Source organism: Gouania willdenowi, chromosome 18 (genome assembly GCF_900634775.1).
Source record: "Gouania willdenowi chromosome 18, fGouWil2.1, whole genome shotgun sequence".
Taxonomy (NCBI): Eukaryota; Metazoa; Chordata; class Actinopteri; order Blenniiformes; family Gobiesocidae; genus Gouania; species Gouania willdenowi.
This window is the reverse complement of record NC_041061.1, coordinates 3150312-3211259: the sequence shown is the minus strand read 5'-3', so window position 1 is coordinate 3211259 and position 60948 is coordinate 3150312. Positions and strand designations below refer to the sequence as shown.

The 60948-nt window shown below is 39.8% G+C and overlaps 3 protein-coding genes across 3 annotated transcripts in view; all 3 read right to left on the bottom strand.

The window, feature by feature from the left end:
* Positions 1-2308: 2308 nt before the first annotated feature.
* On the bottom strand, positions 2309-34377 carry LOC114480781 (GTPase IMAP family member 7-like). Its single transcript, XM_028475197.1, has 4 exons — positions 33703-34377; positions 28930-28943; positions 4076-4105; positions 2309-2928 (listed from the first exon to the last, which is right to left on the bottom strand). Exons 3-4 carry the CDS (start codon positions 4092-4094, stop codon positions 2309-2311), a joined length of 639 nt encoding a protein of 212 aa, XP_028330998.1. The 5' UTR covers positions 4095-4105; positions 28930-28943; positions 33703-34377.
* Positions 32368-33793, bottom strand: LOC114480780 (GTPase IMAP family member 7-like). Its single transcript, XM_028475196.1, has 3 exons — positions 33616-33793; positions 32431-33091; positions 32368-32371 (listed from the first exon to the last, which is right to left on the bottom strand). The coding sequence occupies exons 1-3, from the start codon at positions 33632-33634 to the stop codon at positions 32368-32370; spliced, it is 684 nt and encodes a 227-aa protein (XP_028330997.1). The 5' UTR covers positions 33635-33793.
* A 23920-nt stretch (positions 34378-58297) lies between the features above and the next one.
* LOC114480779 (GTPase IMAP family member 1-like) overlaps positions 58298-60948 on the bottom strand; it is a 15195-nt gene continuing 12544 nt past the window's right edge. The window contains exon 3 of the mRNA XM_028475195.1: positions 58298-58313. Coding sequence (XP_028330996.1) covers positions 58298-58313 — 16 coding nt within the window. The remainder of the gene's footprint in view (positions 58314-60948) is intronic.

Genomic DNA, 60948 nt, shown 5'->3' with positions numbered 1-60948 from the left:
AAAGGGGTGCCCTGACTTTCGCACACAACTGTATGTCTATGGCTTATAGTGACCTCTAGAGGCATCAGTGGATACAACAGGAACAATAAAAGGCATCAGAAACAGGAACATCACATGTTACACAATAAACACAAGGAAGACAGTTTATAAATGTTTGTTAGAAATTTAAATGTCATGAATTTAGACAGAAAATCAACACAGTCAGTATAAATAATTTATGAAATATTGAAGCTCTAGAAACCTTTTATTGCCTCTTATAGACTTAGAACATGTAGCCATGATTGATTGTAACTGTAAATTGTAAATGAATGTTAGCTTAAGAAACTGAGGTCTTGGTTTTTTCAAGCTTTTCCATTAATAAAATCTTTAAAATTAATTTAAAAAACAAGAACAACAGAACAACATCGTGGAAATGCAAATAAGTGAGAAAGTTTGGGTTTGATATGAAACAAAATAGAAAATAGAGAACAAATTAATAGCACAATTGTAAAATGCGAACAAATTAATAGGAAAATAAATACAAGTTTAGGGGAAATAAATAGTTGTACAATACCACAAACAATAGAAAAATCTCATTAAAAAAAGCACCAACTCAACAGAATGATCTCAAAATAAGTTTTAGATCTAGATTTATGACGAGAGCTTTGAAAGCAAAGTTGAAACATGTCATGAAGTTATTATTTCATTGTTTAATAGTGCAGTGAGGGTTGGACTCTACCAGGGTTACCTGTCAGTTGAGCTGCTTCTCCATCTTTGTGCTGAGTCAGGACTGACTATTGACCCTGGTCCTGTGAGTCCTCTGAGAGGCTGCTCACTACCATCTTTGTTTGAGGGAAAAGTTGAGCCTGAATGTGGAAAATATTCAACCCAGTCTCACAGTAAAATGTGGAATAGCAACGTTTGTCCACAAGCAATATTGTTAGCATTTTACGTATGACGCTCGTAGAACGTAAGATGTTAACAGTTTGTTCCGCCCAGTTTTTTTCACAGGATGACGTCAGGTCACGTGACTGCAGACTCACAGTCTGCCTAAATGAAAAACATGGCGGACATCTTGTATATTTTAGTGACAAATTACCTTATTTCAAGATATATTGTGGCTTTAGAATTGTTTTGATCACATTTTTAGTGACAAATCTACCCTTAACTTTCATGCTATAGAATCATTTTATGTAAACGATCTGTAGTTTTTTCATTACACCACTGAGCAGACCGACGTTGAAACAACATTGAAATGACTTGATGGTCTGACAATGAGAAGACATCTCTGGCGGGTGCAGAATGAAAGTTTTTACTTAAGAAAGGTGGCCCATGGTGGGTTCGATCCCCTGACCTTATTAGGCCGCTGTCGGTAGCCTAAAAGAGGCCTAGAAATAGGGTTTTGTTCCACCCTGGGAGGCACTACCTAATCTTTTTAGATTTTACATCAGTAATTTATACAGATTCCTCAGGAAAAAGTTCTCAGCGCACAACTTTCCAGTTGTTGAGAAAAACGATGCTAAAGGTGCCCATTTTGAAAAAAGTGAAAACATAGGGAATTTTGCACTTTCAAACCTATTCATCAAATAAACCCAAAAATGCTGAATAACCACTTGAAGGACAAAATAAAGCAGTTTGAAATGTGAGATATACCTGAAGTTGTTATCTAGGTACAGTAAACATGATAAAATTACAACTGTAGCATTAACGTCACCATTACTTCTCATTATGTTATTTCAATTCAAAGGTATTATTTGAAGTAAAATCTGAATAACAAGTAGAATTAAGCCAAAATATAAACCTAACCCTAACCCTAAAAAAACACTTGTACATATTCACAGGAGTGATTATTGTAAACACTCATTCATAAGTAAATCTAGTCACAATGAACACGTTTACATAGGTCAGTGCTGGCCCACAAAGTTGTGTCAGAATTAGAGTTCAACAATTTCAGAAAACAATCTAAATGCAGTTTTTTCCCCATAATATTGCGATTGCCATTATTTTTCAATGAACACAAGCAATAAATCAATCTGTTTCATAATAAACCATTTCAGATTTATTTAAACTTTAAATAAATATAAAATATACATTTTAAAGCACAGATGATAACAATACATTTTAATTTCATTTCACATTTCATGTAGATGCAGTCTTCTAGACTCCTAATGTATGTCTATGGCTTATAGTGACCTCTAGAGGCATCAGTGGATACAACAGGAACAATAAAAGGCATCAGAAACAGGAACATCACATGTGACACAATCAACACAAGGAAGACAGTTTATAAATGTTTGTTCTCAGTCTTTTTGGGAACTTTCTGCAACATTTAATTGGTGTAGAAGCTGTTTCTGCTCACCAGATTCTCTACAGTGATGAGCAGCTCCTTCAGCTGGTAGGAGTTGCTCCTGTATTTTTCTTTCGGGTTGTTGTTCTTCCAGTATCTGGAATCAAAGACGTGACAGCGTCCGTCACACTTTCTCACCACATCCTTCAGCTTCTGATTCTGATCCACAAACTGCTGAATGATCGTCCCTTCAGGGAGCTGGTCTCCATGAGTGAAGACGATCACAGAATATTTCAGCACTTTTTGAGAGAAGTAATCACAAATCCTGGTGACAACCTCCTCCTCGTGTTTAGTGAACTTCTCCACTTCAAATACAATGAGAAAAGCATGAGGTCCAGGAGCACACTCTATGACAGACCTGATTATCTCAGACTTTAGATCCTCCTCAGACTGATGTGCGTGAAATAAACCAGGCGTGTCGACCAGAGTCAGTTGTGTGTTCATCACTTTCTTCGTTGCAGATTTACACACAACTGTTCCAGATCTTGAAGTGTGATCAGGATCAAACCATTTCTCATCATGTAAAGTGTTTCCCAGGCTACTTTTCCCAGATCCAGTTTTTCCAACCAAAACGATCCTACGTTCAGGTAAACTTGGAAAGTCTGAAAGTAGAAAATAATAGTCAAGGATTTTTAAAGTTTTCTGTTTTTATTAACTTTTAAATGTGAACAACACTGATTGATAAACTAAACAATACAGCCCAACATCACCAAAAATATATGTAAAAAGGTTGATACCAGTGACACTTATAAATATACTAAATGCAACATAGAAACTGATTAATTTGATTGATTTTCAAAAATATATAAATAAAAAGTTTAAATGTATTATCTGTGGTGTTACTTATCATTCTATGAACTGATCCTTCAGGACAACAATGTATTTACAGGTTTTAAATAATATTTTACATAAAGATTAAAAAGAGAAAAACAAACAGGAAAAATGTAATTCAAGAAAAATTTTAGCCAAAGCAATTTTTTTGAGTTTGAGTTTATTTGTCATTGCACATGTTACAGAGCAACGGAATTACAATTCAGTTTCATCCCGTCTAAGAAAACACACAACATTTATAACATGGGAGCACAGGAGCAATAGAACTGTGGTTCTTATTTAAATGAGAAATGAGATAACAACAGTGGGTAGGAAGAAGAGGTAAATGAGAATAGAGAAGGTGTTTTGAGACTGTTCTATTCCTGGTCAGTTTGATAAGTAATCCAATAGTGTGGCCATTTCCTGTGAGACAAACTATCTTCTTAAAGTTCCACGGTGGAATCCATCTGAGAGGCTGAAGCTTCCAATAGTGCTGCCAACGTAATCCAATTTTGCGATAAATCAGGAAAATGCCAGATCCAATGAGCAGAAGACCCAACATCATAAATTGCAATCTGGTGGTGGACATCTTCCATGTCCTCAGGACTTGCAAACTCTCCTATTGCCCATCCTTCTAGTAGAGAGATTTGACCAAAAGCAAAGAAAGACCAGATAATCAATTCTATGATTAGATTCAGGATCGGGATACTTTTAGATTAAAACAAGACAAAAGAGCAGCAAGCATAAAGATGACGGAGCGAGGGAAAAAATAGCGTCCTTCTCCTCTGAGAACAAGCAGGAAGAAGAAAAAAATGTAAATGTAAAAACATTTTGGAAATGTATTTTTGCCTTTGATCTAAAAGGAAAACTGACTATTGTATAAAAACAAAGGATTAAAACCATCATTAGAAATGTGTAACTTCTGTTGTCATGACTTACGTTGAGAATTGGAGGCCATCGTGTAGAAAAGTTGAGGAAAGTTGTTTGAAGACTCGTCTCTTTGTGTGATTTGTTTGATCAGAAAAACACGTTTGTATTTTTTTTATCTGAGCTTCAGGAAAGTTCCCACAGTGAACAACACAATGATGTGTTTCTCAGGAAGAGAAGTTCAAATGAACCAGTCTGCGCTGGAATCAGAACTAAATCCTGAACAAACGACACTACCATAAACAGGAGTGGCAGATACCATTTGGTGATACATCAACACTTTACCCCTTGTGGGACTAATAAACGTTATCTTATCTTACAGTATGAGAACAAAGTCCACCAACATGTTTATGAGAAACCAAGACTTCCATCAAACCTGTTTATGGAACACTTTGAAATATAATGTAGAACATAATGAGACCCACTGACAACATACTGTATTAGACTAAATTTAACAAACAATGGATAGATTAATGTTGACTGTATTTTACAGTTTAATACTTCATGTGTTTCTATAGTATTACAGTCAGATTAGTGCAATAGTTACACAAAGCTCATATACACGTTCCACTGATAGTTTAGAGAAGGTTTTATTTGATTTCTCTTTGCTGCAGTGAGTGTTGGGCTGTACCAGGGCCACCTGTCAGTAGAACTGTGGCTTCATTAATCAGTCCCTCCAATAATTAGAAAATTAATGCAAATACAGCAAATATTTGCAACATTTCTGATATTTTCACCAAAATGACAAAGCTTTGATACATCATCATGTAACGCTCTCATTTACCAATAAATATTTAATAAATTGATAATTAAATTAATAAATTAATAGACATTGAACAGGTTAGAAAATGGAGTTAAATTGTTTTGAGAGTGGCGTCCAATCTTCCTCATAATATACACGTCTTCATCATCCTCAAATGTTTCCACTGTTGGGCATCTGACCCCCCCACCGGAGAGTGGACGCACTTAAAACCCCAAAGCCAGTTTTTTTATGGCATGGGACTTCCGAGTCTGCCCCACGGTGGTCTGCCCCTTCGGACAGAGACTGGACCACGAACCATTGGTTGATCCTCAAACACCAATTCGGACTATTAAGGTAAAGCTGCCTTTATATATATATATATATATATATATATATATATATACATTTTCATTTACATATATATATATTCGCTCTGTGTTGATAGAAAGGCAACCAGTCGAGCACTGTATTGATTTTCATCATTCTGGAGGTTCTCTCCTCCATCAGCTGTTCTGTTTTTTGACGCAGTTAAAGGACTGCCAGTTCTTTGCTTCTTAATATTATAAGTTCCCTATATTTTTCTTCGGGCTCGGATATTTTTGTTCAGGCATCAAGTACGGCTGGTCATTATTTACTTTGGTTTTTTTCAGGCACCTCCACGGACAGCCTGTGAGGTCCTGACCATAGGATAGACAGGCAACCAAAGCTTCCAAAACACCCCGGTGCCATGTACTGAGTTCACCTCTGTACCGATATCAAAATAGATTAAAACCCCAACCCTAACCTAAACTGTAGTGAAGACTACAGGGAGTAAAACACTAATAATGGAATCCAATAAACAAATAATGTATGCATCCGCATATACAATCTTGGTATGATGTGAACTCAGATCATGCTTTCGGTGAGTTTTACTTTTTTTTTTATCTTTGTTTTTATTTTGTTTAAACATGTGAATGGAATCAGATTTCTCCCTTTGGTTGTTTGGCTTTAATGCTTTCATTTTGGACGAGAGTCGGCTGCTGTGTTTCTGTGCGTTTTGGTTTTTTTTCTCAGCTGAACGTGCGAAGTTGTGGCACGGGGAGGCACAACCACACACACGCACGCACGCACGCACGCACGCACGCACGCACACACACACACACACACACACACACACACACACACACACACACACACACACACACACACACACAGAGAGAGAGAGAGACACAATGTTGTGGTATCTCAACTTTCCTTCTGCCTACAGTGCTAAGAGTGCTAAGACATTACAACACAGACACTATTTTTATTTTTATTTTAAATTTCATGTTTGATATATCTGGGGTTCACTCTAAAATGACTATGAGCAACACACACTCAAACACACACACAGATGAATACAGTACTTCATTTTATTTAATTGTAATATTACTGTTATCATCATTATCATTTTTTATTATTTTATTGTTAGTTTCTGTTGGCTTTGCGGTTGTCGCTGAAGAAACGACATCTTCAATGAAAGCTCTTAATGAATGAAATCACCTCCAACTCTTATGCTAATGAAATGTCAATATCATTCAAAGGACCAAGCTTCAGAAGGAAATCAACTATCAAAGGACTCAACTCTCCCATTCAGCAAAGCAATGCTGCAACAAAATCACTCGCTCAGTCCCAAGTCAACTCTTCATCGTCTATGGAATGGGCCAATGCTGGGATTAACAGATCCTGCCCCATCATCAAAGACTGAGAACCTGTGGTCGTCGGAGTTGGTTGGACACTCCCCCACCAATGAGTTGCGGGTTAAACGCCACGATTACTGCCTGAATGATGGGCAGTAACTGCAGACTGATCACACGTCTGCTGGAACATCTTCACCAAAAAAGACACTGTTTCAAAAGCCACGAGGATACCAAGCCATAAGAAGTCCACCACAGCCTTTGGTGGTAGTGCTATATCACTTTAGCCTTGAACTTTGGCTTGGGGGGGGACAACTAGCAAATAGCCAACAAGCTTCTCCTTCAATCGGACAATACTAACCCCTCTATTTTCTGACTGTACGCTAGATTATTTTGTTTTCATTTATTCTCTCACAGGCTTTGAGATAAACTTAAAAGAAGGTGCTCTAAGCAGACAGACCAGACATACAGTCACACACTCACGTTCATCAGAATCAGAATCAGAATCAGAATCATCTTTATTCGCCAAGTGTATGTTGTACACACGAGGAATTTGACTCGGTCAACTGTGCTCTCTCCAATAGTGAAAACATTCAATAATAAACAATCAACTAGAAAAGATGATAATAAGTATAAACATAAGTATAAATATAAACAGTAGTTAGACTAGAATGTGCAAACTCGATAAAATAACAAGATAATAATAATAATAATAATTATAATAGTATAAAAATAAAAATAAAAAATAAAAATAAAAATAAAAAAAATAAGATAAAAAGAAGGAAAATAATAGAAAAGAAAGATAATAATAAAATATAATAATAATAAAAGGAAAATAGTGCAGTAGAGCATAACTATGAGCTGAAACACAGGACCACCATAACTTCACACAGAACCATTGTGTGATTGTGCAGCAGCACCTTTTAGGATCTGAAAAGCTCTCAGATCCTGACCTCTGACCTGTCTCTGCCTTCCTGGAAGCTATAACTGAGCACCAGAGCCATACTAACTATTCATTTAGTTAGTTAACTAACCTTAACACCCCTACTCTTTAAACTTTTTATTTTATTTTATTTTGTTTTGTTTTGTTTTGTTTCCCCCCCCCCCTCTTTTCTTCTGTTCAGGTACCAACCGATCCCAAGAGAGGTTGCCAGGTGTGTGGAGACTACCCTTCCTCAGACAACAACCGATCATCTACACGCCGACCGGAAATGAACGACCGAAGGTGGACCGACACTTTCCGAATTCAGTTGACGACCCACACGGCAGTGAATGTCGCGGAGCGGTCGACATGGATCCAAGCAGATGATTGCCGACACCAGCTGATGCTGAGACGGAGGCTGACCAAACAATGAAGGGGGAACCGACAAGGCCACTGAGTGAGGCGGCGTAATAACAACTACACCGTCTAAGCTGACTTCTCAGGTGTGGTGCACAAATAAGCGTTCCTTTGCCTTGTGGGATCACACACACTCTGTTGAAAAAAAACGCTCCAGAACAAGAGCCTAGACCAAGCCCTGAGGACCCTGCCGACGTGGGATTTTGTTCTTCCTTTGCTTTGTTTATAAGCCACACCAAAGGCTTATAGCTAGGTGGAGGGTGGACAACCTCACACCTGGCTGCAAGAATGCAGTCATAAACCCTTCTGCTGCGATTGAGGAAAACACTCAAGGTTCTTCACTCATGATGCCGCCAATCAAGTGCGGTGATTCTAACCATGGTTCCACTATTCTTCTAGCTATTGGTGACCCCAGTCACCACTGAACTCAGTCAATGAAGACGAGTGATGTCCTTGATGCAAATGATGATTTTTGCTTATCTAGATGAAATAAAGGATGATTTTTGATGATTCATGCCATTGATAATAACGATGAAGTTTTTTAAGGTTTAGTTCCACATTTTTCTTGATATATCTGTGCCTCACAAAAGAAGAATATATCCAATGTATGACAATAACGATGCTAATGGTTAACCCTGACAGACAGCAAAGGTGGAATATAATAAATTTGTTTCTTGATTTGGTCGTTGATGGCGATTAAAAGTGGGGAATGTTATGGCAATTTTTATATTCATCATCATATCGTCAAATGTATTGTTACGGTAGAATTTGCGGTTGACCTCATTTGGAGACATGATTTATTGCTCTGGTTGAATGATGGAGTCTAGGAGAAGCAGTGATGATTTTATAAAAAAAAGTTTATTCTAAACTAAGTAAAAAAGTACAAGATGGAACAAAAGAAGTGACCGTCCCGGCCGGAGGTCCGATGATTCAGTGACCCACAGTTCTAATCCAACACGTATAGTCCCCTCAGTCCCCCTCCCTCCTCCCCCAGGAGATAGAGATAGAGGGAGAGGGAGGAGGTGAGGACAGAGGGTGAAAAAGAAAGACAATTTCTTCTTTGGGTCTAAACAACCAGTTCTGGTATCTGCCGGTTGTCATAGAGACGGAGGGGTGTGCGTTTATGTGTTTGTGTGTGTGAATGAATGTGTATGGCGTGTGTATGTGTGACATGTGACTGTGTGAGCATGTGAGTGCGCACACAGAGTGCCTATGCGTCCTTGTGCGATTATTGTTTTGGGGAGATATCATGTGCTTTTGGACAAGGCGGTCTGACCCAGCAAAGTTGAAGACATGAAAATCACACAATGGAAAGTTACCCAAGGCTTAAGGATTAAAATATATGAACTAATAATTTCGCCCCCCACAGTATGTTCATGTGTACAATTTGTCATGTTTTAATACATGATGACTGCATTAATCTTTGAACTTTTGAACAGCTGAATCATGTTAGATTAAATGGTACGGATCGTATTGTACTCAGTACAACACAGAGTCTCTGCTGAAGGCCAAAACTCAAACTCAGATGCAGATATACACAAACGCACACACTATCAAGGATAGATAAGAGTGGCGCCCAATCTTCCTCATAATTTACACGTCTTCATCATCCTCAAATGTTTCCACTGTTGGGCATCTGACCCCCTCCTTCTTAACTCAGGGTGGAATTTCTCTGTTATCTGTATAAAAGCTTAAGCTGTGAAACTGTTAGTTAGAGCGGGTCTTGCCTTTTTGCTCTGCCACGAGCCTTTTGCCTTTCATTCTTTCAGGATGGAAGCTTCTTTTTTACTCCTTTTTATTTTATTTTATAATAAATCTTTTTTATAAAATCATCAGTGCCTCGCCTGGACTCCATCATTCAACCAGAGCAATAAATCATGTCTCCAAATGAGGTCAACTGCAAATTTGCCGTGACAAGTTACATTCATGCACTATAATACCCCAATACCACCTTCCTGCCGGGTATTAATAAATATGAAACTAAATTCAGGTGTTTTTAAAATTCCTCTCCTTGGTTTGGTCTTTGTTATTCATACAGCAACATATGTGTTTGTTTCCATCAGAGAATGGATTCCTCTGAATCATTAAAGCCTGCAGTGTTTATGGAGAGTTTGCTGACTTTATGTCTCTAATGTACGTGGTCTCCTCTCAGAGGATCCAGGTTGATAGAGATGAGGGATCTGTGAGTCCTGATTCAGAACAAAGATTTGACTCTACTGATAGATGATCCTGGTAAAGTCTAACACTCACCACAGCACAGAGAAATAAAATAAAACCTTTCTCTACGACTCATTAAGATCTATCAATGATCTGTGTATGTGAGCTTTCTGTAACCACTGCATTAATCTAACAGTAATAACACATGAATTATTAAACTGTAGAATGCAGAAAGACACACGCAGTTTAGCAGCAAATAGATGTACGTAACAGAATGTCAATGATTTCATATAATATCAGATTTAATCTATAGCTGAATAGCTGAGGATAAAAAATATTGTATAACTTTTCCAATGTCTGTTTTAATGTTTAAAAAAAATGCAAATATTGTAGTTTAGGACAACCTTAGGTGTAAGCAATCCCCGTGCTGATGAATGGTCTGGCTCCCAAACTGATGTTTCAGGATGTTTTATTTTCCAAGACGTTCCTTTAACATTTGGTGCTGAGTAATAACACTGTATCAACACCGTCAACACCCTAATAGCTCGGATGAAACTTACAAAAGGAAATCTCGATATGCATGTATGTAAACAAATATTTAACCTTAGCTCCTTTAATGTTCAAAATATGTAAAATCACAACCTTGAAATTGTTTATTTTAAACCATAGAATGTACCATGAATTTTGACGAAAGATGCCAACTTCCTTACCTTTGCTGTAGCTGTCGTCATGAAGACAGGTTGGATGTCGTCCCTTGCAGATGTCACAAGTGTCTATGGCGGCAGTCTTTTGCACTGTGACCTGGCTTTAAGCAGCCATAGCATAGTTTATTTTCCTTTACATATTTTCTTCTTTCATTCAGAGTTTTGATTTTGAACTTTTTGGACAGGAATGCAGGCGGTGATTAATGGCTTGGCAGAAAACGCATTGTGGCTTTGAAACTGTCTTTGACTGCATTTGTGTTCCACTCTCTGTAAATGTTTGTGTGTGCAACACACTGGATTTAGTCTTCTTTTCTTTAGGGTACCGTCTTTCTACAGGTGAAGAAGAAGGTGAAGAGTGGAGATCTGTGCAGCTGCCCAGTCCGGGAACTTTTGAATCAATTTCTGGTTTTCTTCGCAGTCATTCAAAATGTCAAGACCCTTAACATGGGGTATAGCTTCTTGACATGCCTATATAAAATTTGCAAATGTCCTTAAACCTTCAGCATCTTTGGAATGGATTTTTGGCATATTTGACAGTTTTTCTCTGAATGCCTTCTGTGTAATAAATGGCTGACCATACCTGTTGTTGAGATGACTCCATGCATCTTCGTAGGCTTCATCATCACTTCTGTAAACAATGCCGTCGAGTGTCTTTCAAGCTGGGCCTCCAATGTACCTTCTCAATTAAATAATACATTTCCTGTTTGTAAGTAGCCAATCTAGCCATTGCGGCTTTCACATCCTTTTCTGCCTTTAGTCTTTCAAGCTCACGTTTCTCAGCCTCTCAGATCTCTTTTTTGATGTTCCTCTAGGAATTGAATCCTTTATTATTGTCTTTCCTCCTGCAACATCATCTCATATTCTGCTTCCTTTGCTGCTAACTCTGCTGCAGCCTCTGCCCTTTTCGCTTCTACTATGGAACTCAGAGAGTTTTGGCTTGAAGTTTTATTTGTGGAGCCATAGATGGAGTGAGCATAATCATTTTCTACCAGCTCACGAAGACGTTGCTTAACTGTTTTACTGTCAAATTCTCCATCTACACCCGATATCCTTTCAAAGGCAACTCTAACAATGTCTTTTGTCATCCATCACATGCATCAATACGATGACGTGTGTCACTGGATGGAGTGATATGATCTCTGACTTCAACATAAATTTTTGTGACATCTTCTTTACTTTTTTCTAAAATGTCTATAAGAGACGCAAGTTGGCTTTCAGTTAAATCTTGCTTAAGTTGCTCTCTTGCCGTACATGCTTGGATTTTCCATTGTTCATAAAGGTGTATGAGCCTTTTCTCTTTTTTGTGAGCCTCTTCTTTCTGAAATGCCTGCATCCTTTCCGTGGGAATCCATGAGCGACCAGATCGGAGAAGTTCCTCCTCTTCGCTGGCCTGACAGGCCATGTAAACAAATATTTAACTTTAGCTCCTTTAATGTTCAAAATATGTAAAATCACAAACTTGAAACTGTTTATTTTAAACCATAGAATGTACCATGAATTTTAACTTATTAATGTTATTAAGTACTTTACTGTTTTTCCTTTTAATAATGACAAATTGGAATTACAATGCAAAATAATAAACAGACCACAATGAATTTATGTCTTTCCTTTCATCTCAATCATGACATAAATGAAATCCATTTAAACCTTATTTTTGTCCACTTCTGCTTATATTTTTTACAGAATTAAAACACACTGATAACCTAACCAAGGGTACTGTTTTTGTGAGATGCAGAAGCTTCATAGCTAAAGCTAACATGCTAAAGCTAGCAACTACCGAAATAACACTAAAAAAGGTAGTTTCACAAGTATTGTGGGTCATAAAATGTGATAAACGTACCAACCATACAGGAAGTGGGTTACACTATCATGTACAGTTTGTTTTGGTTTGTTGCTTTGAGCCTTTTTCAGATTTCCTTATTAAAGTGAACCTAGAGCATGAATTAATAAAGGCTTTGTTTAAACACATTCAGAGTTCAGTGATTAAAGTTCTGTTTTGTCAAACCTCAAAACTGCTGCAGTCAAACTTCACAACAACCCAAATGTCAGAATCACAACTTTTATTTATTAGATTATAAGGCACACATGTAAAAATGTTAAATGATAAAAACATTAGTGTGTGTTTGCATCAAAATGACAAACATTCATTTTTACATTTCATTTCTTTGTTTTTTTCTCTTTATTTTCTGATCAGAGACATAAAGTTAAACTATCACCAGTTAATAAAGTTGTTTTTCCCTTTTTGTTTAAAATAAACAATATACACTTTTTAATTTTAATTTCATTTCACATTTCATGTAGATGCAGTCTTCTAGACTCCTAATGTATGTCTATGGCTTATAGTGACCTCTAGAGGCATCAGTGGATACAACAGGAACAATAAAAGGCATCAGAAACAGGAACATCACATGTGACACAATAAACACAAGGAAGACAGTTTATAAATGTTTGTTAGAAATTTAAATGTCATGAATTTAGACAGAAAATCAACACAGTCAGTATAAATAATTTATGAAATATTGAAGCTCTAGAAACCTTTTATTGCCCCTTATAGACTTAGAACATGTAGCCATGAATGATTGTAACTGTAAATTGTAAATGATTGTAAATGAATGTAACCTTAAAAAACTGAGGTCTTGGTTTTTTCAAGCTTTCCCATGAATAAAATCTTTAAAATTAATTTAAAAAACAAGAACAACAGAACAACATCGTGGAAATGCAAATAAGTGAGAAAGTTTGAGTTTGATATTAAACAAAATAGAAAATAGAGAACAAATTAATAACACAATTGTAAAATGCGAACAAATTAATAGGAAAATAAATACAAGTTTAGGAGAAATAAATTGTTGTACAATACCACAAACAATAGAAAAATCTCACAAAAAAAGCACAAACTCAACAGAATGATCTCAAAATAAGTTTTAGATCTAGATTTATGACGAGAGCTTTGAAAGCAAAGTTGAAACATGTCATGAAGTTATTATTTCATTGTTTAATAGTGCAGTGAGGGTTGGACTCTACCAGGGTTACCTGTCAGTTGAGCTGCTTCTCCATCTTTGTGCTGAGTCAGGACTGACTATTGACCCTGGTCCTGTGAGTCCTCTGAGAGGCTGCTCACTACCATCTTTGTTTGAGGGAAAAGTTGAGCCTGAATGTGGAAAATATTCAACCCAGTCTCACAGTAAAATGTGGAATAGCAACTTTTGTCCACAAGCAATATTGTTAGCATTTTACGTATGATGCTCGTAGAACGTAAGAAGCTAACAGTTTGTTCTGCCCAGTTTTTTTCACAGGATGACGTCAGGTCACGTGACTGCAGACTCACAGTCTGCCTAAATGAAAAACATGGCGGACATCTTGTATATTTTAGTGACAAATTACCTTATTTCAAGATATATTGTGGCTTTAGAATTGTTTTGATCACATTTTTAGTGACAAATCTACCCTTAACTTTCATGCTATAGAATCATTTTATGTAAACGATCTGTAGTTTTTTCATTACACCACTGAGCAGACCGATGTTGAAACAACATTGAAATGACTTGATGGTCTGACAATGAGAAGACATCTCTGGCGGGTGCAGAATGAAAGTTTTTACTTAAGAAAGGTGGCCCATGGTGGGTTCGATCCCCTGACCTTATTAGGCCGCTGTCGGTAGCCTAAAAGAGGCCTAGAAATAGGGTTTTGTTCCACCCTGGGAGGCACTACCTAATCTTTTTAGATTTTACATCAGTAATTTATACAGATTCCTCAGGAAAAAGTTCTCAGCGCACAACCTTCCAGTTGTTGAGAAAAACGATGCTAAAGGTGCCCATTTTGAAAAAAGTGAAAACATAGGGAATTTTGCACTTTCAAACCTATTCATCAAATAAACCCAAAAATGCTGAATAACCACTTGAAGGACAAAATAAAGCAGTTTGAAATGTGAGATATACCTGAAGTTGTTATCTCGGTACAGTAAACATGATAAAATTACAACTGTAGCATTAACGTCACCATTACTTCTCATTATGTTATTTCAATTCAAAGGTATTATTTGAAGTAAAATCTGAATAACAAGTAGAATTAAGCCAAAATATAAACCTAACCCTAACCCTATAAAAACACTTGTACATATTCACAGGAGTGATTATTGTAAACACTCATTCATAAGTAAATCTAGTCACAATGAACACGTTTACATAGGTCAGTGCTGGCCCACAAAGTTGTGTCAGAATTAGAGTTGAACAATTTCAGAAAACAATCTAAATGCAGTTTTTTCCCCATAATATTGCGATTTAACAGGCCATTATTTTTCAATGAACACAAGCAATAAATCAATCTGTTTCATAATAAACCATTTCAGATTTATTTAAACTTTAAATAAATATAAAATATACATTTTAAAGCACAGATAACAATAAAGCAAACAAATCTGTGACTTTACTCTCTTCAACATATCTAACTAACTTCACGTTTCATGAAACATGATAACATGTGGACTGCACTTCTTGAACACTCTCTGGACTTAACAGGACAATATAAGACAGAACAAGAAAACATAAATAAATCAAATTGCAACTTTTGTGATTCAAAAATCGCGTTTAGTATTGCGATAATATCGCAAATGCATTTCATCGTTCAGCCCTAGTCAGAATGCTCTCATCTGATTTCATTTGAGCTGCCTCACAAAGAAGTCCTACATTAAAGATATGAAGAATAAATTCTAAACCCAGTTGGCAATTTATTAGCTTAACATTCAATTCAACCTTACATTATGTATATAACCCTGCTTCTATGAGTAATATGAGTGAGATGTCTCACTTTGGAATGCAACCTCTGTCTGCATTTCTCAGAAGCATTTATTTCAATCTGCCAATCCTGATTGGCCGGTGAAGCGTGTCCGTTCGCAGGGGGGTGACCCACCTCCTAAAAAAGGAGGACTCGGACAGACGTGCACCATTCAAAATAAGCACCTCTTCTCCTCGTTTGAGCAAGAAGGGTTGTCTGGTGAGACATCTCACTCATATTATATAATATTAATAATATACATAACCTAAAGTTCTATTTCATAATAGTTTGTGAGATGTCTCAATATGGGATATGGAAATTCCCGTAGTGCAGACATGCTTATCGAGCGGTACCAGCCCCCAGGACAGAAGTCTGATCACATCAGGACAGTAAAACCGCCCGTGCCAGGTGCCAGCATGTAAAAGCGGACAAACGTGAGGGGCGAGGTCCAACTCGCCGCCACAAAGATGTCCTGAACAGACACTCCCCTGAACAAAGCCCAGGATGTGGCAAGACCACAAGTCGAGTGTGCACGCAGACCTGTAGGCGGCTGCAGACCCTGACACGAGTAAGCCAAAGCATTAGCCTCCACCACCCTGTGTGACAGGCGTTGCTTAGTAACAGGCTTCTCTTTGCGGAGATTGGCCCAGGAGACGAACAGTTGATCGCTCCTCTTGAGGCCCCTCGTCATAGCCGGCAGATCAGCGGGTGATGACTGGTCGACTTATCCCCAAAAGCCAAAGTGACAGGCGGCGATCGCTGCCAAACACATCTTCACAGTGGAAAATGCTTTGTTTTTGTCAATCAGGTCCTGCAGAAATGACAAAATCACTCCCACCGGGCACTGAAAAGAGATGTGGTTCCTCGTGAGGCACCACCCCTCAAACAGCCTCCACCTACAGTCATAAAGAGACCTAGTGAAGGGGGCTCAAGCACTCTATATGGTGGAAATCACACTGTGATAATCCCATGGCTGACAGATTGAGCAACTCAGGGGCCAAGCCCACAACGCCAGACGGCCTGGACGCGGGTGGAAAACTGTGCCCCTCCCCTGTGACAGCAGGTGCTTGCGCAGCGGGAGCTGCCAGGGACGTACACAAAGCAGCTGGTAAATCTCCGCCAGCCAAAGTGTGTGTGTCCGCATTCCCTCACCCTGGACAGGGTGGAAGGAATCAGAGCCAATAGGGAGAACGCGTAAAGAAGCACGCGCGGCCAAACGTGTGCTAGTGCAGCTACGTCGAGCGGAGCCTCCGTGCTGCGCAGGGATAAGAACATTGCGCACTGCGCGTTTTCTTCCCCTGCAAACAGGTCCACCTCGGCCTGTCCGTAACGAGCCCACAGCTGCCGCATCACCTCTGGGTGCAGCATCCATTCCCCGTAAAGCGACACGCCCCCAGATTACAGGTCAGTGCCCAAATTCATGATCCCCGGGACGCCCGTCGCCCTCAGGGAGAGGAGACACCCAACACTCCGCAGGATCAATCTGCGTGCCAGCGACAGCAACCAACGTGAGCACAACCCGCCCTGACGGTCGATGTTGGCCACCGCCGTGATATTGTTCGTCCTCACCACGTCATGATGTTCCCTGAGAGATGGAAGGAAGTGGATCAGCGAGAGGAACACAGCGGACATTTCCAAGTAATTTGTGTGAGCGCGCCAGAGGGCCGCATTCCAGCGACCCCTCAAAGCCCTGCCTTCGTGGGTCCCACCCCAGCCTGTCAAGCTGGCGTCCATGGAGATCACCTTCCTGGACGTAACAATGTCCTTAGGCATCCTGTTCGTCAGGAAGCCCAGGACTTCGGCGTAACCAAAACCCTCCATGCGCCGGATCACGAGGATGGCCAAAGCCATCAACTCGAGTAAACAAAGACACAGTCTGAACTGAACAGACGTGCCTGCCATTAAACAACCTGAGACACGCCCCGAACGTCTTCATCCAATCCGGTGAAAGACGCGCGGTGTACAGCACTGAGCAAATTATTTCCTGTGTATGACATGCTCTTTTCCGCATTCACCACAAATCCCAGATTTGACAGGTGAGCCAGCAGAATGCGCGTGTGCGCCCTGGCCTCCATCTCTGATTGTGCCAAAAGCAGCCAATTGTCCAGGTACGTAGCCAGGTGAATGCCCCGCCTTCTCAGGGAAGTGATCGCAGCATTCGTGCAGCGCACAACCACCCTCAAGCTCAAAGAGAGGCCGAACGGGAGAACGAGGTATTCGTAACACACCCCTCGGAAAGCAAATTGTAGGTACTTTCTGTGAGGGACTATATATTGGAATGTGGAAATACGCATCTTTGAGGTCGACAGACGTGAACCAATTGCCCTGTCGCACCAGACGCAGCAGGGAGGAATGCGTGAGCATCCTGGTGTATTTCCTGAGGCACCCGTTCAGGGCCGGTAGGTCCAGGATGGGACGGATCCCGGACCCCCCTTGTTTAGGGACCAGAAAGTACCTGGAGTGGAACCCCTCCAGATACAGAGCGGGAGAGACCACTGAGACTGCAAACTTGCGCAGCAAGGACGTGATCTCCTTTTGTAACACAGAGAGTGAATGGGCGAAACAGGGGGGACAGATGCAAACTGCAGCCTGTAACCCCTCGATATTGTCCGTAACACCCAAGGCAGAGCCGCGAGCGCTCTCCATCTCTCTATTCTCAGGGAGAGAGATGTCAAACGCTCCGGTTTACCCACTGAGAGAGGAGCCACACACGGAGCGATGGCGCCCTATCTTGGAGGCAGTACGCAAGCAACCGGGAAGCCCAAAAGGGGCGTGATGACGCCCCCTGTCGGAAGCTGCCCGTGCAGCTCGAGGCGGCCCAACCGCACTACGGACAACCATACGCCACCAGAGGGCCCGTCCGCAGCGCGGTAGAGCCCCCTGCCAGAGGCCACCTGACCAACAACAGAGGAGCCTCCTGCACAGTAGAGGTGCCCCCTGCCGGTGGAACAGGGCAACACCACCCGGAGCTCGCACACACCGCTCGCACCAGGGGACCTGGAGGGGGCCGGAGCCTCCCTGCGAGTGGGAATAACGGTACCCGCCACCACTCTGCTTATTGTAGCAGACAATGCTTTCACATGATGTGCCCTGGCCTTAGGCCTAGGGGCGTGAGCGATGAACACATCACAGCAAGTTGGCTTCCCGGTACCTCTGCCTCCGGAGTCCTACCAGCCAAAAAGGCCAGGTAGGTCTCCTTCTTCAGCTTGACGGCATCACTTACTTCCGGGCGCCACCACCGGCTTCGGGGATTGCCGCCGCGACAGGCACCAGAGACTTTACAGCCACAGCTGTGAACGGCTGCATCGACAATGGAGGAGGAGAACATGGTCCACTCGGACTCCATGTCTCCCACCTCCCTCGGGATCTGGGAGAAGCTAATCAGGAGGTGGGAGTTGAAGACCCCACTGACAGAGGGATCCACCAGGCGCTGCCAACAGACCCTCACCACACGTTTGGGCCTGCCAGGTCTGACAGGCTTCCTCCCCTGCCAGCGGATCCAGCTTACCACCAGGTGGTGATCGGTTGACAGCTCAGACCCTCCCTTCACCCGAGTGTCCGAGACACGCGCTCGGAAATTTTTTTATTTTATTTTATTTATTTATTCAGTTCATTTCCGACATGGTTGGAATCACAGAAATTCATTTTGACATTCAGAGAAAAATCACAGCATCGTTTTTTTTTTTTTTTGTCTTTTTGCATGCCGGAAAGGGCGACGGAAAAAAGCAGTTTGCTTATCTAGATCCGTCCCCTGGTTTGCACACAGATAATTTTACATCAAAGCTTGTGTCTTTCCTGGTAAAACATTCTTATCTTCTATACCACAATTTCATGTTTTCATTTATGTTTTTTTTTTTTTCCTTTTTTGTGTGATGTGTTCTCGTCTGCAGTCATTGTTCTTGTTATTACTCCTCCTCACTCTCTTTGTTATCCGTATCCCCTCGGGCTTTCTTTTCCAGTCGTTGTTTACGTTCCTCCAACTCTCTAAACGAAAAGTTCTTCTTTGGAAGTACCTTGATATCCTCGGAAAGTCGCCTCAGCATATGATACATCAGAAAGGCACATACACATACACATACCCCCATCATTAGCAGGCCAAAGATCATGACCCCTAGCAGATAGATGTCCTCCACATCTTCCACTGACAGCAGAGAGAGACAGAGCATCTGGCTTCTCCCCTGTGCATCCATGACATATCCACTTGGGCATGTGTCCTTTGGACACGCTGGTTCGTGCTGTAGTAATCGCCTCGTCGTGAAGACTGAGTCGATGGCGCTCAATGACCAGTTGATGAGTTCCATGTCGTCGCTGTGTTGTTCGATGAAGAGTTGACTTGGGACCTGTATGCGTGTAGAAATATCCTCCGTGTCTTCTCCTTAAATCTTGTCAGATTTACGGATTATTGTGTCTCTGCATCAAGGTTATTCCAGAGGTTCATGGCTCTGTACACAGTACTATGTTTCCCAACGTTTGATTTAACCCTGTCTAGTCTAAACACATTGTTACCTTTCAGCTTCCCGAAGTCCGAACCGTAGTTAGGAGCAAGCCGATACCTTCCGGCTCGTAGCAGGTAACCCAAGTCCAGTGATCCGGGTTAGCACGTTGAGTAAAACACATAGCGAGGCGGTCTGTCTTCGACAGGAACTCGGGCTTTTATTATTATTGCTAATACTGTGTTTTGTAAATACAAAGGCACTGTATCTGTCTCTCTGTATCTGCTCGGCTACTCTCATACCTCACTCCCAGAATGCACACCTTCACACGTCACACACTCCCAACATGCACCGCTCTCTCGCGTCACAGCTACATGCATTTCCCCGCATTCACCAACTGGGGAGGAATTGCAACAACATTATTATGTCTGAAGTCATAGGAATTTTGATTGTTTGTGAAATGTTTTTGTATCTAATGTGGTAGTTTTTTAGATGAAGCCCTAAATGCGTGTATTTGTGTGTTGTAGTGTATTATTTCTTGCAGTTTTAGTTATTTTGTCTTCTCAAATAATTTGTTTGTGTGTTCGTTGTGTGGTGCTTTATGTAAAATTCTTATAGCTTTTTTTGTAGTTTAAATAATGGTTCAAGATACGTTTTGTAGTTATTACCCCATATTTCAGAGCAGTAATTTAAATGTGATGCTATGAGTGAAGAATAGATTGTTTTAAGTGATTTGGTATGTAGGATTTGTTGAAGCTTCCATTGGATGTAACTGCTTTTGGAAACTTTGTTTTTAACTATTTGTACGTTTTTTCCAGGTCAGCTTGTCGTCCATCCACACTCCTAGTACCCTATATTCTTTTAATTGTTCTATTATTTCCATGTTTAGTTTCAGTCTATTTTCTCCTATTATTTTTTTCTTTCCGAAATTGATGAATTTTGTTTTGCTGACGTTAAGGGCTAGTTTATTTACATCTAACCATGTCTGGATTTTTGATAGTTCTTTATTTGTTGACTCTATTAAAGTTTTAATGTCTTTACCTGAGCATAGGATGGTTGTATCGTCCGCAAACAACGTTAGTTTGAGGCAATTTGAGACTTTGAAAATGTCATTTATGTATAAAATGAACAGTTTTGGCCCTAAAATTGAACCCTGTGGAACACCACATTGTATGGTTTGGCATTTTGATGTGTGTTCTTCAAAGTCAACATATTGTCTCCTATTTGTCATATAGCTTTTAATCTATTTTATGGCTTTGTGCTTAATTCCGTAATTTTGAAGTTTTTCTTGTAGAATATCATGATTAATTGTGTCAAAGGCTTTTTTTAGGTCCAGAAAAATTCCGAATACAAATTGTTTTTTTTCTAATGCTTCTCTTATATTCTCCGTGGTGTCAATTATAGCCATTGCTGTTGAATGTCCTTTTCTAAGCCCATATTGTCCTTCATGTAGTATATTATTGTCTTCTATAAATTTGTCGAGTCTTTTCATGAAAAGTTTTTCCAGAATTCTTGATAATTGTGGTAATATTGATATAGGTCGATAATTAGTGAAATGTCGTTTTTCTCCACCCTTGTAAATCAGTCTAATTTTTGCAATTTTCATTTTGTCTGGGAAAACACCATTTGAGAGATTACTTATATGTGTTAGTGGCTGGGTTATTTCAACTGTTATGGTTTTTATTAGACTCATAGTTAGATTATTAACGTCTCTGGATTTTTTTGAGGTACAGGTTGTAATTATTCTATCCACCTCTGCTTCTGTTACTTCTTCAAGTATGAAATACTTATCAATGTCTTTCTTCTCATTGTCAAAATGGTTCCATTTAAGTGTTGGGTGTTGATTGATCCTTTTCTCCGTCTCTTTTCCAGTATTTATGAAAAAACTGTTGAGTTCTTGTGCTATTATGTTTTTATTGTATTCTTTTACATCATTTATTATAAAGTGGTCTGTATTTTTTTCTTTGCATTTGCGCATGGTTATGGAGTTTATAATTTCCCACAATTTTTTGTTTTTGTTTTTATTCTCTTTTAATTGTTTTTCATAATATTCTCTTTTTTTTCTCTACTTCTGCTTTCAATGTTTTTTCTGTAATATATTTTTTATATAATATGTTTTTCTTTTTGCATAATTTGACTATTTTCTTATTAATCCATGGTACTTTGTTTGTTTTACTTTTGATTGTTATTTGTTTCAAAGGGCAGCATTTATCGTGTATTGTTGTTATTGTGTCTGTAAATGTGTCATATGCAACGTTCACGTCTTCTTCATTGAAAACACTCTCCCACGTCTCTCTTTTTATCTGTTGTTTAAAGTTTTCTAGTTGTTTTTCTCCTTCCAGTCTTCTTTATGTCAATGAGTTATGATTTTCAAGATTCTTCTTTTTAGTATTAAGTATCGTAAATATTGGTAAATGATCAGAGATGTCATTTATTAATATACCATTCGTTAGATCTGAGCTTTGTATGTTTGTGAAGATGTTGTCTATCAGTGTTGAGCTGTGTTTATTAATTCTGGTTGGTTTCAATATGAGAGGTTTTAATCCATTTGTGTACATGTAATTAGTAAAGTCTTCAATGTGGGTATTTTTCAAAGGATTTAAAATGTTTATGTTGAAGTCTCCGCATATCAGTAATCTCTTATATTTAATTTCTTCTATCATTTTAGTTTCTCATTAAATATGTCTATTTTACAGTCAGGTGCACGATACAAACAACAAATTATTATCTTATGTCCCTTTGGACTTGTAATTTTCACTATTATACATTTCATCACTCCTTCCACGGTTAAACTCATCGATTCTAAAATCTCCATCTCAATATTTTCTTTTATGAATAGTGCTACCCCTCCTCCTGGCTTGTGTAATCTCAGAATCAGAATCAGAATCAGAATCAACTTTATTGACTAAGAGTGTATGAATACACACGAGGAATTTGTCTTGGTGACCTGTGCTCTCTCAGATAGTGTAACATTAAATAATAACAATCAACTAGAATAAAGAAAAATAAATAAAAAAAGAAGTATGAATATAAATATAAGAGTAGTTAGACTAATATGTGCAAACTAAATAAAAATAACAAGATAATAATAATAATAGTAATAATAATAATAAAAATAATAATGATAATGAAATACAATAATAATAATAATAAGATAATAGTGCAGTAGTGCATTGATGAGTAGTGCAGGTGAACATTTAAATGAAAATATTATGTTCATGAACATTTCGCAGTGACAGGTTGATCCAGGGTTGTTATGTTTAGTTCCATAGTTATTTCACAGTTACAGAAACAGGTCTGACACTCTAGGACTGTGTAGTGTTGATCACAGCGACAGCCTGGGGGAAGAAACTGTTTTTATGGCGGGTAGTTTTGGCGTACAGTGATCTGTAGCCTCTGCCGGAGGGGAGGAGTTTAAACAGATTGTGTGCAGGGTGTGAGGGGTCTGCAGTGATGCTACCTGCCCGTTTCCTGACCCTGGACAGGTATAAGTCTTGGATGGAGGGCAGATCAACACCAATGATCTTTTCTGCAGTCCTGATTATCCTTTGTAGTCTGTGTTTGTCTAGTTTGGTTGAAGATCCAAACCAGACAGTGATGGAGGTGCACAGAACAGACTGAATGATGGAGGTGTAGAACATTATCAGCAGCTCCTGGGGCAGGTTGAACTTCCTCAGCTGACGCAGGAAGTACATCCTCTGCTGTGCCTTTTTCCTGGTTGAGTCTATGTGGGAGGTCCACTTCAGGTTCTGTGAGATTGTGGATCCCAGGAACCTGAAGGAGTGCATGGTAGCCACTTTGCTATTCAGAATGGTAAGGGGGGGAGGTCTTGAGCGGGTTCAGTTCCAGATGGTTCTGACTGTACCATAGAGCCAAAACTTCCCGTCTGAAGGTAGACTCGTCCCCATCCCTGATGAGACCAATGACGGTGGTGTCGTCTGCAAACTTCAGGAGTTTCACAGAGGGGTCCCCTGAGGTGCAGTCATTGGTGAAGAGGGAGAATAGAAGTGGGGAGAGAACACACTACTGAGGGGCGCCAGTGCTGAGTGACCGGGTGCTAGATGTGATCCCTCCCAGCCTTACTTGCTGCTTCCTGTCAGTCAGGAAGTTGGTGATCCACTGACAGGTGGAGGCCGGCACTGTGAGCTGGGTGAGTTTCTGGTGAAGGATGTCTGGGATGATGGTGTTGAACGCAGAGCTGAAATCCACAAACAGGATCCTAGCGTAGGTCCCTGGGGAGTCGAGGTGATGCAGGATGTAGTTCAGTCCCATGTTGACTGCATCCTCGACAGACCTGTTTGCCCGATAGGCAAACTGCAGGAGGTCCAGCAGGGGTGTCTTGTGATGTCCTTCAGGTGGCTCAATACCAGCCTCTCAAAGGACTTCATGACTACGGACGTCAGGGCAATGGGTCGATAGTCATTGAGTCCTGTGATGGCAGGTTTCTTTGGGACTGGGATGATGCTGGAGCTTTCGAAGCAGGAAGGTACTTCACACAGCTCCAGTGATGTATTGAAGATCCGTGTGAAGATGGGGGCCAGCTGCTCAGCACAGGCTTTCAGGCAGGAGGGAGATACTCCATCTGGTCCTGGAGTCTTTTTGATCTTTTGTCTCTTAAATAGCTGGCACGCATCTCTTTCATTGATCTTCAGGTTAGGTGGGTGGTCAGAGGGTGAGGTGGGGGGGGAAGTGGGGGGAGCAGGAAGGGCAGAGTCCAGGTGATGGGCTGATGCTAATGAGCTTAGGGGTGGGTGTGAAAACCTGCAGTAAAAGCTATTCAGGTCTTCAGCCAGTCTATTGTTACCTGCAGGGTGGGGGGAGGGTTCCCTGTAGTTGGTAACCTCACGCAGGCCTTTCCACACTTCTGAAGGGACTTTGTTTGAGAAGCTTTGTTTTAGCTTCTCAGTGTAGCACCTCTTGGCTACTCTGATCTCCTTGGTTAGTGTGTACTAAGCCTGCTTAAACAGGACCCAGTCCCCACTCGAGTAGGCTTCCTCCTTAGCCTGACGCAGCATCCTAAGTTAAGGTGTGAACCAGGGTTTGTTGTTGTTGTATGTGCAGAAAGTCTTGGTCTGCACACACATGTCCTCACAGAAGCTGATGTAAGATGTCACAGTGTCAGTCAGTTCATCTAGGTTGTCTGATGCAGCTTCAAACACTCCAATCAGTTCAGTCAAAGCAGTTTAGCAGATTTAAACTTCTGCCTGTAGGTCGGGATGAGGTGAATCAGACAGTGATCAGAGAGCCCCAAAGCTGCACGGGGAACAGAGTGATATGAATCCCTTTTTGCAGTCTAGCAGTGGTCCAGTGTGTTAGCACCCCTGGTGGGGCACTTAATATGCTGTCTGTATTTAGGGAGTTCGTGGGTTAGATTTGCTCTTTTAAAATCCCCGAGAATGATAAGCAAAGAGTCTGGATGTTTTTTCTCCACGTCTGCTATCTGGTCGGCCAGGTGCTGTAACGCCTCTGTTACGCAAGCCTGAGGAGGGATGTAAACACCGACCATAACATATGAGGAGAACTCCCGTGGAGAATAAAATGGTTTACAGTTTATGAAAAAACTCTCCAGATTAGGGCTACACGTCTGTTTCAACACTGACATCTGTGCACCAACCTTGGTTAATGTAGAAGCATATTCCGCCTCCCCTCGTCTTCCCAGAGAGCTCTTTCACGCAGTCCGCTCTGAGGAGCTGAAAGTCCGGTAGATGTAGAGAGCTGTCCGGGATGAGTTCACTGAGCCAGGTTTCAGTAAAACACAGGGCGGCGGATCTGCAAAAGTCTGAGTTTCTGGTGTTTAGGAGCAGCAGTTCATCCATTTTATTTGCCAGTGAGCGGACATTCGCCAGGTGAATGGATGGAAGCGCAGTGCGTAATCCCCGCTGCCTCAGTTTGATGAGCGCGCCTGCTCGTTTACCCCGTCTGCGTCTGCGGCGTCTCCTGCAAATTTCATAGAGAGCTGCTGCTCCTCCGGTGAGAATCTCCGCATAACTTTCTGGTTCAATGAGAACCGGTGAAAAAAGAGCAGCAGAGGACTGTCCTACGTTAATTAGTTCTTCTCTGGTGAAAGAGACCAGAGAAGGGGAGCAAGAAACTACAAAAAAGAAGAAAAACGCAACAACTACAAGAGAGCGCAGTACCGAGGCAACCATCCGCGGCGCCATCTTGGAAATCTGTTCTTATAGACAAATTTATATCCTTTTATCATAAACTCCATGCCTTTTTTTTCTTTCAGCCAAGTTTCTGACAGTGCTATTATGTCAAACCTAAACAATGTAGAGATGTAATCCTTAATGTCTTCAGAATTTGCGTACATACTCCGACTATTATAATGAATAAGTGACAGACCTTTTTCCTTCTTTGTTTCCAATTTGAATTCAGTCTCTGTATAGTAATAACAGTTCGTGTCTTGTTTCCAGTGTGAAAAGTTGTTTGGGTCCACTTCATCCACTAGATTAATCTCCCGTTGTTGATGTTGTTGATAATGTTGTGAATGATTTTTAGTGATTCTTTCTATATCCATAATTTCTATCAGTGTTCTTGTAGCTTAGGTACCTCATTCGTATTTTTCCAGGTCTTCCATCCTTTCGATTAGAATGGGTTTTCCATTTTCTTTTCCTGGGGGTGTAATGTATATCCTGCAGCGTCTGGTCCAAGTTTTCACAATTTTTCCTCCCTTTTTCAGTTGTCGTGCCTTCCATGCGATACTTGCATTCTGCTTCGTCAGGTTCCCGTTCATAAACACCATCGTTCCCCTCAGTTTTCTGCCTTGCTTCATGATTTCTCCTTTAAATTTCACGTTGGTAAACGTAATTTTCACATCTCTGGTATCTTTGCGTTTTGGCAGCAGCTGGCAGTATTTGATGTTGTCAGGGTTCACGTCAATGCCTTTCGAGTCCAGGTAATCAATCACCTGTTATTCAATCGATTTTGTGTCTTCAATGGTCGGTTCCTTTGTTTGTCTTGTCGCACTGGCGTAACTCTTTGGCCTAATCTTTAGGCCCGTGATGATGACATCTTTTCTTTCCAGATCTTCAACCCTCGCACTCAGCATTTTTATCTTTTCAACATTCTTTACATTTTCTTCTTTCAATACCTTGACGTCACTCTCCACGGTTTTCAATGATTTCTCCAGGGCACTCCTCATGGACTCCATCGCCTTCTCCATCGAGTCTATCTTCGTAGATAGACCATCTTTCATGTCCTTAATCATTTCTTTAAGCTCTTCCAAAGCCGGATCAGGTTCTGGATTCAGTGGTGCCAGTTGACCTGTTTTTTTTTTTCTTGTAGTCATGTTCTGGGCCCAGTTTTCCCAGGCTCAGGCTTTCTTTGACACTCTTCAGATGCAGCTGTTTGCTGCTCGCTGTTAATCTCGAGGTTGTGATAGGACTGCAGAACAAATAAAACGATTGTGTCTCAAGAGGAAATCGAAAACAATCGAAATCATTCACGGAAATGCTGATCAATTTATATGTTGTTGATGAGGTGCATTATACTTTGTTTTTTCAATGAAACACTGCTGAGGAATCCGGTTAACAAAGGTATTAAAATGCAGAGAAACCTTTGGTTAACAAAGGTATTAAAACGCAGATAAACCTTCCGGAAATGCCTAGCCGACATGGCTATGCTATCGGTGTTATTTTGTATTTTTTTCTTCATTTCCTGATGTCACTTCCGGAGCTGAACGTGGAGGATCTGGGCATAGAGGTTCTGCAGCTCGACCCTCTTGCATTATTTGATTTTTGTTTCCAGAACCAAAATGCTTTTGCTTCGGTAGAGAAAACAAAAAATGGGGAAAACAAACACCTTTATTCGTTTTCTCCATTACCGATTGGCCAAAGTACGTGACCCGGAACTGAAGCGTTACACATTCTGCAATATCTTTAGCTCTGCAACACTTAAAGGTATTGTGGATGATGTTTAAAAAAGAAACACCCTCTCCACATTTTGAAAAAAAATGCGCATGTGCAACACGCCTACATGTGCGGGAGAGCTTGCACTCGCCCAGTCTTCCTTGTGCACAGCTCTGTTTACAAGTTGGTGTGGACATCGGTCATACAAGCATACCTACCAAAAGAAGATTTGCACTTTTCCCACTATGTCAGACTCGACACTGGTAAGTGAAAATCCATTTTCAAAGGACCCGGTGCACACCGGGCACGAGCACGTACGACGGCCTTTCGTAAACATGATTGACAATTAGGAGGACCAATAGTCTTGGTGATCCACCCGGAAGCTAAACATCGTCCACAATACCTTTAGGAGTCTCTAAATCCTCTGAAATGTCCGTGAGGAGGTTCTGTGCCCAACACCAGCTAAAGCGAAAAGGACACTTTTTAGATGCACAGTTGGAAGCAGCGATCTTGTCATGCCGAACTGCCGTTAGCATAGCCGTTAGCGTCGGATAAAAGTACACTGTGTTGCAGAGCTAAATATATATTGTTACACCCCTCCCCCAAGGTGTAACACTGCTCTCCCTTTTTATATCCTCCCTATAATACAATATTTCTTACCCTTCTTTAGGGAGGGCTGGTGATGGTCACAATTATGAAATAAAATAAATCAATTTATTTCATTGCAATAACAAAACATGCGTTGCTGTCTCATAATGATTGCACTTCTTGTAGTGTTGACCTTTAACAACATGTGCAGACAAGAGAGAAAAAAAAAAAAAGAATTTAAAAACAAGAGCAAGAGAACAACATCGTGGAAACGCAAATAAGTCAGAAAGTTTGAGTTTGATATAAAACAAAATAGATGAGAGAGAACAAATGAATAGCGAACAAATTAATCAAAAATGAAATCTCATAAAAAAAAGCACAAACTCAACAGAATTATCTCAAAATAAGTTTTAGATCTAGATTTATGACGAAAGCAAAGTTGAAACATGTCATGAAGTTATTGTTTCATTGTTTAATAGTGCAGTGAGGGTTGGACTCTACCAGGGTTACCTGTCAGTTGAGCTGCTTCTCCATCTTTGTGCTGAGTCAGGACTGACTATTGACCCTGGTCCTGTGAGCCCTCTGAGAGGCTGCTCACTACCATCTTTGTTTGAGGGAAAAGTTGAGCCTGAATGTGGAAAATATTACATTTAAGACTTGGTTTCAGTCTGTACTGTAATTATCTTTGAGAATGATGCCAGAATAATCCTATTTATCCAGTTTTACATTCATGTAACCGGTCAAGACTCTGCGTTGTGTTTAAAGGTGTTTTTTTCTGACAGCAGCAGGAACACACAAAAATCCTCCAGTCAGTCTTTTTCATAAACATGCCCCTATACAAATCAAATGACATAAACATTTGTTACAATACATCGGAAGCATTTTAGAACAGGTTTAATTCAGCCAACTAACTTAGAAACATAACTAATAAAGATATTTTTATCCGAACAGCAAAACCGCTTACCTTTCACACGGAGATCGTTAACAAAACTGAAGAGGTAAGGGAGCGAGAAACATGGCATAGGCAGAAGTGCTACATTAATAACTGAACGTGGGGATACACACATAAATTAAGGTTCCACATACTGATTTGGAGGCCCAACTTGTCAGGTATGAACTAATAAAATAAAATATTTTACATACAGTACATACATAATTGACCCTGTTACATTCGTTCATCAACTTGTTTAAGGGAATTTGAAAGAAGCCCACTCTTTATGAATAATTCTTTCAATCTTATCAAGTTTTTTTTCATAATCCTGTGTAAAGCGATAATTGATAATCAACATAGGTTCAACAGTGATGGTAGTATTTCCCACATTCATTAATTAATTGCCACACACTAAGTACGGCCACACAGATAAGATTCCACCCAATTCACCATAGAATGAGAGAAATTGAAATCTGAGAGTTTTGAGCAGAGGACACCATGATTTACAGTATCCAAAGTCATCGTCCCCATGACACCACCCATGTCCAGAGAAGATTTTATTTTCTAGGCAAGTGGCCATTTCTGAGTGTTTGGCTATTGTCTTCTTATTAGATCCTCTGTAGCTGTGCACGTGCTATTGTCATCATTGTGTCTTTATTTTCATCCTGTGTGTTGTTATGTATGTTTGACTGTCTCTTTGGGGGAAAGGTGTTCTGTTCTATGTAAAGCATTTTTAGCTGAATTTTCTTGGTCTGAAAAGTGCTTTATAAATAAAATGTATTATTATTATTGTTATTATTATTATTATTATTATTATTATTATTATTATTATTATTATTATTATTATTATTATTATTATTATTATCATCCACAAATACCCTTATAAATGTTTAAATAAATCACCATCAGAGCTCATGAATGAGGAGATACAATTAGAGTTTAGTTTTTAATACTTTCCTCATTAAATTAATATCTAAACACACGTACATAAATTATGGTATATAAAACTACATTTCTGCTTACTCAGCTCTCTATAATACACAAATGTTAGAAATATTTTGTGATTAGTTAAATGTAGTTTATTACAAACATATCATTGATATGTTCATATTAATCCTGAGAATCATAGAGAAGGACATTGTGGGATGTTTTTAATAATTAGTGGAAAAAAGGCACAAATTATGGAGGTGTTTGAAAACCCTGTTAATAAGGAAAATGACTAAAAAATAAACAGTATAATCTGTTAGTTCTCTCACCGTCTTCTTCAACAAGCATTAGGCAACAGGCTACATTTCATTTTCATTTAGGATAAGCTGAGTCAGCTACTTGGAACAGGGCCCTGGAGGCAGAAAGTGTTTTTCTTTGTTTCTGGATGAATTATGGAAGAATATGTTGAGCTTGAACAATGTGTTTCCCTTGGTGAGGCGTTAAGTCACACAGCAGCGCCATCTAGTGATCATCTTTGTATAGTGAAGTGCTTTCAAACATATTTCATGCATATCAACCTAAATGTTCACTCATTTTTACACTGATCTGAAATCTATACAAATATGTTGGAAATTAACAGTTTATCAGTTTTTCATCATCAGCAGAAAACCTAATATTAATATATTAATATTATATTATGATGCTAATATTGGTCTGGTGATACTGAACCAATAATAATGGAAATCCAAATGTATAATGTCATATTAAAAAATGATATTTAATATAAACGTGATACAGGATACAACCTACACAGCTTACCTGTCCATCTCAGTGAGTTCTGGGATAATAAGATAATGAGAGTTCAGTAATAATCAATAACTTATAACTGGAACCTGCTGCTGTCACAAACTTTAACAACAAACTCAAATCTCAGTGATCACAACTTATTTTATTTACAGTATTTAGAACACACACATGTAAATACAGATGAGTAAAACATGTTTCATTCTCTCTCATCTTTAAATGACAAGAAAAGTTGATTTACTGGATGTAATTTTACATCAAAGTTACAAAAGTTAGATTTGATACAGATTTAATTTCCATAGATTTAACAAATACAAATAAAACCCACAACCTCACGCACTCACGTCTGCTTTAATTTCCCCTCAAACATCTTCACAAGATAATAATATAATTTGATCTTTACAAACACAAATCAGAGATACATGTAGAAATAATGATCTTAGATAATATATATTCACAGAAACATTTTAAAAACATGATTGTTTCATTATCTGTGGCCGTAAGAATGAATACATGATAACATTAGTTGGAGTGAAATGTTTGTGTTTATCTGTGAGAAGAAACAGATGCAACAAAACAAAATCACATTCCCTTAGAATTATAATAAATCTGATACACTTCATTAATGATTAAACATTATTTACATTATGCATTAGGTATTAATTTATAACAAATTGGTATTGAATAATAAGTGGTTTCTATTTTTTTCCCCACACTAAACACAAGTTGTTCACAATATTTGTAATATTATATTATTTTTGCATCACTTCATGACCCCTGGCTTTAAAGGAGGAAGCAGACTACAACTTATAGATCATTTATTTTATTGTGTTTTCATCTGTACTAATGATGAATTACATATTTTTACTGGCACCAGCGCCAGTGCCGACAACGATGACGGCGCTAACACCACCAGTGACAACGCTAACGCCAACGCCGGCGACGGCGACGGCGCCTTTGACGGTGCCTTTGACGGCGACGGCGCCGGCGATGACGCCGGCGATGACGCCAGCGACGGCGCCTTTCACGGCGCCGGCGATGACGCCAGCGACGGCGCCTTTCACGGCGCCGGCGAAGACGCCAGCACCGGCGCCGGCGGCAGCGCCAGTAACAGCGCCAGTAACAGCGCCAGTAACAGCGCCAACAACAGCGCCAGCGACAGCGCCAATGAGCAACACGGGAGCAACAGTGGCAACAGCAGCACCAGTGACAGTGGCAACAGCAGCACCAGTGACAGTGGCAACAGCAGCACCAGTGACAGCACCAGCAACAGCACCAGTGACAGCACCAGTGACAGCACCAGCAACAGCACCAGCATCAGTGACAGTAGCAGCAACAGCACCAGCGCCAGAAGGAGCTCCCAGCAACTTCCCAGGGTCAACATCCTCTTGGATTTCTCCTGATTTACCTGTAGTTTGATGTTTTGCTCTCTTTCTAATCGTCTCATTTGACAAGACACTTCCTGACTGTCTCTTCTCTACTTTCTGCTCTACTTCCTGCAGCATTTCATTGGCGTCGATGACTCCATTGTTGCTGATCACCAGATTCTCTACAGTGATGAGCAGCTCCTTCAGCTGGTAGGAGTTGCTCCTGTATTCTTCTGGGTTGTTGTTCTTCCAGTATCTGGAATCAAAGACGTGACAGCGGTCGTCACACTTTCTCACCAGATCCTTCAGCTTCTGATTCTGATCCACAAACTGCTGAATGGTCGTCCCTTCATCGAGCTGGTCTCCATGAGTGAAGACGATCACAGAATATTTCAGCACTTCTTCAGAGAAGTACTGAATGATTCTAGTGATGACCTCCTCCTCCTGTGGACCGTAAGTCGCCACTTTAAGCACAATGAGAAAAGCATGAGGTCCAGGAGAACACTCTACAATAGACCTGATTATCTCAGACTTCAGATCCTCCTCAGACTTCTCTGTGTTGACTAAACCAGGCGTGTCGATCAGAGTCAGTTGTTTGATCATCACTTTCTTCGTTGCTGATTTACACTCAACTGTTACAGATCCTGAAGTGTGATCAGGATCAAACACTTCCTCACCAAACAAAGTGTTTCCCAGGCTACTTTTCCCAGATCCAGTTTTTCCAACCAAAACGATCCTACGTTCAGGTAAACTTGGAAAGTCTGAAAATAGAAAATAAGAGACGAGTTTTTTGTTTTTATTAACTTTTAAATGTAAACAACACTGATTGATAAACTAAACAATACAGCCCAACATCACCAAAAATATATGTAAAAAGGTTGATACCAGTGACACTTATAAATATACTAAATGCAACATAGAAACTTATTAATTTGATTGATTTTCAAAAATCTATAAATAAAAGTTTAAATGTATTAACTGTGGTGTTATTTATTATTCTATGAACTGATCCTTCAGGACAACAATGTAGTTACAGGTTTTTAATAATATTTCACACAAGGATTAAAAAAGACAAAAACAAACAGGAAAAAATGTAATTCAAGTAAAATTTAGGAAAAAACTATTTAAGATAACAATTAAAATATTGTTTAAAATGTAAAAACATTTTGGAAATTTATTGTACATTTTTTTTTGCCTTTGATCTAAAAGTTAAACTGACTATTGTATAAAAACAAAGGATTAAAACCATCATTAGAAATGTGTAACTTCTGTTGTCATAACTTACGTTGAGAATTGGAGGCCATCCTGTAGAAAGGTTGAGGAAAGTTGTTTAAAGACTCGTCTCTTTGTCTGATTTGTTTGATCAGAAAAACACGTTTGTATTTTCTTGATCTGAGCTTCAGGAAAGTTCCCACAGTGAACAACACAATGATGTGTGTTTATCAGGAACAGAAGTTAAATGAACCAGTCTGTGCTGGAATCTGAACTACATCCTGAACAAACAACACTACCATAAACAGGAGTGGCAGATACCATCTGGTGATACATCAACACTTTACCCCTTGTGGGACTAATAAACGTTATCTTATCTTACAGTATGAGAACAAAGTCCACCAACATGTTTATGAGAAACCAAGACTTCCATCAAACCTGTTTATGGAACACTTTGAAATATAATGTAGAACATAATGAGACCCACTGACAACATACTGTATTAGACTAAATTTAACAAACAATGGATAGATTAATGTTGACTGTATTTTACAGTTTAATACTTCATGTGTTTCTATAGTATTACAGTCAGATTAGTGCAATAGTTACACAAAGCTCATATACACGTTCCACTGATAGTTTAGAGAAGGTTTTATTTGATTTCTCTTTGCTGCAGTGAGTGTTGGGCTGTACCAGGGCCACCTGTCAGTAGAACTGTGGCTTCATTAATCAGTCCCTCCAATAATTAGAAAATTAATGCAAATTCAGCAAATCTTTGCAACATTTCTGATATTTTGACCAAAATGACAAAGCTTTGATACATCATCATGTAACGCTCTCATTTACCAATAAATATTTAATAAATTGATAATTAAATTAATAAATGAATAAACATTGAACAGGTTAGAAAATGGAGTTAAATTGTTTTGACGCTGTGATGATGTGACACTTTTCTACATCCAAACACACTCTATGAATGGCAGAGACAACAATTACAATACAAGTGACCATGGCTATCCTGATACTGTATCTCTGCTAGCTTCACCTAACCAAACATTCTGTGTCAGAGAGCAGCTGTACTATGAAGCAGGATATAAACACGTTCACCTAAAACAGGTGATTTCAGCCTGACTACGTGAGCACTCCTGTGACAGGGGGAGATTGCAGCGTCAGACCAATCACAATCACGGACAAACTGTGTAGAACAATTTACGTCACAATTGAGGAATAATTCTTTAATGTGAAAAATTAAAATCCATAATTTAGACCAAAAACAACACTATTGCTGCAGAAAAAACAGGAAGAAAAGAACACAGGCAGGAAGCTGCTGATACTGTTATTCAATATTAATCCATGTGATGATCAGTTTCACTTTATTACATCACAGACATGTTTCTATTCAGGTAGACCTCCTCTATTTATCACACACACACTGGGATGAGAACACATTGTTTCACTGTAGTATGTTCCTGATGATGCTGTCAGCCTCACTATAGCTTATGTATGAATGAATGAATGAATGAATGAATGAATGAATTAATTAATGAATTCATCCACATACACACAGTGTCCCACACAGGCTTCATCAGCTGATTGTAGATCAGTCCATCAGATATAAATCTATATCTTTCATAAAGGATGTCATCAGTCAATAAAATGATTAATTTATTTATTAATAATCTTTATTTCCTAAACTCAGCTGTCAGATCTGCACCAACCAGGATCTTCTAACAATGGACAGCTCATTTTATAAGAGAACTGATTGGTCAGGAGGCGGGACTTTAGTACTTACTCAGATCTTATTCACTTCATAACCTGGTCCAGACCAAGCTATGTGTTCAGCCTCAGTTACCATGGTGATTTAGCCCACTAAGATGTTATCCAGAGTCGTAGCACAGGACACATTGATTAAATCCCTGAAGTTAGCGTAATAAGAGGAAATCTAGATTTGTAGTACAGGACCATGAAGTCAGTAAACTCTCCATAAACACTGCAGACTTAAATGATTCAGAGGAATTAATTCCCTAAATGAAACAAACACATCTGTTGCTGTATGAATAACAAAGACCAAACCCAGGAGAGAAATATTAAAAATCACCTGTTTTTACTTTTACTTTCAATCTGACTGTTCACTAAACAAACAGTATGTGACAGACCTGGTTAAGTGGACTTATAGGTTTATAATTGGGTAATGGTTGGAGTTCATGTGAATCAAATGAACCACATAAATCAGATCAAATTAGGTGAAATACTTATGATAACATAGACCCATTAAATTAATGGACATAAGAACCTGAGATCTTGGTTTTTTCAGGCTTTCCCATGAAAAAAACCTTTAAAATGAATTTAAAAAACAAGAACAACAGAACAACATCGTGGAAACACAAATAAGTGAGAAAGTTTGAGTTTGATATTAAACAAAATAGAAAATAGAGAACAAAATAATAACACAATTGTAAAATGCGAACAAATTAATAGGAAAATAAATACAAGTTTAGGGGAAATAAATTGTTGTACAATACCACAAACAATAAAAAAAAATCTCATAAAAAAAGCACAAACTCAACAGAATGATCTCAAAATAAGTTTTAGATCTAGATTTATGACGAAAGCAAAGTTGAAACATGTCATGAAGTTATTGTTTCATTGTTTAATAGTGCAGTGAGGGTTGGACTCTACCAGGGTTACCTGTCAGTTGAGCTGCTTCTCCATCTTTGTGCTGAGTCAGGACTGACTATTGACCCTGGTCCTGTGAGCCCTCTGAGAGGCTGCTCACTACCATCTTTGTTTGAGGGAAAGTTGAGCCTGATTGTGGAAGATATTACATTTAAGACTTGGTTTCAGTCTGTACTGTAATTATCTTTGAGAATGATGCCAGAATAATCCTATTTATCCAGTTTTACATTCATGTAACTGGTCAAGACTCTGCGTTGTGTTTAAAGGTGTTTTTTTCTGACAGCAGCAGGAACACACAAAAATCCTCCAGTCAGTCTTTTTCATAAACATGCCCCTATACAAATCAAATGACATAAACATTTGTTACAATACATCGGAAGCATTTTAGAACAGGTTTAATTCAGCCAACTAACTTAGAAACATAACTAATAAAGATATTTTTATCCGAACAGCAAAACCGCTTACCTTTCACACGGAGATCGTTAACAAAACTGAAGAGGTAAGGGAGCGAGAAAACATGGCATAGGCAGAAGTGCTACATTAATAACTGAACGTGGGGATACACACATAAATTAAGGTTCCACATACTGATTTGGAGGCCCAACTTGTCAGGTATGAACTAATAAAATAAAATATTTTACATACAGTACATACATAATTGACCCTGTTACATTCGTTCATCAACTTGTTTAAGGGAATTTGAAAGAAGCCCACTCTTTATGAATAATTCTTTCAATCTTATCAAGTTTTTTTTCATAATCCTGTGTAAAGCGATAATTGATAATCAACATAGGTTCAACAGTGATGGTAGTATTTCCCACATTCATTAAGTAATTGCCACACACTAAGTACGGCCACACAGATAAGATTCCACCCAATTCACCATAGAATGAGAGAAATTGAAATCTGAGAGTTTTGAGCAGAGGACAGCATGATTTACAGTATCCAAAGTCATCGTCCCCATGACACCACCCATGTCCAGAGAAGATTTTATTTTCTAGGCAAGTGGCCATATCTGAGTGTTTGGCTATTGTCTTCTTATTAGAGCCTCTGTAGCTGTGCACGTGCTATTGTCATCATTGTGTCTTTATTTTCATCCTGTGTGTTGTTATGTATGTTTGACTGTCTCTTTGGGGGAAAGGTGTTCTGTTCTATGTAAAGCATTTGTTGCTACCTAGAATAAATGTTCATTGTTATTATTATTATTATTATTATTTGATTTGCATTTTTATAGGGGAAATTACACTGAAACGGCTAAAAAGAAAAGTGAAAATGTGTCCTTAATTCCCATGTTAATTAAGCTTATATTTTATGTTCGGGCAGAGTTCGGGTGACGTCATCAGCGGGCGCCAGTGTTTTTTTGTTGTCTTCTTCCGGCAGTGGTTAGCAGTGTGCAGCTAGTCCGTGTATGTGTTGAAAACTACACAAAAAGTACTTGAACTGGGAAGAATAAAGTTGCCGAATGATGAGACGGAGTCATGTCTGCTTGAGGGTGCAACATAAATTTGGTGTTTCCGCCCGGTCCTCGTTTTCTATCGATCAACACGGACGGAGCAGGAGCTAGCGCTGGTAGCTGCTAACGGACGCAACCGGACGTCTAAAACCACAAACGGTGAGGTGAACTCGTAAATTCTACCATGTCGGAACTGCAAGAGATGCCGTCTGAGTGGGAAAGTATTGTGGTAGAGATAGAAAAAAAACTATTGACCCTGAAAGCATCGGAGTTGAATGATCTCTGCATAACACTAGACATTACGGTGGATGAACATGACAAAGGTTTACCTCGCATGTTGAGAAGACTTATCGTCCAGTATATAGAAGGAGAAGAAACTACCTCAAGGGAGGATGAAGGGCTGTCTGTTTTGCTGGAACTAAATGATAAACTTGACGAATTAAAAGAGAAATTAGAAAACAACAATGACGTCCTGTATCAAAACACAGCTCAAGAGCGCCACTCTGCGGACAAGAATGAAACTGCATCCAATACTACAACAGAGCAAAAAGATGATTCAACCCTGAATACAACAGCCGCTGTAGCGAGTCAGAGTGTGTCTTTAGTCCATCCACTGTATCGGAGAGAGTTGAAAATAACTGGACAAATTGGAGAACCAAATCAAAAGGACAAATTAACATACTCAAGTTTGGAGAGACAAATTCAAAAGGCATTAAAGAAAGGGTATGATGAGGGAGAAGTTGTCAAAGCGGTTATTCAAGCAATAGCTCCGGGAACAAAATTGAAGAGTTATTTGGAAAGTAGGATGGATTTGACACTACAGGCCCTCAGACAAATACTACGGACTCATTACATTGAAAAGGATGCTACAGAGCTGTATCACTCCCTCACACGTGCAGTGCAGGAGCACAAAGAAACACCCATGCAGTTTTTGATGCGAACTATGGACCTCCGACAACAAATCATCTTTGCTTCAGAGAGAGTTGAGTCTGGTTTGAAGTACAGCTCGGAACTCATCCAAAACCATTTCCTCCAGACATTAATGACTGGTCTTCACGATGACACCATTCGAACAGATATAAAGCCATTCTTGCAAAATCCTGAAGTCACAGATGAAGTCCTCCTGGAGAAAATGACAGCAGCATATAGTCTGGAAATGGAAAGAAGGAGTAAACTGCAAACCACATCAAAAGCAAAAACAGTTCGAGTGGCAGTAATTGGTGAAGAAAATGAACAAAGTGAACATGGACCAAAAGTAAACAAGAGCAAAGGTAACGAAACAAACAAACGTGATACACTCATGGAAAAGGTGGACCAAGGGAACAAAGCAATATGTGAAGCTATTCAAAATCTCACCACTCACATTGCAAGCCTTCACCAGACCCCTCAACCTCAGCAAAGAAGAGTTAGTGAAGAGCCGCATCGAAAATACAGTGCACAGCCGAAGACTGCAACTCGCAGACAGTGTCAGAAATGTCAACAGTCCAATTCTGATGGGAGGTGTGACCACTGTTATAAGTGCGGCAGTACATAACACTGGGCATCAGGATGCAGACGGAAGAACATCACAGCCAACACAAATAAAATTGAAATCTGGCATTGTCCGGTTGAAATCACAAGAGCAGACCATTTCGGGCTACAAACACCTCTCACTAGTAAACAATTAAAAATGGCAAAGCTGGTAGGGAAAAGACATCTAGTTCGAGCATCCCTAGGAGGAGTTGTCACTACAGTGCTGTGGGATACTGGTTCCCAAGTATCAGTGGTGGGAACCAATTGGAAAACAAAGCACCTGCCAGATGTTGAAGTGAGATCAGTGGCTGAGCTGCTTGAAGATGGATCACTCGAGCTGTCAGCGGCCAATGGGACAGACATTCCATATCAGGGATGGGTGGGAACTGAATTCACCTTATCCAAAAACGCTGTAGCTGGGATGAGTGACAAGTCCGTCTTGGTCCCCATCCTGGTAGCCAACGATGACATGGAACACCCGATCATCGGCTTTAATGTAATAGAAGAACTAGCCCTAACCAATGACACAAGGGGAGATGATGTTCCAGCGAGTCGCATGGTCAAGAGTCTGAGCACAGCACTGGAGGTAGGTCACAGAACAGCAAGATCTGTTTTATCTGTCCTAAGAAAGCAAGAGCCTAAAAACCAGCCCATCTTAATCAGAGTAGGCAGACAACCTGTAACAATCCCAGGGAACAAAGTGATGGTAGTACAGTGTGGCAGGCAAAACAAGTGTGTGATGAGTGCAACACACGCAGTGTTGGAGCCAAACCTGGAGACACCCTGGCCATCTGGTCTTGCCATTAGAGAACAACTAATTGAGACCCCTCCAGCAAATAACGGTAAAATCGAAGTGACTGTAGAAAATACGACTGATTATGATATTGTGCTTGGCAGTCGTACCACACTTGGCCTGTTGTACAGTGTTGTTGCCATTCTCCCAATACAGACAAAGTCAGCTGAGGAACACACATTTCAACTAGCAGAAGGCAGTGTGGCTCCGCCTGCACAGTCGAGGGGAGAGCCACGAGATGAACTGTGGGATCCACCTGTGGACCTGAGCCATCTGCCTGAAGACCAGAGGAAACAGGTTAGGCAAATGCTCAGAGAAGAATGTGATGTTTTTGCAAAAGATGATTGGGATACAGGCTGCATTAAAAATTTGGAGATGGAGATACAGCTGAGAGACAATGTGCCTGTTCAAAGAACATACAATTCAATCCCTAAGCACCTCTATCAGGAAGTAAAAACTCATGTTCAGGACTTACTCCATCGGGGCTGGATCCAGAAGTCCTCCTCTTCGTACTCCTCACCTGTAGTATGTGTCAGAAAGAAGGACGGGAGCCTGCGTCTTTGCATAGATTACAGGCAACTAAATGGGAAGACACTGCCCGATCGACATCCTATTCCGAGAATTCAAGAGATTCTGGAAAACCTGGGAGGCAACTCCTGGTTCACGGTGCTGGACCAGGGAAAGGCCTATCACCAGGGCTTCATGAGTGAGAAGAGCAGACCTTGCACCGCATTCATAACACCGTGGGGACTGTATGAATGGGTGAGAATCCCATTCGGGCTGACCAACGCCCCGGCCTGCTTCCAACGCTACATGGAGTTCTGCCTGGGAGACCTCAGAGACGAGATGTGTGTCCCATATTTAGACGACGTATTGGTTTTTAGCCCCAGCTTCGGTCAACACATTGAGAATGTGAGACAGGTGCTGAAACGACAGCGTGAGTGTGGCATAAAACTGAGACCAAGAAAATGTGACTTTTTCAAAAGTGAAGTTTGTTATGTGGGTCGAGTTGTCTCTGCAGAAGGATACAGGATGAATCCCAAAGAAGTAGAGGCAGTACTGGCATTGAAACACGAGACGCCAACCACTGTACGAGAGGTGAGAAAATTAATGGGATTTCTAACCTATTATCGATCCTACATACCAGATTTTTCTAGGATAGCTAAGCCCCTCTATGAACTCTTAGCAAAGCCCAAGCCGGAGGCGAAAAAAAATCAGAAAAAAAGGGAAGTTAGTCGCAAATCTGCTCAGTTACCACCAGCTCATCCAGTCCAGTGGACAGCACTCCACAAAGAAATACTGAGCAGAATTGTAAATCAGCTGACAAACCCTCCAGTCATGGCTTACCCTGATCTAGAAAAACCATTTGTGCTTCATGTGGATGCCTCGGAAGAGGGTCTCGGTGCAGTTTTGTATCAGCAACAGGAGGGTGTTCTCAGAGTGATAGCTTACGGATCAAGGACCTTGACAGCAGCAGAGAGGAATTACAAATTACACTCTGGCAAATTGGAATTCCTGGCGTTGAAATGGGCAATAACAGAGCGGTTTCGTGACTATCTTTTCCATGCACCTCACTTCACAGTATACAGCGATAATAATCCCCTGACCTATGTCATCAAGTCAGCTAAACTCAATGCAGCTGGACACCGCTGGGTGGCGGAGTTAGCGGATTATAGGTTCACACTGAAATACAGGCCTGGAACAGCAAATAGGGATGCAGACTTTCTGTCACGCAGACCAAAGTCTATCGAGGAGGTTATTCAAGAATGCACTGAGGAATGTCAACAAGAATCCATCAAATGCATTGAAGAAGCTCTGGACATGGGCAGAACAGGGGAAGTGAATTGGATCTCAGCGGTCACCTGTAATGGCAATGCATTGCCAGAAGGGTGCAACGTTTCAGAGCCAATTCAACCTCTGGCAGTAGGTGACATCAGAACAGCTCAAGAAACAGATCCAGTCATAAACAGAGTGTTAACTTTGAAAAAAACAAGTATGCATCTGAAACATAAAGACAAACTGACAGAAAGTGAAGACGTGCGACAGCTTCTCAGGGAGTGGGCCCGGCTGCAGATAGACAGTGACAGCATCCTCAGGAGAGAGACGGCGACAAGAAAGCAGCTGGTTGTTCCGGAGTCTCTGAAACCAGTAGTATACAAACACTTACACATTGAAATGGGACACTTGGGTGCAGATAGAATGGTGGCTCTGGCAAGAGAACGCTTCTTTTGGCCAAAGATGAGGCAGGAGATGGAACACTATATAACCAAAATGTGTCGCTGCATTAAGAGAAAAAAAACCAAACAGAACAACCAGAACAGCCATTCAGAGTATAAAAACTTCTGCACCATTCGAGATGATCTCCATTGATTACGTGCATGTGGACAAGTGTAAAGGAGGTGAGGAGTATATACTGGTCGTCGTTGATCATTTCACTAAATATGCACAAGCATATGCAACAAGAGACAAGTCGGGGAAGACAGCAGCCAGAAAGCTTTTCGATGACTTCATCACGCGTTTTGGAATCCCATCGAAGATACACCACGACCAGGGAAAAGAATTTGAAAACAATCTCTTCCGGAAGCTCCAAGACTACTGTGGTATTCGTCACTCCCGCACTTCTCCATATCATCCGCAAGCTAACCCCGCAGAACGCTTCAATAGAACACTGTTAGGAATGCTGCGCACCTTGGAAGAGTCCCAAAAATCAAGGTGGAAAGAGCACCTTAACAAAGTAGTCCATGCCTATAATTCAACAGTGCATGAAGCAACGGGATTTTCTCCATTCTTTCTTCTCTTTGGCCGTGAACCAACACTCCCAGTGGACCTGATGTTCCCCAGGAAAGGAGAAGAGGAAAATCGGTCCCAGGCTGGCTATGCAGAGAAATGGAGAGAGGTCATGCAGGAAGCTTACACCATTGCAAGGCAGAATATGAAGAAAAGTGCACGAAGAGGACAGAAAAACTATAATCGGCATGCATGGAGCTCTACCCTAGAATCAGGTGACCATGTCCGAGTGAGAAACCTTACACCCAGAGGCGGCACGGGGAAACTGCGCAGCTACTGGGAGGATGTGATTTATGTGGTCATGGGAAGGAAAGGCCCAGAGAGTCCAGTGTACGTGGTTGAGCCGTTGCAAGGAGCGGGAAGAAGACGTGTTTTGCACCGAAACTTACTCCTGCCGTGCCCATACCTGGTTGAGGAGCAGGTGGATGAAACCAACCTGAAAGAGAAGAACAGCAAAAACAAAACAAAACAGAGAACGAGAAGACAGCAAATAGCCAAGAATGACACGTCCTCAACTGACACGGACAGTTCCAGTGAGGAGGATTATCATATGTGGACGGCAGTGAGACAAGTAAAACTGCCCCTCAATGCGAAAAGCAAGGGAGTTCCACCCCGGGAGTGAAACGCCCAGAGTCACAGCTGAGATGGCGGTTACACCTGAAGAGCATCCTGAAGGGGAAAACATGGAAGAGAAGCATGGTGTGGAGGAGAACGGTGAGGCTCCAGTTGTGGACCAGGAGGGTGAGCAGAGGGATGTTGAAACATGGAGGGGGAGGCCTAAGAGAGAGCGACAATCCAGGCGTATCTACACCTATGATCAGCTCGGCCAACCGACCTTTCATCGGCTGAAAACCTGTCCTGTTAGTGTGAGAGGGCCCTCGGGAATCAGCAATGACCTGCCGACCAGATCATCATCCATGTATCCTTCTTTGTGCCGAATAGAGTCATATACACACACAGAATACTTTGATAAGTTAGTTTATTTCTGTTTTTTTTTTTGATAAAAGTTATAGTTCATGGGGAAGTAGTATTTAACACACGTTACAGAATATAAAAACGGGTTGTCTGAATATTTATTTAACTAAGTAAGTACAGAAAATCGGGGTACTGAGCTAGTATTTTGAGTTAAGACAGTAGTGTGGTACAGCCTAAAAAGTAATAAGTAGTAGTGTACACAGGTACTGTAAAGAGTAGACTTCCTGAGTAAATGGCAATGATATGTGTGTATACACAGCTCTGAGTGTACATGGTGCTTTTCTTGTCCCATTTGCGAAGATTCGGGGGGCCCACCGATGCTTCTATGGACTATGCACTCTTCAATACTGCTGGACTGTGAACATGTAGTCCTGTATTGTGGTCATGAGAGACTTTTAGAAGGGAAGTGAAAGACTGGACTGTTGAGAGAGTACCGCCGTATTATCCGGTGGAAAGAGAAATGTGATGTGTGTGATATAAACCTGTTCACTTACCTTCCCTTAAAGTATAAAAATGCTGGAGAATTAGGGAAATGTCTAGCAACATTTTTTTTTGTGGGGGAGGGTGTTGCGACCTAGAATAAATGTTCATTGTTATTATTATTATTATTATTTGATTTGCATTTTTATAGGGGAAATTACACTGAAACGGCTAAAAAGAAAAGTGAAAATGTGTCCTTAATTCCCATGTTAATTAAGCTTATATTTTATGTTCGGGCAGAGTTCGGGTGACGTCATCAGCGGGCGCCAGTGTTTTTTTGTTGTCTTCTTCCGGCAGTGGTTAGCAGTGTGCAGCTAGTCCGTGTATGTGTTGAAAACTACACAAAAAGTACTTGAACTGGGAAGAATAAAGTTGCCGAATGATGAGACGGAGTCATGTCTGCTTGAGGGTGCAACACATTTTTAGCTGAATTTTCTTGGTCTGAAAAGTGCTTTATAAATAAAATGTATGATGATGATGATGATGATGATGATGATGATGATGATGATGATGATTATTAATAATAATAATAATAATAATAATAATAATAATAATAATAATAATATAATTATTATTATTATTATCATCATCCACAAATACCCTTATATATGTTTAAATAAATCACCATCAGAGCTCATGAATGAGGAGATACAATTAGAGTTTAGTTTTTAATACTTTCCTCATTAAATTAATATCTAAACACACGTACATAAATTATGGTATATAAAACTACATTTCTGCTTACTCAGCTCTCTATAATACACGAATGTTAGAAATATTTTGTGATTAGTTAAATGTAGTTTATTACAAACATATCATTGATATGTTCATATTAATCCTGAGAATCATAGAGAAGGACATTGTGGGATGTTTTTAATAATTAGTGGAAAAAAGGCACAAATTATGGAGGTGTTTGAAAACCCTGTTAATAAGGAAAATGACTAAAAAATAAACAGTATAATCTGTTAGTTCTCTCACCGTCTTCTTCAACAAACATTAGGCAACAGGCTACATTTCATTTTCATTTAGGATAAGCTGAGTCAGCTACTTGGAACAGGGCCCTGGAGGCAGAAAGTGTTTTTCTTTGTTTCTGGATGAATTATGGAAGAATATGTTGAGCTTGAACAATGTGTTTCCCTTGGTGAGGCGTTAAGTCACACAGCAGCGCCATCTAGTGATCATCTTTGTATAGTGAAGTGCTTTCAAACATATTTCATGTGGAATCACAGGAGTGCCAAAATGAAAAGGAAATGCATCTGGAAATATAAACGATAAATAAAAGGTCTTTGATTTGACATTGCTTTCACCAACAGCTTGGGACATGAAGTAAAAGCAATGTCAAAACGCAAATAGAAAAGACAAAAACAAAACAGTAAAAGAAATGATAAAATGGAAAAATAATATACTACATTTGTATATATATATATATATATATATATATATATATATATATATATATATATTTTTATCATTGATTCGTTTTATATTTTGCGTGGATTTTCTCAAAACTCTGGGACTAGTTACGCGCCAAACTTTTGGCGGAAGATGGAGAATAATTATAAGAGACACGCGGGAGAACAATAGTGGCTCGATGCGATGCCACGAGCCCCTAATGATAAAATGGAAAAATAATATACTACATTTGTACATTTTTTTTTTATCATTGATTCACTTTATATTTCCACATGTATTTACTTTTAATTTTGACACTCCTGTGATTCCATAATTTCATGCATATCAACATAAATGTTCACTCATTTTTACACTGATCTGAAATCTATACAAATATGTTGGAAATTAACAGTTTTTCATAATCAGCAGAAAACCAAATATTAATATGTAACTATATTTTATTATGATGCTAATATTGGTCTGATGCTATTGAACCAATAATATTGGAAATCCAAATGTATAATGTCATATTAAAAAATGATATTTAATATAAACATGATACAGGATACAACCTACACAGCTTACCTGTTCATCTCAGTGAGTTCTGGGATAATAAGATAATGAGAGTTCAGTAATAATCAATAACTTATAACTGGAACCTGCTGCTGTCACAAACTTTAACAACAAACTCAAATCTCAGTGATCACAACTTATTTTATTTACAGTATTTAGAACACACACATGTAAATACAGATGAGTAAAACATGTTTCATTCTCTCTCATCTTTAAATGACAAGAAAAGTTGATTTACTGGATGTCATTTTACATCAAAGTTACAAAAGTTAGATTTGATACAGATTTAATTTCCATAGATTTAACAAATACAAATAAAACCCACAACCTCACGCACTCACGTCTGCTTTAATTTCCCCTCAAACATCTTCACAAGATAATAATATAATTTGATCTTTACAAACACAAATCAGAGATACATGTAGAAATAATGATCTTAGATAATATATATTCACAGAAACATTTTAAAAACATGATTGTTTCATTATCTGTGGCCGTAAGAATGAATACATGATAACATTAGTTGGAGTGAAATGTTTGTGTTTATCTGTGAGAAGAAACAGATGCAACAAAACAAAATCACATTCCCTTAGAATTATAATAAATCTGATACACTTCCATTAATGATTAAACATTATTTACATTATGTATTAAGTATTAATTGATAACAAATTTGTCATGTTCTGTTGGTTAAGTTTCGTTATTCTGTGTCTTTGTTTATTTTGAGTCTAGTCTTGTGTGTTAACTCTTGTCTGTGTTTCAGGGATTCCTGCTTGTGGCTCCACCCCCCAGTGATGTCTGTGTGAGTGCTTGGTGATTGAGTAGCTCCCTCATGTTTGCACCCAGGTGTGGCCCATTCCTAATCAGGCCTCCTCCACTATTTAATGAGTGCTTGGTCACAGTGTGGTTGCTGGTTCGTTGTGTGTAATGTCAGGTTCGTTGTCTCCCTGTTCGTGTACATTGGTATCTGGTCTTGCTCCCTGTTCCTGCTCCCTCCTGTTTTGGATTTAGTTTTTGTTTTATGAGAAATAAACATGGACTGGTTCCAAGAACGGTATGCCTCTATCCTGCCTCCATCTCTCCTTGCATTTGGGTCCACACCCACACCGGACCGTGACACAAATTGGTATTGAATAATAAGTGGTTTCTATTTTTTTCCCACACTAAACACAAGTTGTTCACAATATTTGTAATATTATATTATTTTCGCATCACTTCATGACATTAAAATAAAAACACGTTTGTATTTTCTTGATCTGAGCTTCAGGAAAGTTCCCACAGTGAACAACACAATGATGTGTGTTTATCAGGAACAGAAGTTAAATGAACCAGTCTGTGCTGGAATCTGAACTAAATCCTGAACAAACAACACTACCATAAACAGGAGTGGCAGATACCATCTGATGATACATCAACACTTTACCCCTCGTGGGACTAATAAACGTTATCTTATCTTACAGTATGAGAACAAAGTCCACCAACATGTTTATGAGAAACCAAGACTTCCATCAAACCTGTTTATGGAACACTTTGAAATATAATGTAGAACATAATGAGACCCACTGACAACATACTGTATTAGACTAAATTTAACAAACAATGGATAGATTAATGTTGACTGTATTTTACAGTTTAATACTTCATGTGTTTCTATAGTATTACAGTCAGATTAGTGCAATAGTTACACAAAGCTCATATACACGTTCCACTGATAGTTTAGAGAAGGTTTTATTTGATTTCTCTTTGCTGCAGTGAGTGTTGGGCTGTACCAGGGCCACCTGTCAGTAGAACTGTGGCTTCATTAATCAGTCCCTCCAATAATTAGAAAATTAATGCAAATTCAGCAAATCTTTGCAACATTTCTGATATTTTGACCAAAATGACAAAGCTTTGATACATCATCATGTAACACTCTCATTTACCAATAAATATTTAATACATTGATAATTAAATTAATAAATTAATAAACATTGAACAGGTTAGAAAATGGAGTTAAATTGTTTTGACGCTGTGATGATGTGACACTTTTCTACATCCAAACACACTCTATGAATGGCAGAGACAACAATTACAATACAAGTGACCATGGCTATCCTGATACTGTATCTCTGCTAGCTTCACCTAACCAAACATTCTGTGTCAGAGAGCAGCTGTACTATGAAGCAGGATATAAACACGTTCACCTAAAACAGGTGATTTCAGCCTGACTACGTGCGCTCTCCTGTGACAGGGGGAGATTGCAGCGTCAGACCAATCACAATCACGGACAAACTGTGTAGAACAACTTACGTCACAATTGAGGAATAATTCTTTAATGTGAAAAATTAAAATCCATAATTTAGACCAAAAACAACACTATTGCTGCAGAAAAAGCAGGAAGAAAAGAACTCAGGCAGGAAGCTGCTGATACTGTTATTCAATATTAATCCATGTGATGATCAGTTTCACTTTATTACATCACAGACATGTTTCTATTCAGGTAGACCTCCTCTATTTATCACACACACACTGGGATGAGAACACATTGTTTCACTGTAGTATGTTCCTGATGATGCTGTCAGCCTCACTATAGATTATGTATGAATGAATGTATGAATGAATGAATGAATTCATCCACATACACACAGTGTCCCACACAGGCTTCATCAGCTGACTGTAGATCAGTCCATCAGATATAAATCTATATCTTTCAGAAAGGATGTCATCAGTCAATAAAATGATTAATTTATTTATTAATAATCTTTATTTCCTAAACTCAGCTGTCAGATTTGCACCAACCAGGATCTTCTAACAATGAACAGCTCATTTTACAAGAAAACTGATTGGTCAGGAGGCGGGACTTTAGTACTTACTCAGATCTTATTCACTTCATAACCTGGTCCAGACAAAGTAATGTGTTCAGCCTCAGTTACCATGGTGATTTAGCCCACTAAGAAGTTATCCAGGGTCGTAGCACAGGACACATTGATTAAATCCCTGAAGTTAGCGTAATAAGAGGAAATCTAGATTTGTAGTACAGGACCATAAAGTCAGTAAACTCTCCATAAACACTGCAGACTTAAATGATTCAGAGGAATTAATTCCCTAAATGAAACAAACATCTGTTGCTGTATGAATAACAAAGACCAAACCCAGGAGAGAAATATTAAAAATCACCTGTTTTTACTTTTACTTTCAATCTGACTGTTCACTAAACAAACAGTATGTGACAGACCTGGTTAAGTGGACTTATAGGTTTATAATTGGGTAATGGTTGGAGTTCATGTGAATCAAATGAACAACATAAATCAGATCAAATTAGGTGAAATACTTATGATAACATAGACCCATTAAATTAATGGACATAAGAACCTGAGATCTTGGTTTTTTCAGGCTTTCCCATGAAAATAACCTTGAAAATGAATTTAAAAAACAAAAACAACAGAACAACATCGTGGAAACACAAATAAGTGAGAAAGTTTGAGTTTGATATTAAACAAAATAGAAAATAGAGAACAAATTAATAACACAATTGTAAAATGCGAACAAATTAATAGGAAAATAAATACAAGTTTAGGGGAAATAAATTGTTGTTCAATACCACAAACAATAGAAAAATCTCAAAAAAAAAGCACAAACTCAACAGAATGATCTCAAAATAAGTTTTAGATCTAGATTTATGACGAGAGCTTTGAAAGCAAAGTTCAAACATGTCATGAAGTTATTATTTCATTGTTTAATAGTGCAGTGAGGGTTGGACTCTACCAGGGTTACCTGTCAGTTGAGCTGCTTCTCCATCTTTGTGCTGAGTCAGGACTGACTATTGACCCTGGTCCTGTGAGTCCTCTGAGAGGCTGCTCACTACCATCTTTGTTTGAGGGAAAGTTGAGCCTGAATGTGGAAAATATTCAACCCAGTCTCACAGTAAAATGTGGAATAGCAACGTTTGTCCACAAGCAATATTGTTAGCATTTTACGTATGATGCTCGTAGAACGTAAGAAGCTAACAGTTTGTTCCGCCCAGTTTTTCACAGGATGACGTCAGGTCACGTGACTGCAGACTCACAGTCTGCCTAAATGAAAAACATGGCGGACATCTTGTATATTTTAGTGACAAATTACCTTATTTCAAGATATATTGTGGCTTTAGAATTGTTTTGATCACATTTTTAGTGACAAATCTACCCTTAACTTTCGTGCTATAAAATCATTTTATGTAAACGATCTGTAGTTTTTTCATTACACCACTGAGCAGACCGATGTTGAAACAACATTGAAATGACTTGATGGTCTGACAATGAGAAGACATCTCTGGCGGGTGCAGAATGAAAGTTTTTACTTAAGAAAGGTGGCCCATGGTGGGTTCGATCCCCTGACCTTATTAGGCCGCTGTCGGTAGCCTAAAAGAGGCCTAGAAATAGGGTTTTGTTCCACCATGGGAGGTACTACCCAATCTTTTTAGATTTTACATCAGTAATTTATACAGATTCCTCAGGAAAAAGTTATCAGCGCACAACTTTCCAGTTGTTGAGAAAAACGATGCTAAAGGTGCCCATTTTGAAAAAAGTGAAAACAGGGAATTTTGCACTTTCAAACCTATTCATCAAATAAACCCAAAAATGCTGAATAACCACTTGAAGTACAAAATAAAGCAGTTTGAAATGTGAGATATACCTGAAGTTGTTATCTCGGTACAGTAAACATGATAAAATTACAACTGTAGCATTAACGTCACCATTACTTCTCATTATGTTATTTCAATTCAAAGGTATTATTTGAAGTAAAATCTGAATAACAAGTAGAATTAAGCCAAAATATAAACCTAACCCTAACCCTATAAAAACACTTGTACATATTCACAGGAGTGATTATTGTAAACACTCCTTCATAAGTAAATCTAGTCACAATGAACATGTTTACATAGGTCAGTGCTGGCCCACAAAGTTGTGTCAGAATTAGAGTTGAACAATTTCAGAAAACAATCTAAATGCAGTTTTTTAATATTGCGATTTAATAGGCCATTATTTTTCAATGAACACAAGCAATAAATCAATCTGTTTCATAATAAACCATTTCAGATTTATTTAAACTTTAAATAAATATAAAATATACATTTTAAAGCACAGATAACAATAAAGCAAACAAATCTGTGACTTTACTCTCTTCAACATATCTAACTAACTTCACGTTTCATGAAACATGATAACATGTGGACTGCACTTCTTGAACACTCTCTGGACTTAACAGGACAATATAAGACAGAACAAGAAAACATAAATAAATCAAATTGCAACTTTTGTGATTCAAAAATTGCGTTTAGTATTGCGATAATATCGCAAATGCATTTAATTGTTCAGCCCTAGTCAGAATGCTCTCATCTGATTTCATTTGAGCTGCCTCACAAAGAAGTCCTACATTAAAGATATGAAGAATAAATTCTAAACCCAGTTGGCAATTTATTAGCTTAACATTCAATTCAACCTTACATTATGTATATAACCCTGCTTCTATGAGTAATATGAGTGAGATGTCTCACTTTGGAATGCAACCTCTGTCTGCATTTCTCAGAAGCATTTATTTCAATCTGCCAATCCTGATTGGCCGGTGAAGCGTGTCCGTTCGCAGGGGGGTGACCCACCTCCTATAGAAGGAGGACGCGGACAGACGCGCACCATTCAAAATAAGCACCTCTTCTCCTCGTTTGAGCAAGAAGGGTTGTCTGGTGAGACATCTCACTCATATTATATAATATTAATAATATACATAACCTAAAGTTCTATTTCATAATATTTTGTGAGATGTCTCACTATGGGATATGGAAATTCCCGTAGTGCAGACATGCTTATCAAGCGGTACCAGCCCCCAGGACAGAAGTCTGATCACATCAGGACAGTAAAACCGCCCGTGCCAGGTGCCAGCATGTAAAAGCGGACAAACGTGAGGGGCGAGGTCCAACTCGCTGCCACAAAGATGTCCTGAACAGACACTCCCCTGAACAAAGCCCAGGATGTGGCAAGACCACAAGTCGAGTGTGCACGCAGACCTGTAGGCGGCTGCAGACCCTGACACGAGTAAGCCAAAGCAATAGCTTCCACCACCCTGTGTTAGGCGTTGCTTAGTAACAGGCTTCCCTTTGCGGAGATTGGCCCAGGAGATGAACAGTTGATCGCTCCTCTTGAGGCCCCTCGTCATGTCCGGCAGATCAGCGGGTGCTGACTGGTCGACTTATCCCCAAAGCCAAAGTGACAGGCGGCGATCGCTGCCAAACACATCTTCACAGTGGAAAATGCTTTGTTTTTGTCAATCAGGTCCTGCAGAAATGACAAAATCACTCCCATCGGGCACTGAAAAGGGATGTGGTTCCTCGGGAGGCACCACCCCTCAAACAGCCTCCACCTACAGTCATAAAGAGACCTAGTGAAGGGGGCTCAAGCACTCTATAAGGTGGAAATCACACTCTGTGATAATCCCATGGCTGACAAATTGAGCAACTCGGGCCAAGCCCACAATGCCAGACGGCCTGGACGCGGGTGGAAAACTGTGCCCCTCCCCTGTGACAACAGGTGCTTGCGCAGCGGGAGCTGCCAGGGACTTGAAAATGTCATTTATGTATAAAATAAACAGTTTTGGCCCTAAAATTGAACCCTGTGGCACACCACATTGTATGGTTTGGCATTTTGATGTGTGTTCTTCAAAGTCAACATATTGTCTCCTATTTGTCATATAGCTTTTAATCCATTTTATGGCTGTGTGCTTAATTCCGTAATTTTGAAGTTTTTCTTCTAGAATAGCATGATTAATTGTGTCAAAGGCTTTTTTTAGGTCCAGAAAAATTCCGAATACAAATTGTTTTTTTTCTAATGCTTCTCTTATATTCTCTGTGGTGTCAATTATAGCCATTGCTGTTGAATGTCCTTTTCTAAACCCATATTGTCCTTCATGTAGTATATTATTGTCTTCTATAAATTTGTCGAGTCTTTTCATGAAGAGTTTTTCCAAAATTTTCGATAATTGTCGTGGACTTCCGGAGGCACAGAGCAAACCCTGCCCCCCTCTACATCAACGGTGAGTGTGTGGAAAGGGTCCACACCTTCATGTTCCTCGGTGTCCTCATCTCTGTGGACCTCTCCTGGTCAAACAACATCTCTGCGGTTACCAAGAAGGCCCAACAGAAACTACATTTCCTGAGAGTCCTCAGGAAGCACAACCTGGACTCAAAACTGCTGCTGACCTTTTACCGCTCGACCATCGAGAGCCTGCTCACGTACTGTATAACTGTATGGTACGGGAGCTGCACTGAGGCAGATAGGAGGGTAATAAAACCGGCTCAAAGGATTGTTGGCTGCCCTCTCCCCTTCCTGACGGACATCTACACCTCACACTGCCTCAACAGAGCACATAGCATCATCAAGGACAGTTCACACCCTGGTTTCCACATGTTCAACCTGTTGCCCTCTGGTAGGCGCTACAGATGTTGGGCATCTGACTCCCCCTTCTCCTTACCTCAGGGTGGAACTTCTTATGTTATCTGTATAAAAGCTTAAGCTGTGAAACTGTTGGTTAGAGCGGGTCTTGATCATCGACCGTCCGCCCGGGCGGTCACTAATTTTGTCCATCTTTGTACTCTTTTTTACTTAGTTTTATAATAAACCTTTTTTATAAAATCATCAATGCCTCGCCTGGACTCCATCACTCAACCAGAGCAATAAATCATGTCTCCAAATGAGGTCAACCGCAAATTTGCCGTGACAAATTGGCAATCACAAACAGGATTTATCTTCTGCTCTGTGGGGCTTCTGCCGTGGACCAGCACTGGAGAGTGGACGCACTTAAAACTCCAAGGCTGCCCCACGGTGGGCTGCCCCTCGGACAGAGACTGGACCACGAACCATCGGTTGAACCTCAAACACCAATTCGGACTATTAAGGTAAAGCTGCCTTTATACATATATATATACATTTTCATTTACATATATATATATATTCGCTCTGTGTTGATAGAAAGGCAACCAGTCGAGCACTGTATTGATTTTCATCATTCTGGAGGTTCTCTCCTCCTTCAGCTGTTCTGTGTTTTGACGCAGTGAAAGAAACTGCCATGAGAAAGGACTCAAATGGTTGAAGTTCTTTGCTTTTTAATATTATAAGTTCCCTATATTTTTCTTCGGGCTCGGATATTTTTGTTCAGGCACCTCCACGGACAGCCTGTGAGGTCCTGACCATAAGATAGACAGGCAACCAAAGTTTCCAAAACGCCCCGGTACCATGTACTGAGTTCACCTCTGTACCGATATCAAAAAAGATTAAAACCCCAACCCTAACCTAAACTGTAGTGAACACTACAGGGAGTAAAACACTAATAATGGGATGAACAATCCAATAAACAAATAATATATGCATCCGCATATACAATTTTGGTATGATGTGAACTCAGATCATGCTTTCGGTGAGTTTAACTTCTTTTTTTATCTTTTTTTTAATTTTTTTTTTTTGTTTAAACGTGTGAATGGAATCAGATTTCTCCCTTTGGTTGTTTGGCTTTAATGCTTTCATTTTGGACGAGAGTCAGCTGCTGTGTTTCTGTGCGCTTTAGTTTTTTTTTTTTTTTTTTTTTTTTGGTTTCTTTCTCTCAGCTGAACGGACGTGTGGCACGGGGCATGCACGCACGCACGCGCGCGCGCACACACACACATACACACACAGAGAGAGAGGGAGACACACACATACACACACACAGAGAGAGAGAGAAAAGGACTCAACTCTCCCATTCAGCAAAGCAATGCTGCAACCAAATAACTCGCTCAGTCCCAAGTCAACTCTTTATCGTCTATGGAATGGGCCGCATGCCAATGCTGGGATTAACACATCCTGCCCCATTATCAAAGACTGAGAACCTGTGGGCATCGGAGTTGGTTGGACACTCCCCCACCAATGAGTTGCGGGTTAAATGCCACAATTACTGCCTGAATGATGGGCAGCAACTGCAGACTGATCACACGTCTGCTGGAACATCTTCACCAAAAAAGACACTGTTTCAAAAGCCACGAGGATACCAAGCCATAAGAAGTCCACCACAGCCTTTGGTGGTAGTGCTATATCACTTTAGCCTTGAACTTTGGCATGGGGGGGACAACTAGCAAATAGCCAACAAGCTTCTCCTTCGATAGGACAATACTAACCCCTCTATTTTCTGACTGTACGCTAGATTATTTTGTTTTCATTTATTCTCTCACAGGCTTTGAGATAAACTTAAAAGAAGGTGTGCTCTAAGCAGACAGACCAGACATACAGTCACACACTCACGTTCATAACTATGAGCTGAAACACAGGACCACCAGAACTTCACACAGAACCCTTCTGTTTGCCACATGAGACCATGTGTGCCCATCATTTATCTTTGCTTTTATTCATTATGTTGCTCATTTATTTACACTGCTTTTGCCTTTATGAGAAAAGAACAAACAAAAGGGAAGAAAATAGTGTTACTAATAGGTTTGTTTTTGTTTGCTTTTCTTTCCTTTTATTTTCTCGTTGAGGGGAGGCCCCCACAATGCAAAATATGGTTACATCCGTTGAAGAAAGAGCCCTCTGTTGCCTCAGCTTTTGGAGCTGAAGTTTTAATTTTTTATTCTATTATTGGCCATGATTTTTTTGAGCTCACACGTTTTTTTCTCCTTTGTTATTTCTGAACGATTCTTCTTTTACTCTTTTGTTTATCAGAGATTGAGGACTGCAGCCTCAACCAAGTTTACATTTTGACATTTTTGAACGATACCCTCGTAAACAATCTGTACCTTACCCTTTTGAAGCTGCTTGCGACAGACAGCCTAGTTCAACATTCATCGTTTTCATTTTGCGCGTCTCCCCCTTACCGCGTCGGACTGTCTTGCTGGCCCGAAGCCACTGGACAGCAGGGGGGGGGTACCAAATTTTTCCTGAGAAAACTGTCCCATTAGTTGCTATGAGTACATAGGCAATTACTTTTCAAACAAGAAGTCCTGGTTTAATGTGCAGAAAAAGGATAAACCTTGCTAGGGTAAGCGCTCTTTGGGGGATAGTGGTCCACCTGATTTGATATATGCTTGGTAACCGAATACCGTTCTGAACAAATTTCTACGTTCCCTTAGAGTGAGGGTTATTAGAGGTTGCGTGCTCCGTTCAATGTTGGATAATATTAGAGGTGCCCAAAAAGTCCTGGCAGTTGTGCAAAGTTTTCCCTCGGTTGCAGACCGAGGTTGAGTTATATGCCAAAGCTCTTATTTTTCAAGAGTGGAGGTTGAGGTTCCTGCTAATTCAGAGGTTTTTTTTGTTAAATTTCTGGAAAAGGGTGGTTGAGTTATATGCCCAAGCTCTTATTTTTCAAGAGTGGAGGTTGAGGTTCCTGCTGGTTCAGAGATTTTTCTTAAATTTCTGGAAACAGACAGCGGTCGAGTTTCCCCCGGTTGCGGACCGGGGTTGAGTTTGGTTATTAAGTGCACGGCCGTGCCAATTCTGCCTGATCAGCAGATAAGCAGACTGTCAGTACTGCAATGGGCAATAATCTAAGTGTAGACTCCGCCAAGGCGGAAGTAAAAAGGAGCGTACCTCTTATTATTTAGATGATACCAGTGAAAAGCAATTAATTAACACTAAAAGGTTGCCAAGCATGGGGGGACAATAAGAGCTCATTGACCCCGAGAGAGGAGGTGGACTGGCTATCACCGCTGGTGGGTTAGATGAGGCCTATATTCTACTTAGACACTATACAGCAAAACCTTGTGAATGCATGGACGTGAAAATTGAGGCATGAACGTGTGCGGTGCATGAATGACTGAATGATGACACGTTACGTATGCCTGAGAGAACCGCGTTGTGAGTGCGAATGTGCTGTGGACGTGTCATTGAGTGACTGACCGATGAATGGCTGTTTGACTACACATGTACCTCTGTTTCACCTTCCTTTCCTCCTGGGTTTTGATGCACTAGATCTTCTCCCCGTTTTTTCCAATTATGTAGTGGGGTGTTCAGAAAACACTGCTGCTTGTTAAAAGAATTATGGTTTTAGGCCTTGGGCCTTCTAAAAAGTTTACCAGGTTTTAAAGGTTATTTTTCTGGGTGTTTAAAAAAACACCAAACAACATTTTTAGTATATAATACCACTTTCAGTGGAATGACTGGCTTTGACCTTGACTGACCTTACTGTTCATGTTCAGTGTCCATGTTTTTTGTTGTTGTATGTGTATACTCGTTGTTGTGTACACTTGTCTATGTCGTCGTCTGGCTGTATACTCAAAGGAGATGAATCAAATTCAACTAAAGAAAAAGGATATTTTAAATTATTCATTTAAGTCTTAATGTTTTCCTCTCTTTCTGTTTCTGAGTGTTTCCAAATAGAAAATGCCACCGCCTTTTTGACTCCGATCCTGCCTCCTTCAGCCGTCATGCCTGGTGACTGCTTCTTGTGATGAAGGATGAGAATTAAAGGGAAGTATTGTCCATAACTATAACTGGGAAGCAAAGGGGAAATAGATTGAAATAGACACGTGACAATATGACATATTGTGGATGTTCTAACATAATATCTATTCCAGAGACTACAGAGACTTCCAATCCAACTGCGAAAGTGGGGACAGATCTTCAAATTTCCAAAAGGAGCATACAGTTGACCCTGGCTTTGACCTTTATGGCTGAGGAGGAGGAGGTCGAGGAGGCTGGAGGGCACAAAGGCAGGCGGACACAAGAGAGAGGAAAACGGAGACACATCCAAAATGATCAGATAAGTGATTTTCCAATGATATTTATCATATGGTTTTAAGAATCCAAATGTATTCTTATGTAAAAAAGGGAAGGGAGAGGGTCAACGTCCCTCTGATTTTTGATTTATATTTTATCATAGGAAAATAATATACCTCAAAACCCTCCAACCATTTTCTTCTTGTTCCACCAGCACTTAGCGTGCAAGACCATAAAACACCTTCACTGGGTTTAGACACTTTTAAGAGTAAAATTAATTGTTCTCAACATTGGGTTGGTGGTCCAATCTGGGTCGCCTGAGATTTAAAAAGGGTCCTCCTGAAATTCTTGATAATTGATTGATATAAGAGATAGTTTAAAGTTAAGTAACTTCCAAGCATTTAAGGACGCTCTCCAAACCGTGCTAGGGCTCTTTACTCCTACGAATGGGATAAACACAGAGAGCAAAAGACAATATGATTGTTCGACTCAACTTAACTTTGATTCTGTCTAACCTTAAAGGGCCAATAATCTTTCTTAACTCTGGTTCAATAGGAGACACTTTTGCCACCAATTGACCTTCAAAATTAAGTAAATTACATCTCAAATAATAATTATGAGGGAAAATAATGAAATAAATGAAATGACAAATTCAGCTCTATAAAAGAATTAGGCTATGTAATTACGTGTGGAGTGTTAACATTATTCAGAATAAATAAAGGATAGAATAAGATTTCTCCTTTACAAATAAGATATAGCAAAGAAAAATAAAACAAACAATTTAAATAAATAAATAACATTATTTATTTATTTGGTTAAACTTATTTAGCTTTCTCACATCTCCATGTCTCCCAATTGTATGTATTCATCTTGAGAAGACATGTAGTCACACTCCACACTTCTCCGTCCGACTTGCATGTCCTTGTAAACAGTGGTTCTCAAATTGTTGCTTCTCACCAGGTATCAGCGTACCACTGGTAGTAGACGTACCACAGTTTGAGAATCACTGCTACTCCAGCTATGCTTCTCCTTGCTCCAGGAAAGGAGAATCGAATTAATACTTCCTGCTTTTCTTTCAGCCTCATATTTTCCCACTCACGTGTGAATGGGTTACAGATAACATTGAGCTAGCTAAAAGCTCACTAACCCACACCTAACCATTGTGTGATTGTGCAGCAGCACCTTTTAGGATCTGAAAAACTCTCAGATCCTGACCTCTGACCTGTCTCTGCCTTCCTGGAAGCTATACCTGAGCACCAGAGCCACACTAACTATTGATTTAGTTAGTTAACTAACCCTAACACCCCTACTCTTTAAACTTTATTTTATTTTATTTTATTTTATTTTATTTTATTTTATTTTATTTTATTTTATTTTGTTTTATTTTATTTTATTTTATTTTATTTTGTTTTGTTTTGTTTTTTTCCCCCCCACCTCTTTTCTTCTGTTCAGGTACCAACCGATCCCAAGAGAGGTTGCCAGGTGTGTGGAGACTACCCTTCCTCAGACAACAACCGATCATCTACACGCCGACCGGAAATGAACGACCGAAGGTGGACTGACACTTTCCGAATTCAGCTGACGACCCACACGGCAGTGAAGGTCACGGAGCGGGCGACATGGATCCAAGCAGATGATTGCCGACACCAGCTGATGCTGAGACGGAGGCTGACCGAACAACGAAGGGGGAACCGACAAGGCCACTGAGTGAGCCGGTGTAATAACAACTACACCGTCTAAGCTGACTTCTCAGGTGCGGTGCAGAAAGAAGCGTTCCTTTGCCTTGTGGGATCACAGGAGCTGATTTTCTTTTTCACGAGACACACACTCTGTTGAAAAAAAAAAAAAAAAAAAAAACGCTCCATAACAAGAGCCTAGACCAAGCCCTGAGGACCCCGCCGACGTGGGATTTTGTTCTTCCTTTGCTTTGTTTATAAGCCACACCAAAGGCTTACATTGTAGCTAGGTGGAGGGTGGACAACCTCATACCTAGCTGCAGGAATACAGTCATAAACCCTTCTGCTGCGATTGAGGAAAACACTCAATGTTCTTCACTCATGACGCCGCCAATCAAGTGCGGTGATTCTAACCATGGTTCCACTATTCTTCTAGCTATTGGTGACCCCAGTTACCACTGAACTCAGTCAATGAAGACGAGTGATGTCCTTGATGCAAATGATGATTTTTGCTTATCTAGATGTAATAAAGGATGATTTTTGATGATTCATGCCATTGATAATAACGATAAAGTTTTTTTAAGGTTTATTTCCACATTTTTCTTGATATATCTGTGCCACACAAAAGAAGAATATATCCAATGTATGACTATAACGATGCTAATGGTTAACCCTGACAGACAGCAAAGGTGGAAAATAATAATTTTGTTTCTTGATTTGGTCGTTGATGGCGACCAAAAGTGGGGAATGTTATGGCAATTTTTATATTCATCATCATATCGTCAAATGTATGTTCATGTGTACAATTTGTCATGTTTTAATACATGATGATTCCATTACTCTTTGCACTTTTGAACAGCTGAATCATGTTAGATTAAACAGTACAGATCATATTGTACTCAGTGCAACACAGAGTCTCTGCTGAAGGCCAAAACTCAAACTCACATGCAGATATACACGATCAAGGATAGATAAGAGTGGCGCCCAATCTTCCTCATAATATACACGTCTTCATCATCCTCAAATGTTTCCACTGTTGGGCATCTGACTCCCCCCTTCTCCTTACCTCAGGGTGGAACTTTTTATGTTATCTGCATAAAAGCTTAAGCTGTGAAACTGTTGGTTAGAGCGGGTCTTGATCATCGACCGTCCGCCCGAGCGGTCACTAATTTTGTCCATCTCTTTTTTACTTAGTTTTATAATAAACCTTTTTTATAAAATCATCAATGCCTCGCCTGGACTCCATCACTCAACCAGAGCAATAAATCATGTCTCCAAATGAGGTCAACCGCAAATTTGCCGTGACAGGGCGTTAAGAGAGAGGTCATTTAGGTTAGAGAGGGACCAGAGAGGGTCCCATTTCTCTCTCAAACACTCCCTCTATGTCTGCTTCTTCCCT